Here is a 71,589-nt window from a genome sequence, read left to right on the forward strand (position 1 = left end):
GCCCCACCACCTACCTCCCAAAAGGCCAGATAATAGCACAGGCCATACCAGTGCCTGAACTGAGGTGGGACCCCCAAGCAAGCCCATCTGCTCCAACAAAACAGTCATCACACTTTGTCATGGGCTCACGTGCTGGGAAGGGAGAAACCCGGCATTACACGCAGAATGCAGAAGGGTGGGGAGCATAGATACCTAGACAGGCTTTTAGACATGGGAGCAGATGTGACGATCATTCCCTCTGGGAAGGGCCGTCACATTGGGAGATGCAAAACGTAGCTGGTTGCGTGCAAGGTATAGGGGGCATTCAACTAGCTAAGCAACTGAACAGCATTGTACAAACTGAGGGGCCAGATGGGCAATTGGCATCAATCCATCCATTCATTTTAGATTATGCAGAATTCCTTGTGGGGGAGAGACCTCATGGTCCAGAATTGACCTAGCTAAGTTCCCCCAAGTTTTTTGGGCAGCGGCCACTTAAGAGTGCCCTACCCAGAAACTGAATTGGAAGACCGATATACCAGTATGGGTAGAACAGTGGCTGCTCAATAAACAAAAATTAACGGCGCTTGATGAGCTCATAGAGGAGCAGATGTGCAAAGGAAACATCCTGGAGACCACGAGTCCGTGGAACTCCCCTATCTCTGTCATTAAAAAACTGAACAAAGACAAGTGGCGGCTCATCCACAGCCTCCACCAAATTACCAACGTAATCAAAGAGATAGGCTCTTTCCAACCTGGGATGTCATCCTCCACGATGCTCCCCCAAAACTGGAATTTGGTGGTTATCGATATCGAAGATTGTTTCTTCCAAATTTCCGTACACCCTGACGACACCCCATGGTTCACCTTCTCGGTTCCTACCATCAACCGAGAAGCCCCAAGGAAGAGGTACCACTGGAAAGTCCTCCCACAAGGGATGAAGACCAGTCCAGTGATTTGCCAGTGATACGTCTCCTCCCTGCTTTCTCCTGTCTGTGCAGCCACAAGGGACGCAATAATACTCCACTATATGGACTAAATCTTGGTGTGTGCTCCGAGCAACAACCCACTTACCCATGTGCTTGACTTCACAATCAATGTGTTAGCTGTTACAGGGTTTGAGCTTCAGGAAGAGAAGATTCAATGGATACCACCCTGGAAGTACCTAGGCCTTGAAATCGGAAAGCAGACTGTGCACCCCATCCTTGCCCCTCCTCCTGTGCCTTCCCCCATTAGTCCGGTTGAGTTGTGACCTCTCCCACCTTTATCCACTTATATACCCTGGTCCCTCCCATAACGGGGACTCTTCTCCTTGGTGCCCTCTTCCACAGTTGTCTCCCTGCTCCTCTTAGCCCACCACCTCTCCTATCCACCTTCCTATACACCTTGGACCCTTCAACAAACTGGCTGGAACTATCCGGGACTGAGTCGCCTCCTTCGACCCTGTGAGTGGAACATACCCATCTGGGACCTGGCAGAAGGTGGGCTGAAGGGTAGCACTGGTGGGCAAGGGTACACTCTTCGCCCCTCTGGCGTCCTGCCAGTACCGGCCCAGGGTTTCCCACTGCAGAGAGGGGAAATGGTCTCCCCGCCACAGCTGGCACCCGAACAGGGACCCTGGGTGTCATCCCCATCATCCTGAAGAGTGTCCCTTGGATCCTACAGAATCTGTGACTCCTGGTTTCTGACAATTTTTGCACTGTTCGGAGCCAACTCTGAGGAGTGAGCTGCTTTCATTGTAAGGAAGCCCTCTCTTCTCGGCATCTGTGACAACCAAAGGGACTCTGAGTTTCCACAGCGACCTGAGGGAATACGTCTCCACATCTCAGAGGATCACAGACACCTCACCAGCCTCCCTGAAGCGTTTTTTGTTGGCCCATGGTTTCTTCGAGTGGTGAGTGCTTTGTACCTGTGGGCTACTTTTGTATTGTATATCCCACGTGTGCCAACTTGCTTTTTTCACATTTTGCTTCAGGGAGGGGAAGGTTGAGTGTGTGGTAAGCATGGGTAACAAGCTTTTTCCCGCTCAAAAGGAATTTTATATCCAAGTTAAGTCGTCCCTTGCGTTGGGGAAAATTTCTGTTAAGAAACGGGATTTAAAAGCATTTGTTATATTTGTATTCTTATATTTTCCAACTGCGAGTCATGGAGATGCTTCGTCCTGTTTTGGGGAGAAGTGGGAAAATGAGTTTATCAACTTCAGGTTTCGGTGTTTCTTGGGTGGGGACGCTCTATCCTGTATTTGATTCAATTTATAATTTCGTAAAAGCAAGGGAAAAAGTTGGGGAGCCCAGTTCTCCTCCCCCTCATTCCCCCCCAACCTTACTCCTCACCCCCAATGGGTGAGCCAGGACCCAGAACCTGCCCTAGCCTGACACAGGGTTGCTGCCAGCTCCCCGCTGGCTCCTGTCTGCCCCAGTCCTCTTGTCCAACCAGGACTGGCCATCCTAGTTTGGATCCTTCCTTCTCCCTCAAATCTGCTTTGCTTGTTCCCAGTTCAGAATCAGATTGTATTAACATTAATGATGTTAGTTCCAACCAAGAAGTGTAACAAAATGGCGGCAGCCACACGGCTACTCGCCCATGCTCGGACTTACAAAATGACAGTGCATCTTCTTCCCCTCCTTCGTTAGCTTTGGTTCCCACCTCACAGCGTGAAGCATTCCCAGCCATGTGTTCCTCCCTGGTGTCGGGTTCCCCCTCCTCGCGTGTTTTAATGCTTGAGCCTGTGTTGGGATCTGCCCATCCTGCCCTACCCCCTCCTACTCCACCCCTGGGAGGGTCCTCCGGTGTGGGTGGTTCCACTGCTTGGGAAAACCCCTCCCCAGGGGGAGGGTCTGACTGTCCATCAACTAGTCATGCCCCGGGGAAAGGGTGAGCTGTACGTCGTCAAGCCACACCCCTTCACTTTGTGGTTCCCACGCCACTGGGACCAGAAGTGGACCCAACCAGCCACTTTTATTAATCAAAATAGTTGTCACTGAGTTGTCAGCTCAGGAGAAAATCCGCTCAATTGCCCGCCATGCTTCATTTGCTGCAGTGAGTGAAAGCGAGGTCCACCCTTACACTGACAACAAGCCAGGTGGGAACTGGAGCAAGATTAGACAAGAGGCAATGCGGGAGGGTGATTTAGAACTGGTCCAAGATCTAGATTTGATTGCCGCGCCAGTTGTGGGAGATTGGCATGCACAAAATATCACGATGTCACAGGCAGGCAGGGACCCCTCTGCCTTAACTGTGGTTTTGTACCGTTGACCCCTGCTCTAAAAGCCCCTACCCAACGGTTAATAAACGCCTTTTACCATCAACCACATTGGTGTACGCAAGTAACTGGACCGAGTAGCAAAGGGGTAGCTGTCATGCCATTCCCGACCCAGGACGCCGCGCCTCAAGCGGGAGACAACAAGTGGTGCCAAAACCCGGGAAGAAAGGAAGGTGCCCGGTGTCGGGGGACGCCTGGGCGGGTGAACAGCGGCCAGGGCAGCAGGTTCAACTCCGACGGGGGAGACGCCCCTAAGGACTGTCGAAGGAGAAATGGAGTCTCGTGCCAAGGTCATTTTTAAAGTTCTTAAGCAGTCGGGGGTGGACTGCGAGCAAGGAGATTTTATTCTTGTTGAGGCTCCTGCAAATAGGGGTTCTTGGGCAGCCGGGACATATTTTATGCCCGGAGGCGTGGGACAAATGTACTCGTGCCCTAGCTGAGGAAGCAATGTCCTCAGGGTCAGGGCAAAATCTGAAATTATGGGCAAAAATCATGCGGGCCCTACAGAAGGTTTGGCTGGAGCGGGAAATGTGGGAGGCTGCGCAGGGCGGTCTGCGGGCGGAGCCTCGGCTGGGTATGGGGGCGGACGCACAGACGGGAAATAATCATGAAGTTGCCAAGTGTGGGAATTTACAGCCACGGGAATATTCTCCCTGGCTCCCGAGCCTGGGAGCACTGGCAGCGGAGGAAAAGGAGTCGTTTTGGGAAGGGCTGTTACAGGAGGCACGGACTGGCTGCTACCGCTGAGGCATGGGGTGCAGCCGTTACCACTGAGGCACAGAGTGCAGCCATTAGCTCAGGGGCGCGGGGTGCTGCCGTTACCTCAGGGCCTCACGGGGCCTGGGCAAGGCCTCTGCCTTGCGCGCGCCGCAGGATGGCGAACCCCGGGGTGGGGAGGAACGTGTGCCCGCGCTGTACTGCAGCCTCTCTCTGCTCCTGCCGCCCACGCCCACCTGAACAAGAGAGAAGGGAAAAGCACGGTGGGGTTAATGAGACTGCTCAGAGCTCGCGTTTTAAGACTTGCAAGATGCTAGCCTTCTCCAGCAGGAGGCGGGAGGAGCCTAGAGGGAGGGAGCGGCCCAATGCCAAGAAGGAGGGGCGCGGTAAAAGCCTAATGAGAAGGTCCAGGACCTGACGTGGACTCGAGCTGGGACGAGTGGCTCCACAAATGGTCTGTCACCGCTCACGCTGCTGACTCTGCTTCCGATTCTGATTCTAATTCTGGCTCTGATGAAGAGGGAGTGAAAGCGCGCAGGGGTAGCCATCACAATATCCCTGCCTAGGTCAAGGGGAAGCTAGAGAAGGAACAGACTCCTCTTACTGACTGAAGGAGAATAAAAATCGCATGTGGTGCCGAGTGGGTCCCTTCAGCCAAACTCACGCTTCCTGGGGGGGGGGGGGGGGGGGGGGGGGCCAGAAATCAAAGAACTTACAGGCCCGCAAACCCAAAGGATATACAGGCAATTGTTAGAACTATTGCAGATAGAGGAATTAATTCGACAATGGTCTCCACCCTTATTGACAGCCTTTTTGGAGGGGATGACATGCTCCCATTCAATATTAAACAAACGTGACGATTAATTTTTGACGGGGCAGGAATGATTGTGTTCAAACAAGAGTGGGAGGATAACTGTACAAGGCAGTTGGCCTCGGTGACTGGAGTAGATCATCCGCTGCATGGCTCCAGCTTACCACACTTGATGGGCACAGACCCGACAATAATTACTCCTCAGGCACAGGCTGGGGGCCTTTGGGCCCACGAGGTTGTGGCAACAACCCGAGCTGCCAGAGAGGCCATCCGCCCTACGTCTCAGGTCATTGCCAGACCATCGGCATGCTCCACTATAAAGCAGAGTGAGAGTGAGAGCTTTACGCAGTTTGTGGACGGCCTCCAGGCAGCAATTGATTCCTCCGCTTTACCATTGGTGGCAAAGGGCCCTGTGTTAGTGGAGTGCTTGTGCCAGCAGTGCAACACCACTGCAAAGGACATTCTACGGTTGCTACTGCCTGGTTCTACTATTGCAGATATGATCAGGCACGTTGTAAAGGAGGAGCACTTAGCCCCAATCCAAGCAGCTGTTCACTCTGCGATAACTAGCGTGATGGCATGCCTCAGGTGTGGCCAGGCAGGTCACATCGCGGTGAACTGCCCTCAGTTGGGATACCCACCAACAGCCATTCCTTCACGCCAGAAACCTAAGGGGCCATGCTGGGCATGTGGAAAAAGGGGGCACATTGCTAGAGACTGCAAGCATCTGGGAAACGGAAGGTGGAGGCACACAGGCCGCACACAGCCCCCTCCCACCTGGAACATGAAGCGGCCCGGCTGTGCCAACTGCCAATGGAGCACAGAACTCCCGCACCTGCTGCCCCTCCTGCAGTCAGCTTCACAGCTCAGCCAACGGCCCAGCCAGAACCATCCACACCTCAGGAATACCAGAAACAGCTCCCTGGGGACGAGGCCCCTGGGTGGCCCTGGCCATAAGGGCGTGGGAGCGAGACTCATGGGTGGCATTCGCCGCAAAGGTAGGCAGACACCCACTGATAGTGTGGGCAATCTGCCGTCACCACAACAGCCCTGAAAGCTCTGCTATCTGCCTTCCTTTCTGGGTTGACGTGGGATTGGACGTCACCATCATTCCACACGTACAGTGGCCTCCACAGTGGGAGTCAGAAGAAGCGCCCATGGTGGGCGGGGTCGGTGGGCTGACGCGAGCCAGAAAAAGCACCCAACTAATAGTTGTAACACTTTGCACCGAGAGGGGACCGGGGAGAACCATCACCCTTTCCCATACGTTATGTTGGAATGTCCACCTTTGTTAGGGAGGGATGCCCTAACCTTGCTGGATGTCAGGATGACTAATTTATTCTAAGGGCCACTGCCATATACCCACAACTACCCATCAAATTGACATGGAAATCACTGGACCCAGTGTGGGTCGAGGAGCAGCCCTTATCCAAGCCTCGAATAACTGTTCTCCTCGAATTAATTACTTGGGAGCTGCAGAAAAACCACACTGAAACCTCCACAAGCCTGTGGAACACCCCAATCTTTGTCATACCTAAGCGGTCTAGTGAAGGCTTCTGCTTCCTGCATGACCTATGAGAAGTGAACAAGAAAATTCAGCCAAAGGGCCCTGTACAAACTGCACTACCAATGAATTCAATGATAGCAAGAGGACAACCCTGTGTGGTACTCGATATCAAGGACTGTTTCTTCTCCATCCCCCTGCGTGAAGAGGACAAGGAGCGATTCGCCTTTTCTGTTACCTTCCCAAATAGCCAGCAGCCCAACCTGCGCTTCCAATGGCGAGTTCTTCCTCAGGGAATGGTCACTCCCCTGCCATCTGCCAAATCACAGTAGGCCAAGCACTGGCACCAGTTTGGCAGAATGATCCCACTGCAACCATCATCCAATACATGGACGACATCCTGATCGCTGGACCATTGGCGAGTCAAGTGGACAGGCTGGTGTCTACGGTCTCAGAAACTTTAAAAGCACAGGTGTTCAAGATTGCCAGTGAGAAAATAAAGAGGGGGCTATGCATGACCTTTTTAGGGGTAGGAATCTCAGACTCCTTATAACCCCTACCCAAATAAAAATCCGCAGAGACATCACGACGCTCCATGATGTGCAGCAGCTGATGGGGTCTCTACAGTGGCTCCGTAACATCGTCCTGGTCCCTCCTGAGATCATGGACCCTCTGAACAACCTCCTGAAGGGGAAGAACCCATGGGAGCAGAAGGCACTGACCCCGGAAGCAGCAAGCTCACTTGACTTCATCGAACATCAGATATCAACAAGCACACTTGCCAGATAACACGCCTGTTGATCTCTATGTCCACGTTACAAAGAGAGGGGGAGTAGGAGCACTAGCCCAAGGCCTAACTGATAAAGCCCAGCTGATACAATGGGTGGTCTTGGGGAAACCATCACGTGCCTTTTCCCCAGGAACTGAGTGCCTCAGTAGCTTCATTATGAAAGGCAGGCTCGCCTTGAGGCATCTGGGTGCAGAACCTACTAAAATATATCTGCCATTCCACAAGCAACTATCCACACAGTCACTGCTGATGTCAGAGCACCTGGCCATATCCCTTGCTGGATTTCGGGGAGAAGTTTGTTACACAGCAAAGCCCCCTTGGACGCAGTTACTTGTGGTGGTAGACCTCGACCTCCCACTGAAGGTAACTGACAGACCACGACCAGGACCAACAGTCTTCAGTAACCTCCACTGCAGCACTGGTGTGGCAGTCAGGGGAGCAGTGGCACTGCATTAAAACAACAGATCCCACACTTTCAGTTCAGCAGCTCGAAGCAGCTGCTGTGGCTCTAGCATGCGGACTGTTTCCGGAGGAACATCTTAACATCGTGACAGACTCCATATTCGTGACCAGACTCTGTCTAGCCATGGCCGGGCCCGGTGTAGCAGTGTCTGCAGCACCTACGTTGCTGGAAGAAGCACTCTACTTGCGAAAGGGCACCATGTCTGTCATTCGTATCAACAGCCACAGTCTGACCAAGGGACTTTTTCAGACCGGGAACAACAAAGCAGATGCTGCTGCAAAAGGGCTGTGGATGCTAAGAGAAGCCTGTCAGTTGCGTAAGTCCTTACATATCGGAGCCAAAGCACTTGCAAGAAAATGTGGGATCTCAACCGCCGACACGAGGCATGTTGTCACCACATGCCCCTACTGCCAAAAATGACCACTGTGGTCCAGTGGCATCAACCGTAGGGGGACCAAAGCCAGTGAAATATGGCAAACCGATTTTACACTGTGCCAGCTGCTGAAGCCCCGAGCATGGCTCGCAGTGACAGTCAACACTTATAGCAGAATAATCGTAGCCACGCAGCACCAAGGGACTGATTCCAGGGCAACTGTCCAGCATTGGTTGACGGCCATGGCATGGCTAGGTATCCCAAAGCAAATCAAAACAGATAATGGTCCAGGTTTCATCTCGAGATCAACACAAGCATTTGCATTGGCATGGGGTATAACTTTAGTCTGCGGCATACCATATAGTAGCACCGGACAGGCCACTATTGAGCAGGCTAACCAGACTCTAAAAAATAAACTGGAGGTGCTAGCAAAAACAGGAGGTTTCACCAATTCCATCCCACTGAAAGATCAAGTGCGTATCCTAGCAACTGCCTTGCTAACTTTGAAATCAGTTCCCCAGGGGAGATGAAACCAAAAGTCCTGCCCAGAGGCACTGGGCCACCCAGGCACTAGAGGAAGGCCCATAAGTAATGGTCAAAAATGAGTTAGGAGAGTGGGAAACAGGCTGGAGGTTGGTACTCGCAGGGCGAGGGTACGCAGCCGGTAAGGAGAGAGAGTAAAATTAAATGGTGCCCATTTAAGTCAATAACACCAGACCTTCAGGGTCTAATAAGATTTCTAAAGCTTATTTTGCAGGACTGAATCTCCGGACGCCACGGCGGCCAGCATACCTCACGTCCTGAGGGCTGTGACAAAACATCAAGCAGCCCGATGGCAGACCGAGGTCATTGAAAGACTCAGTGGCTGAGTTAAAGGAGGGGCCAATGCAGAGAAAGACAGGGAAAACCCCAACAAAGTGTTATCAATCATACTTCACATAAATGTTGTTTTTGAAAACCTTATTTTACATAATGTCCATCAAGTGGAGTTGAAACCCTGGCCAAGTTCTGACCCTACTTCAATGGTCAGAATGATGTCCATTGAGTGGAGTTTGAACTCTGGCCAGGTTCTGACTCCGCTTGAATGGAATGAAGTAATGTCCATCGGATAGAGTTGGAACCCTGGCCAGGTTCTGACTCTATTTGAATGGAACAATCGATCAGCCCAAAGGTTTTCTGGGGAGGACACTTTTGTCTAAATGTCAGTCAACTGTGGCTCCCTCCCCAGTTCCAGAAAGTTCGGTGTTCTTTCCTTCCCCTTTGGTTTGTGTTGTAACCCCTTCCTTTGCTCCCATTGGTGTACCCCTCATCATACCACCTCAGCTCCTGCCCTGGTCCCTCTCCCCATTGGCCCATTGTACCTTGGCCCCGCCTGTTCGCTACATGTTATAAATCCTGGCCCCACCCCTGTTTGAGGCATCTTGCCACCTGCTTCCCTTCAGCTTGGGTGTATCCCTGCCTCTTTCCTTGCTACCCTTCCTGGACCCTCTGACTCTCCTACAATAAATCCAGTTGGACCCACAGCAGTGTGTGTGAAGCCCTCCATCGTCAACTGGCTGACAGTAAGAGATCTTATCCAGGACTGAGTGCTAGGTGGGCTGAGGAGGCAGCTCTCTTGTGGGATCTGTGGCTGCTGTAGAGGGGATGAGATGACCCTCTCAGGTTTCTCCCGCTGGAGAAAATCCTGGGCAGGTGGTCCAACTCCCAGGGGAGCTGTCTCCTCGATTCACCTCACGCGCACACAATTCCAGGTAGCTCAAAAAGGTCCAACCAGATGAGGAAGGAGGACTCTGCACACTCTGCATAGGGTCCAACCGGGTTTATTCAAGGAGCAATAGAGGATCTTAGGCAGGGTGGGTAGGAGAGAGACAGGGATACAACCAGGCTGAAGGAGAGCAGGTGGCAAGGAGCAAAGAGCTGGGCGGGAACAGGGCGGGAACAGGGTTTATAACACTGTAGCGAATAGGAGGGGCTAGGGTACAAAGAACCAATAGGATAGGGGACCAGAGGAGGAGCAGGAGTGCGGTGATTGGGGATGTACAAAGGAAATGAGCGGAAGAGGGTGGCACCGACATACAGGCCAATGGGGAAGGGGGAACTGCAGAACTTTCTAGCTCTTGGGGAGGGAGCCATAGTTGATGGACATCTACAGGGGAGTGCCCTCCCAAGGCATCTCCACCCCACTGTCCCTAGGGTCTCCTCCCACACTCTCTCTCTTTTCCAGAGGAGTCGCTCTACTCGCACCTGCCCAGGATATCTCCCCAGATAGGAAGGAGTCGCGTTCCCATAGCTGGCGCCCGAACAGGACCTGGGCAGTTGTCCACTTGTCCACGTCCTCGAGAGCGGCTCCTCTGAAATGAAGTGACTAGGAAGAATCCCAGCAACGCAAGACTGCAAAGGATCTGAGTACTCTGACCAGAAGGGAATACAAGTTGTGTTCAACCACAACAGGAGCGTACCTGCAAACCTGCCGGCTTACCCAGCCTGTGTGACCTGCACAGAGCATGGTTCCCAGGGCTGGGGGGAACAGTCCTCCCAGTGTGGCCCGTGAGCACAGAAACGATGGGGACATTTCCAAGTGCCCCAAATCCCTGCTCCCTCCCAGCCAGATGTGCTTAGCCCTCTTTCTCCCACCAGGCCATGGCACCAACACTGGTCTTAATCCCGGCCCTGTTAGCCACTCATAGTGGGCTGAAGGTGTGTCATAGATTTACTTCAACATGACAGGAGTGCCAGCAATATCTCCATGGTTTCTTCATTAGTTTTAGTTAGGACTTCCCGGCCAAGACTCCAATGGTCAGTGCAGGCATCACCTGGTGTGTGAGCCGTGCAGTGTCCACTTGGTGCGAAGAGCTCAGAGTGTGCCTCACTTGGGCCGGCACAGCGCAGAAAAGTGCTCTGCTTGAACTGAAGGGACTAGGAAGAATCCCAGCAACGCAAGACTGCAAAGGATCTGAGAGCTCTGTCTGAGCAGGAGGGAAGACAAGTTGCATTCAACCACACCAAAAGTGCGCCTGCAACCCTGCCACCTTGCCCTGCCTGTGTGAACTGCATAGAGCAGAGCTCGCAGGGCTGGGGGGAACAGGGGCTCAGTCCTCCCAGTGTGGCAGAAGCCCAGAGCAGCTCTGGGGGACATTTCCAAGTGCCCTCGGTCCCTGCTCCCTCCCAGCCAGATGTGCTTAGCCCTCCTTCTCCCACCAGGCCATGTCTCCAACACTGGTCTTCATCCTGGCCCTGTTCGCCACTCATAGTGGGCTGAAGGTGTGTCATAGATTTACTTCACCTTGACAAAAATGGAGTTGAGCAGATGCAGGAGTGCCAGGAATATCACCACGTAGTAGTTTGGGTTAGGATTTCCCGGCCAAGGCACCAAGGTCAGTGCAGGCATCACCTGGTGTGTGAGCAGTGCAGTGTCCACTTGGTGCGAAGAGCTCAGAGTGTGCCTCACTTGGGCTGGCACAGAGCAGAAAAGTGCTCTGCTTGAAATGAAGGGACTAGGAAGAATCCCAGCAACGCAAGACTGCAAAGGATCTGAGTACTCTGTCTGAGCAGGAGGGAAGACAAGTTGCATTCAACCACACCAGGAGTGTGGAGGCAACCCGGCCACCTTGCCCTGCCTGTGTGAACTGCATAGAGCAGAGCTCGCAGGGCTTGGGGGAACAGGGGCTCAGTCCTCCCAGTGTGGCAGAAGCCCAGAGCAGCTCGGGGGGACATTTCCAAGTGCCCTAGGTCCCTGCTCCCTCCCAGCCAGATGTGCTTAGCCCTCCTTCTCCCACCAGACCATGTCTCAACACTGGTCTTCATCCTGGCCCTGTAGCCACTCATAATGGGCTGAAGGTGTGTCATAGATTTACTTCAACTAGACAAGAATGGAGTTGAGCAGATGCAGGAGTGCCAGGAATATCACCACGTAGTAGTTTGGGTTAGGATTTCCCAGCCAAGGCACCAATGGTCAGTGCAGGCATCACCTGGTGTGTGAGCAGTGCAGTGTCCACTTGGTGCGAAGTGCTCATTGTGCCTCACTTGGGCTGGCACAGCGCAGAAAAGTGCTCTGCTTGAAATGAAGGGACAAGGAAGAATCCCAGCAACGCAAGACTGCAAAGGATCTATCTGAGTACTCTGTCTGAGCAGGAGGGAAGACAAGTTGCATTCAACCACACCAGGAGTGTGGTGGCAACCCGGCCACCTTGCCCTGCCTGTGTGTACTGCATAGAGCAGAGCTCGCAGGGCTGGGGAGAACAGGGGCTCAGTCCTCCCAGTGTGGCAGAAGCCCAGAGCAGCTCGGGGGGACATTTCCAAGTGCCCTCGGTCCCTGCTCCCTCCCAGCCAGATGTGCTTAGCCCTCCTTCTCCCACCAGGCCACGTCTCACACACTAGTCTTCATCCTGGCCCTGTTAGCCACTCATAGTGGGCTGAAGGTGTGTCATAGATTTACTTCAACATGACAGGAGTGCCAGCAATATCTCCATGGTTTCTTCTTTAGTTTTGGTTAGATTTCCCGGCCAAGGCATCAATGGTCTGTGCAGGCATCACCTGGTGTTTGAGCAGTGCAGTGTCCACTTGGTGCGAAGAGCTCATTGTGCCTCACTTGGGCTGGCACAGCGCAGAAAAGTGCTCTGCTTGAAATGAAGGGACTAGGAAGAATCCCAGCAACGCAAGACTGCAAAGGATCTGAGTACTCTGTCTGAGCAGGAGGGAAGAAAGTTGCATTCAACCACAACAGAAGTGCGGCTGCAACCCTGCCACCTTGCCCTGCCTGTATGAACTGCTCAGTGCAGAGCTCGCAGGGCTGGGGGGAACAGGGGCTCAGTCCTCCCAGTGTGGCAGAAGCCCAGAGCAGCTCGGGGGGACATTTCCGAGTGCCCTCGGTCCCTGCTTCCTCCCAGCCAGATGTGCTTAGCCCTCTTTCACCCACCACGCCATTTCTCCAACACTGGTCTTCATCCTGGCCCTGTTCGCCACTCATAGTGGGCTGAAGGTGTGTCATAGATTTACTTCACCTTGACAAAAATGGAGTTGAGCAAATGCAGGAGTGCCAGGAATATCACCACGTAGTAGTTTGGGTTAGGATTTCCCAGCAAAGGCACCAATGGTCAGTGCAGGCATCACCTGGTGTGTGAGCAGTGCAGTGTCCACTTGGTGCGAAGAGCTCAGAGCGTGACTCACGTGGGCTGGCACAGCACAGAAAAGTGCTCTGCTTGAAATGAAGGGACTAGGAAGAATCCCAGCAACGCAAGACTGCAAAGGATCTGAGTACTCTGTCTGAGCAGGAGGGAAGACAAGTTGCATTCAACCACACCAGGAGTGTGGTGGCAACCCGGCCATCTTGCCCTGCCTGTGTGTACTGCATAGAGCAGAGCTCGCAGGGCTGGGGGGAACAGGGGCTCAGTCCTCCCAGTGTGGCAGAATCCCAGAGCAGCTCGGGGGGACATTTCCAAGTGCCCTAGGTCCCTGCTCCCTCCCAGCCAGATGTGCTTAGCCCTCTTTCTCAAACCAGGCCATGTCTCCAACACTGGTCTTCATCCTGGCCCTGTTAGCCACTCATAGTGGGCTGAAGGTGTGTCATAGATTTACTTCAACTAGACAGGGAGTTGAGCAAATGCAGGAGTGCCAGGAATATCACCACATAGTAGTTTGGGTTAGGATTTCCTGACCAAGGCTCCAATGGTCAGTGCAGGCATCACCTGGTGTGTGAGCAGTGCAGTGTCCACTTGGTGCGAAGAGCTCAGAGCGTGCCTCACTTGGGCTGGCACAGCGCAGAAAAGTGCTCTGCTTGAACTGAAGGGACTAGGAAGAATCCCAGCAACGCAAGACTGCAAACGATCTATCTGAGTACTCTGTCTGAGCAGGAGGGAAGACAAGTTGCGTTCAACCACACCAGGAGTGTGGTGGCAACCCGGCCACCTTGCCCTGCCTGTGTGTACTGCACAGAGCAGAGCTCGCAGTGCTGCGGGGAACAGGGGCTCAGTCCTCCCAGTGTGGCAGAAGCCCAGAGCAGCTCGGGGGGACATTTCCAAGTGCCCTAGGTCCCTGCTCCCTCCCAGCCAGATGTGCTTAGCCCTCCTTCTCCCACCAGGCCACGTCTCACACAGTGGTCTTCATCCCGGCCCTGTTAGCCACTCATAGTGGGCTGAAGGTGTGTCATAGATTTACTTCAACTAGACAAGAATGGAGTTGAGCAGATGCAGGAGTGCCAGGAATATCACCACGTAGTAGTTTGGGTTAGGATTTCCCGGCCAAGGCACCAAGGTCAGTGCAGGCATCACCTGGTGTGTGAGCAGTGCAGTGTCCACTTGGTGCGAAGAGCTCAGAGCGTGCCTCGCTTGGGCTGGCACAGCACAGAAAAGTGCTCTGCTTGAAATGAAGGGACTAGGAAGAATCCCAGCAACGCAAGACTGCAAAGGATCTGAGTACTCTGTCTGAGCAGGAGGGAAGACAAGTTGCGTTCAACCACAGCCAGAGTGTGGCGGCAACCCTGCCACCTTGCCCTGCCTGTGTGAACTGCATAGAGCCGAGCTCGCACGGCTGCGGGGAACAGGGGCTCAGTCCTCCCAGTGTGGCAGAAGCCCAGAGCAGCTCGGGGGGACATTTTCAAGTGCCCTAGGTCGCTGCTCCCTCCCAGCCAGATGTGCTTAGCCCTCTTTCTCCCACCAGGCCATGTCTCCAACACTGATCTTCATCCCGGCCCTGCTAGCCACTCATAGTGGGCTGAAGGTGTTTCATAGATTTACTTCAACATGACAGGAGTGCCAGCAATATCTCCATGGTTTCTTCATTAGTTTTGGTTAGATTTCCCGGCCAAGGCATCAATGGTCAGTGCAGGCATCACCTGGTGTGTGAGCAGTGCAGTGTCCACTTGGTGCGAAGAGCTCAGAGCGTGCCTCACTTGGGCTGGCACAGCGCAGAAAAGTGCTCTGCTTGAAATGAAGGGACTAGGAAGAATCCCAGCAACGCAAGACTGCAAAGGATCTGAGTACTCTGTCTGAGAAGGAGGGAAGACAAGTTGCGTTCAACCATACCAGGAGTGTGGCGACAACCCGGGCACCTTGCCCTGCCTGTATGAAACGCACAGAGCAGAGCTCGCAGGGCTGCGGGGAACATGGCCTCAGTCATCCCAATGTGGCAGAAGCCCAGAGACGCTCGGGGGGACATTTCCAAGTGCCCTAGGTCCCTGCTTCCTCCCAGCCAGATGTGCTTAGCCCTCTTTCTCAAACCAGGCCATGTCTCCAACACTGGTCTTCATCCTGGCCCTGTTAGCCACTCATAGTGGGCTGAAGGTGTGTCATAGATTTACTTCACCTTGACAAAAATGGAGTTGAGCAAATGCAGGAGTGCCAGGAATATCACCACGTAGTAGTTTGGGTTAGGATTTCCCGGCCAAGGCTCCAATGGTCAGTGCAGGCATCACCTGGTGTGTGAGCAGTGCAGTGTCCACTTGGTGCAAAGAGCTCAGAGTCTGCCTCACTTGGGCTGGCACAGCGCAGAAAAGTGCTCTTCTTGAAATGAAGGGACTAGGAAGAATCCCAGCAACGCAAGACTGCAAAGGATCTAAGTACTCTGTGTGAGCAGGAGGGAAGACAAGTTGCATTCAACCACACCAGGAGTGTGGCGGCAACCCGGGCACCTTGCCCTGCCTGTGTGAACTGCATAGAGCAGAGCTCGCACGGCTGCGGGGAACAGGGGCTCAGTCCTCCCAGTGTGGCAGAAGCCCAGAGCAGCTCGGGGGGACATTTCCAAGTGCCCTAGGTCCCTGCTCCCTCCCAGCCAGATGTGCTTAGCCCTCCTTCTCCCACCAGGCCACGTCTCACACACTGGTCTTCATCCCGGCCATGTTAGCCACTCATAGTGGGCTGAAGGTGTGTCATAGATTTACTTCACCTTGACAGGAGTGCCAGCAATATCTCCATGGTTTCTTCATTAGTTTTCGTTAGATTTCCTGGCCAAGGCTCCAATGGTCAGTGCAGGCATCACCTGGTGTGTGAGCAGTGCAGTGTCCACTTGGTGCGAAGAGCTCAGAGTTTTCCTCACATAGGCTGGCACAGTGCAGAAATGTGCTCTTCTTGAAATGAAGGGACTAGGAAGAATCCCAGCAACGCAAGACTGCAAAGGATCTGAGTACTCTGTCTGAGCAGGAGGGAAGAAAGTTGCGTTCAACCACAACAGAAGTGCTGCTGCAACCCGGCCACCTTGCCCTGCCTGTGTGACCTGCACAGAGCAGAGCTCGCAGGGCTGGGGGGAACAGGGGCTCAGTCCTCCCAGTGTGGCAGAAGCCCAGAGCAGCTCGGGGGGACATTTCCAAGTGCACTCGGTCCCTGCTCCCTCCCAGCCAGATGTGCTTAGCCCTCCTTCTCCCAGCAGGCCACGTCTCACACACTGGTCTTCATCCTGGCCTTGTTAGCCACTCATAGTGGGCTGAAGGTGTGTCATAGATTTACTTCACCTCGAAAAAAATGGAGTTGAGCAGATGCAAGAGTGCCAGGAATATCACCACGTAGTAGTCTGGGTTAGGATTTCCTGGCCAAGGCTCCAATGGTCAGTGCAGGCATCACCTGGTGTTTGAGCAGTGCAGTGTCCACTTGGTGCGAAGAGCTCAGAGTTTTCCTCACCTGGGCTGGCATGGCGCAGAAAAGTGCTCTGCTTGAACTGAAGGGACTAGGAAGAATCCCAGCAACGCAAGACTGCAAAGGATCTGAGTACTCTGTCTGAGCAGGAGGGAAGAAAGTTGCGTACAACCACAACAGAAGTGAGGCTGCAACCCGGCCACCTTGCCCTGCCTGTGTGACCTGCACAGAGCAGAGCTCGCAGGGCTGGGGGGAACAGGGGCTCAGTCCTCCCAGTGTGGCAGAAGCCCAGAGCAGCTCGGGGGGACGTTTTCAAGTGCCCTCGGTCCCTGCTCCCTCCCAGCCAGATGTGCTTAGCCCTCCTTCTCCCACCAGGCCACGTCTCACACAGTGGTCTTCATCCCGGCCCTGTTAGCCACTCATAGTGGGCTGAAGGTGTGTCATAGATTTACTTCAACTAGACAAGAATGGAGTTGAGCAGATGCAGGAGTGCCAGGAATATCACCACGTAGTAGTTTGGGTTAGGATTTCCCGGCCAAGGCACCAAGGTCAGTGCAGGCATCACCTGGTGTGTGAGCAGTGCAGTGTCCACTTGGTGCGAAGAGCTCAGAGCGTGCCTCGCTTGGGCTGGCACAGCACAGAAAAGTGCTCTGCTTGAAATGAAGGGACTAGGAAGAATCCCAGCAATGCAAGACTGCAAAGGATCTGAGTACTCTGTCTGAGCAGGAGGGAAGACAAGTTGCGTTCAACCACAGCCAGAGTGTGGCGGCAACCCTGCCACCTTGCCCTGCCTGTGTGAACTGCACAGAGCAGAGCTCGCAGGGCTGCGGGGAACAGGGGCTCAGTCCTCCCAGTGTGGCAGAAGCCCAGAGCAGCTCGGGGGGACATTTTCAAGTGCCCTAGGTCGCTGCTCCCTCCCAGCCAGATGTGCTTAGCCCTCTTTCTCCCACCAGGCCATGTCTCCAACACTGATCTTCATCCCGGCCCTGCTAGCCACTCATAGTGGGCTGAAGGTGTTTCATAGATTTACTTCAACATGACAGGAGTGCCAGCAATATCTCCATGGTTTCTTCATTAGTTTTGGTTAGATTTCCCGGCCAAGGCATCAATGGTCAGTGCAGGCATCACCTGGTGTGTGAGCAGTGCAGTGTCCACTTGGTGCGAAGAGCTCAGAGCGTGCCTCACTTGGGCTGGCACAGCGCAGAAAAGTGCTCTGCTTGAAATGAAGGGACTAGGAAGAATCCCAGCAACGCAAGACTGCAAAGGATCTGAGTACTCTGTCTGAGAAGGAGGGAAGACAAGTTGCGTTCAACCATACCAGGAGTGTGGCGACAACCCGGGCACCTTGCCCTGCCTGTATGAAACGCACAGAGCAGAGCTCGCAGGGCTGCGGGGAACATGGCTTTAGTCATCCCAATGTGGCAGAAGCCCAGAGACGCTCGGGGGGACATTTCGAAGCGCCCTAGGTCCCTGCTTCCTCCCAGCCAGATGTGCTTAGCCCTCTTTCTCCCACCAGGCCATGTCTCCAACACTGGTCTTCATCCTGGCCCTGTTAGCCACTCATAGTGGGCTGAAGGTGTGTCATAGATTTACTTCACCTTGACAAAAATGGAGTTGAGCAAATGCAGGAGTGCCAGGAATATCGCCACGTAGTAGTTTGGGTTAGGATTTCCCGGCCAAGGCACCAAGGTCAGTGCAGGCATCACCTGGTGTGTGAGCAGTGCAGTGTCCACTTGGTGCAAAGAGCTCAGAGTCTGCCTCACTTGGGCTGGCACAGCGCAGAAAAGTGCTCTGCTTGAAATGAAGGGACTAGGAAGAATCCCAGCAACGCAAGACTGCAAAGGATCTGAGTGCTCTGTCTGAGCAGGAGGGAAGACAAGTTGCGTTCAACCACAACAGAAGTGTAGCGGCAACCCAGGCACCTTGCCCTGCCTGTGTGAACTGCACAGAGCAGAGCTCGCAGGGCTGGGGGGAACATGGGCTCAGTCCTCCCAGTGTGGCAGAAGCCCAGAGCAGCTCGGGGGGACATTTCCAAGTGCACTCGGTCCCTGCTCCCTCCCAGCCAGATGTGCTTAGCCCTCTTTCTCCCACCAGGCCATGTCTCCAACACTGGTCTTCATCCCGGCCATGTTAGCCACTCATAGTGGGCTGAAGGTGTGGCATAGATTTAATTCACCTTGACAGGAGTGCCAGCAATATCTCCATGGTTTCTTCATTAGTTTTCGTTAGATTTCCGGCCAAGGCTCCAATGGTCAGTGCAGGCATCACCTGGTGTTTGAGCAGTGCAGTGTCCACTTGGTGCGAAGAGCTCAGAGTGTGCCTCACTTGGGCTGGCATGGCGCAGAAAAGTGCTCTGCTTGAACTGAAGGGACTAGGAAGAATCCCAGCAACGCAAGACTGCAAAGGATCTGAGTACTCTGTCTGAGCAGGAGGGAAGAAAGTTGCGTACAACCACAACAGAAGTGCGGCTGCAACCCGGACACCTTGCCCTGCCTGTGTGACCTGCACAGAGCAGAGCTCGCAGGGCTGGGGGGAACAGGGGCTCAGTCCTCCCAGTGTGGCTGAAGCCCAGAGCAGCTCGGGGGGACATTTCCAAGTGCCCTAGGTCCCTGCTCCCTCCCAGCCAGATGTGCTTAGCCCTCCTTCTCCCACCAGGCCACGTCTCACACAGTGGTCTTCATCCCGGCCCTGTTAGCCACTCATAGTGGGCTGAAGGTGTGTCATAGATTTACTTCAACTAGACAAGAATGGTGTTGAGCAAATGCAGGAGTGCCAGGAATATCACCACGTAGTAGTTTGGGTAGGATTTCCCAGCCAAGGCTCCAATGGTCAGTGCAGGCATCACCTGGTGTGTGAGCAGTGCAGTGTCCACTTGGTGCGAAGAGCTCAGAGCGTGCCTCGCTTGGGCTGGCACAGCGCAGAAAAGTGCTCTGCTTGAACTGAAGGGACTAGGAAGAATCCCAGCAACGCAAGACTGCAAAGGATCTGAGTACTCTGTCTGAGCAGGAGGGAAGACAAGTTGCGTTCAACCACAGCCAGAGTGTGGCGGCAACCCTGCCACCTTGCCCTGCCTGTGTGAACTGCACAGAGCAGAGCTCGCAGGGCTGCGGGGAACAGGGGCTCAGTCCTCCCAGTGTGGCAGAAGCCCAGAGCAGCTCGGGGGGACGTTTTCAAGTGCCCTAGGTCGCTGCTCCCTCCCAGCCAGATGTGCTTAGCCCTCTTTCTCCCACCAGGCCATGTCTCCAACACTGATCTTCATCCCGGCCCTGCTAGCCACTCATAGTGGGCTGAAGGTGTGTCATAGATTTACTTCAACATGACAGGAGTGCCAGCAATATCTCCATGGTTTCTTCATTAGTTTTGGTTAGATTTCCTGGGCAAGGCATCAATGGTCATTGCAGGCATCACCTGGTGTTTGAGCAGTGCAGTGTCCACTTGGTGCGAAGAGCTCAGAGCGTGCCTCACTTGGGCTGGCACAGCGCAGAAAAGTGCTCTGCTTGAAATGAAGGGACTAGGAAGAATCCCAGCAACGCAAGACTGCAAAGGATCTAAGTACTCTGAGAAGGAGGGAAGACAAGTTGCGTTCAACCACACCAGGAGTGTGGCGGCAACCCGGACACCTTGCCCTGCCTGTGTGACCTGCATAGAGCAGAGCTCGCAGGGCTGGGTGGGAAGAACAGGGGCTCTCAGTGTGGCAGGTGACCAGAGACCCCTGAGGACATTTCCAGGTACCCCAATTCCCTTCTCCCTCCCAGCCAGATGTACTGAGTCCCCTTTCTTAGAAGTTCTCACATACTCTGCTGTTTTCTAAGCTACACAAAGTGCCTTTAAGGCTGAGGACGTTTTTTGTCACTGGAGTAACAGTGTCTTGGGATAGTCAGAGGGCACAGAAAAACTTCAGGTTTTGTTCATCACTTACATTCCCTCTTAATTCTCATTTCTCTAACTTTTTTTTTTAATCATTGCTGTATGCTTTCTTTTTATACATTCCTTAACAAAGCACATAATTAAATTACTGGTCAGGAGACAGAAGCGTGGCTCTGCTAGCTGCAGGGAGCAGCAAACACTGCGACTAACTACTACAGCAGTACAGTGGATCCTCCCAACTAGCTTCTTTTACCACAGTCTAGAGGAACAAAAGGCTGCTATTTATTCCAGCAGACATTTCCAGGCACACACAGCATGAGAGTTCATTGACTCTAGGGGCACTTCACTCACAGCATTCCTCTAAAAAAGGATTTCTATATTAATAACTACATCAGGGAACATATTGAAGAGCTGGGCACTTAAACTTGTAGACCAACTGGATTTGAGCATAGCAAAGAATTCTGGCAGTATTTTGATGTGTGTTTCTCTCAAGTCCACTGAGTGTAGAAATTTATTCTCCATCAGGATATAGCTTCAAGGGTGTTTTACAGGCTCTGGATTCTCGCATACTCTGCTGTTTTCCAAGCAAGATGTAAAATGCCAGCAATGCTGATGACAGGTTTTTTTTTTTTTCCCCACTGGAATAGCACAGTTTAGGGAAAGCCAGAGAGCACAGAAAATCTTAAGCTTCTGTTCCTCACTTAGATTCCCTCCTGTTTCTCTAAATTTTACTATGAAATGCAGATACAACATATAGAGAATACCATCTTCTGAAAAAAAAATCTTGAAATTTGTTTAATTGCAAAGTACTTGGTTTTGCTGAATTTTCCTTAATATCATAAACAGATTCAATGAGAGTATATCTGTCAGGTCTTATTTTTCAGGCATTAACTGAGATACACTCCAAATTCTGTATTAGCTGGAATGGGTACCTAATGGAGCATCAAGCCTGCATGGCTTAAATAACCATGTAATTTATTCCTCTCTTGTAGGACATCAGAGGTGCTGCTCGTGTCCCGGGCGCTGCTGTGCCCGGCTGGCCGAGAGGCCGATGGCCCCTGGGCTGTGCCAGCCGTGGGGTGGCAGCAAGAGCGGGGCAGGGGTCCCTGTGCTGGCCTTGCTGAGGCCACACGTCGAGGGCTGCGGCACAGGGAACGGAAGGGCTGCAGCATGGCCAGAGCAGGGAACGGAGCTGGGAAGGGGCTGAGGGAGCTGGTCAGAGGCTGGACTCCATAACCTCAAAAGCCTTTCCCACGTGATTCACTTTGTGAACGTAAATCACTTCAACCGAGACATATTTCAAGGCTCTACAATTAGAGATCTACACAGGATGCCCGATTGCGTCTCAAGGCTGTCGTTTTAAGACTGAATTTTAAAAGCACTACGTAATCCAGACCTATATCCCACCCAGCGAGTCCCTTACAACGCCAACGTGGCGCTGCCGAAATCCCGCCCGCGCCGCCTTTATTTATAAGCGTGCGGAGCGAACCAAGCTGAGACGGCAGTATGGGGGTGCCACCCCCCCGCGAGGGGCCGTTGGACCCGGCCGAGAGAGACGTGGCATGGCGCGGTGGCGGCGGCCCGGAGGATGCTGGGAGTTGAAGTCCGAGGCAGCGCCGGTCGCGGCCTCCCTCCGTGTATCCCTGGGACGGGAAAGGCCGGAAGAGACAACACGGGACGGGGGGATCGGTCTCGGTGAGGGCGCTTTTGGCGGCGGGAGGAGGCGCCGCGTAGTCACCCGTGGTTCCCGGCGGCGGGGAGGAGCGGCCGGAGGGCTGGGCCGGGCGGTGCCGGGGCCCGGAGCGGCTGCGGGAGGTGCGGGGCTCGCTCCTCGTGTTCTGACCCGGCGCGTCCTTGCAGCGGCTCCTGCGCTCCGAGGGCTGCCAGCAGCGCCGGGCTCCGAGGCTTGCTGTGAGGTGAGGGTCGGGGAGCAGCACCGCGCAGAATTCCCGGTGCGATTTATGCCGGTGATAAATCGCTGGGTCGCCGGTGCTGTCGTGCTCCTGCCTCAGGCCGGGTTTCCTCCTGCGTGGAGAGTCTGGGTGCCGGGTTGTTCGGAACCTCGGGGCATCGAATTCCAGCCCCGCAGAGAGGATTGGGAGTGCTGGTCTGGTAAAATATCTGCGGCTTCATCCTCACCCTCGGGAATCTGTTAATGCCGGATGGAAATGGTGCTTCAGGAGATTTGTTGCTTTATTGTGGTATCTCTGGAGGCACAATTTGCTCTTCGTGTGATTTGTTTGGTTTTATTATCGCATAAAACCCCCACATTATTTCTCTGGGAGAATAGCTCTGAAGGTGCTGGAGCTGTTGCATCACGCCTTGTGATAGCCATGCCTTGGAAAAACGCTGGGTGCGGGTTGTTGGAATGGGCTGGGACTGGCTTTTTCTTTGGTGCTGTTATTTCATGGTGTTAGGCAGTTCAAGGTGTAGTTCTGCTGCTGCAGCCATCACTGGTGTGGGGGGTTTTGAGAGGGTTTCGTGACGCTGAAATATTTGATAGCAAAGGGAGGAGGCGAGGGGGTGTAGTTTGCTGCAAATCCTAAGGGTTGGCAGTGGCGTGAAAATGTGAGATAATTGCCATTCTAAGGATTGTGATAAGGTCAGGCAGGCTTTGGAAAAATGGAGCTGGCTGGGTTTATGTCTGTGGACTTAGTCAGCACCAGGGCAGGCCAACAGCCCTTGCTGTCATGGCTTGTGTTTGCAGCTGTCCTGCTGTGTGTTAGTTCTCATACACGCTGGTGAAAAGGCTTCTTTGGTGTTGCTTTTTGGGTTTTTTTAAGGTGAAAAAGTTATGCAGGTGTTGTGGTTAATATAATTTATCTGGTGAATATGGAATCACTGAATGGTTTGGGTTGGAAGGGGCCTTAAAGATCATTTTGTTCAATCCCTTGCTATGGGCAGGGAGACTTTCCACTGTCCCAAGTTAGGCCTGTCCAGCCTGGCCTTGGACACTTCAGGGATCCAGGGGCAGCCACAGCTTCTCTGGGCATCCTGTGGCAGGGCCTCAGCACCCTCACAGTTAAGGATTTCTTCCTAATATCTGACTTAAACCTACTCTCTTTTAATCTGAATGTTTTTCACTATTTACTGATAGTTCAATACATCAGATTCTGCATTAAGCTTTACCATGAAGCATGTAAACTAGCACATTGCACAGTTATTTTATTTGTGGGTTTTCTAGCTTATGTCACATCTTTGAAGTGCCCATGTTAACTTGGAGGAAGCACAACTTAAGCAGAGCTCCAAAATAAGAAGTGCACAGTACTGTTTACCTGGTGCAATCAGTTTTGTTGTGGATTGGGAGGAAAGTTGACTTAGCTTCAGTTTCCTCCTCTAAGGCCTTAATCATGAAAAGTTATCTGCCACCTCAGTTTCAAGTCAAGGGATCACTTCACACACAAGTGCATTGTTTGAGGTATGACATGAGTAAAGAGCCCAAAGTCTCAGAAATCAGGTATAGGAGAGTTCTGGGGGTTGGTTTGTTGGGGTTTTTTGTGCTGTTTATCCCCTCTCCTGATTACCTCTCTTTAAGACTTTGGACTTTGGAACAAGTTGTTCACACGAGGTGATTAAACTGATGGCCTCTCTGTGCACTTTCTTTGCACAGAGAAAAGTGATCTCCTTAGTGCTCTCCCTTTCTAAAGTGAGGGGAAAAAAAGAAAAAAACACGAAGAACTTTTCACATGAAAGTTTTAAATGTACTCAGGGTCCAGTTCTGGTTTGGTTTAATTTTTTCATGAGTGTTGCCATTTGCTTGGTGTTAGCTGTACCTTTTTCTGGACAGTTGTCAGCGTGTGCTGAGCCATGAGCAGTGTCTGCAGCATGTGAAAACTTAATTAAAAGTTATGCCGACTGTGATTAAAGTCAAAACGTTTAGTGACATTTCAATTTAGTGTTCCAGCTTAGTGGTTGTGTTTCATTTTAGGCTCTATTTAGAGAGCAGTTTCCTCTCTTAGTGTGCGTAAATATATTGTGGTTTCTTTTTGTAGGTTTGGGGGGGGGGGGTGATGTTTGTTTTTGTTTTGGTTTTTTGTTTGTTTGTTTGGGATTTTTGCTTCTTTTTATTAGAAGGAGCACCTACTGAAACATAAGAAGGGATCAATTAAAGATGAATGGAAATACATCTCATTATAAACTCTGAAGTATAGGTGATTCTAGATGATGAGTTTTTATCCACATGAAATTTGCTAATCTCCATTTGTAGGTAATCTTATCATTAGTTGTGAATGTCTGTATTTTAGAGTAATAACCTGAAGAATGCTTTTGAAGTGTGGTTAAGTCATTAAGATGATTGCAAAATATTAGCACAAATGTAATTACTTTCTATTAAACTAAAGTGAAAAGATTAATAGCTTGCCATTTTAGTCTCTAAATCAAATTATTTACTTCCTGATTTTAGCACAAGCCCTGTTAAAAATTTCAGTCAGAGCTTTAGTCTGGTTTTCCATTCAGTATACACAGCCCAATTACCTAGTTTGAGAATTAGGTTAATGGCTGAGATTTTGTTTTAGATTAATGGATGAGGTTCAGCTGGTGAAAATCGGTTCTAGAGACAGACTTTGTGGGTGTACTGTATTTCCTTTGTGTAATATGAGGATTTAGCATCATCCTTATAGTGTCTTCATTGTACTGAAAAGGGTTTTTTTAAAAGAAAATAATTGGTCAAACAAAATTCATGCCTCTGCTTCCTAAAGCGTTTGTTTTAAGGATGACTGATCACTGGAGATGCATTTTTCCTACATTTCTCATCACCGTATCCCTACTTTTTTATTCCCATATGTAAACAAACCAGGATTTCCTTCTAGGAAGACGTGGCATTATCGAATTTGCAGTTTCTAGTCACAAATCGCTAGATGGCAGTACTGATATTGTTTTCACCTAAATTCCATGTGCTTCACTTTCCCTGTCTCTGGGTTTCTCCTTTGCCCCTTCAGGTTAGTAACCCAAAATATTCTAGTTTTCAAGAAAACACTAAAGTCACTTCCTCAAGAAGTTAGGCTGAGTTTCCAGGTGCTCCCTGTTGCAAATGTTGTATTTGTGGCTTGAATTATGAAGAGTTATAATAATAAGTTAGAGGGTTTTTTTTCAAATCATTGAAAAGACAGCCCAGTTCTGCACCCAGCAGCCATTAAGGAATTGTAGGCTCATCCTACTGGGAAACTTTCCCTGCATCTCCCCTGAGGGAAACTGGGAACCCCCTCTGGGATTTCTATTGAGGACTGAACACATCAAATAGATTTCTTGGGTCCTTTTTTCCATGGTTTTCTCCTTCCACCTATTTCTCACACACAACTGGTTTTGGGTATGCCAGTTATGTTCATAAATATCCTGTAGGATCATTTCAATAATTTGTGGTGCTGGGTTATTTCAACACTGTGAGTTATTAGCTTTGAGTTACTCATTGTGCTTTCTGCTTTCCTTTTGCCTATTCCTGTGCCTGGTCTTTGCCCTTTTTTTTTTTTTTTTCTTGAAATTATTTACTTTTTTCATAATGCAGTACCTGCAAACCACAAGTGGATCATGTTGAAAAATCAGTGTACAGAAAACTGTTGTTTGTGCAGGCTCCATATGGAATTACTGAATTACTGTTTCTGTCCTTAATCTTTCTTATTGTGAAGTTAATAGCAAAAAACAGCTACAGAGTTATTTATGTTTCTACTATCACCTGATTTTCCAGATGTCAGGTGGCTTTTTGGGGACTTGCCCCTCCTCCTACCACCCAGCACCACCACTGTAATAGATTTTCTGAAACCTTGAAAAATTCTTGCACAGAGTTTTTGGAAAGTTTCTCTGGAATTTTACCAGTCATTCTGCATGGCCACAGAATTTGAGTAGTAAGCACCTCTCAGCAGCTTTTAATCATGGAATTGGGTGAAATCAAGCAGCACATTGGAAGAGCCTCAAAAAATGTTTCTAGGTTTTGGTCAGTGATTACTTTAATTGCACAACAGAAAATTCTTTCATCCTTTGCATTGTATAACTAGAAGAATAACTTAAGAAATACCTCTGTGCAGAGGAATGCAAACTCCTGTAGACTGATTAAAAGACAAAAATCATAAATTGCAAGTTTCTGCCCTTAGTAAAGTTTAATGGAAGAGTTTGCTTTTTTCTTTTTTTTTTTTTTTTTAGATGATGAGATGTACTTTGCAAGGACAGTCTGTTCCCCACCAGGCAGTTACTGACCCTTTCATCCCATCTGAAGAGAAGCCTTTAAGTGAATTAGAGATGTTCAGAACCCAAAATCCATCTGTCATAAGAATTTGTTGAAGAGTACTGCACATAAGCCATGCTGACTTGCTTTCCATGGCTGGGCTGAAGCATTTAATCCTGAATCACTTAATGCAGATCATACTAATTTGTCAGAGGGTCTGTGGCTTCTACTGTGTGATTTTGATGCTCTCATTTGTTTTGGGAACTCTTAGTGCACTTGTGAAGACTGACATTGATGTTCTGCTCTCTGGATTTTTCAGTTTGGTAATAATAGTCATTTTTACTTCACATTAAACTAAGAGTTGTATGTATCTTTGAAACAACGATGAGAGAATAAGGAATTTTTACTTTTGTGTTTTAAACAGAGGAAAGCCCCTATATTTTTCTAAGTGGAGCTCTTTTTTATATATATGTGAGTATTTTTATTCAACATATTAGTTAAGCCTTTTCATCTGTGGATTCTGAAAGGGAATAAGCTGGCAGTCTTTAGTAGCCACTGATGTAATGGATATGGTAGAAAACATTTTGAACCTATCTATTTTTTATATATATAATTACTTTAAACAAGACTTTTATTTCAGTAAAAGTTCCTTATGGACTGCTGCCTCAGGGAGTGGTACAGGTAGTTTACCAGACTTATGAAGAACCAGGACTTTTTGTAAGCTGCTGCTGTACTGAAATATGTAAAATCTCTTGGTGTTCATGAAAATCTTAATTTTTCCACTTTTCTGAGACTTTTTACATTAATACTGTTAATTTTTTTAGAAGTAGTACATTTTAAAGCTTTACTCAGGTATGTCAAAAGATTCTCCGAGCCTTCAAATAAAAACCAAAGCCTTTAATTACTTCCACTTCTGTTAAGATCACCAGAGAAGTCTGGTGTATGGATTTTACAGGAATTGGTTATACTGCAAAACTTGGTGTCAGTATAATTTTAATCATGCTGGAAGGTCCTGGTTTGCATTATTACAGCTCAACAATGCAGCAGAATTGTACCCTGTAGTTAAGTTTTTCTTGCAATGGGGTATGGGGTTTGTGATGTGTTATTACTTCTCTATTATTATTCTTCTAAGTACTACCAGTATATTTTGGAAGCAGTAGCTAGGCAGGCACAGTAAAGTTTTTAGAAAGAGTCTGGGAGTTTGAGGTGTTATCACAGTTCTAAAAATAAAGGGAAGATACAGGAGAAGGGAGACAAACTGGATAATTTTGTACTTGAGACAAGTCAGTGGTTTTCTTTTTTTTCCTAGAGTTGGTATTTGAATTATCTGCTCTGTTCAGGAATGTAAATAACTGTGTTGTGGCCTTTGTATTCGAATTTAAAATCTTTTCCCTTTTTTCTCAAGACGCTTTATATATTTTTTTTTCTCGTCACAGCTTTTTGTAGCTGAAGGAAGATGATGGAAGAGAGTGGGATAGAGACGACTCCGCCTGGCACACCCCCTCCAAGCACAGCAGGGGAGGCTGCCGCTGCTGCTACGCCTGTCACTTTAGGTGCAGAAACCTTTATTCAGTCTTTTGAAGCACTACAAAGCCAGTTGCAATCAGCATAATTGCAGTTCTCTTTTCCAGGTTAATTGGAAGGATTTAAATTGTTTCTTAATCTTTTAAATGGGCTCCTCATCTGTAATGCATCTGATATCGCACAGAATATTTTTAGCAGTTTTTTTATTCTTGAAACTATTGTAGGAAGTGATGTGGATGCTCTTGTATTTTTTAAGGATGCAAGGCTAGGGAAATAATGCCTTCCACTATAGACCACAGTTAGATGAGCAGCATAGAAGGGAGTTAAAACAGATTTACAGTCCTCCAGGAAGTAGTGGTAAACCTGAATAATCACTTGTGTTTTAATACTGATAGAATCCCAGAATGGTTTCGGTGGAAAAGGACTTGAAGACCATTTTGTTCCACCTGTGCCATGGTAGGGACACCTTCCATTATCCCAAGCTGCTCCAAGCTGTATCCAGACTGGCCTTGGGCACTGCCAGGGATCCAGGGGCAGCCACAGCTGCTCTGGGCATCCTGTGCCTGCCCACCTTACAGGGAAGAATTCTTCCTAATACCTTCCCTAAATCTGCCTTCATCCAGTTTAAAGCCATTCCCCCTGTCCTGGCACTCCACCTCTGTCAAAAGTCCCTCCAGCTCTCTTGCAGCCCCTTTAGGTACTGGAAGGTGCTCTAAAGTCTCACTTGTGAGGGGTAATCAGAGCACTTTTTCTGATTTTTTTCAAGATTCTGAACACCATATTTGAATACCAGATACCGAATTTTTTGGCAGATGTGGCATTGTTAAATCAGACTTGTGCAGTCTGTTTTGTCAGATGCTAAAGGAGGAATATACTGAGAAGATCTCAGCCCACAATGTTAAATGAGTTACATAGTAAAAGGTTTTGTTTTTTTTTTTTAATTAAAACTGTGGAAATATAACCTGTGATGGAGCAGTTGCTTTAGCTAGGATGAAAATGGATGCTGGAGCAGGCTTGCCAGAGATGTTACCCACATACATAATGTACTCACTGCCTCATTCATACACAAGCAAAGAAACCAGAGACAGAAGTGCATGAAGTGTGCTTCAGGATGTCATCAATAAAGTTCCTTTTATAAGAATGATCCTTAAATAGTGTGGTTTTGGCAGTATTTTCTACTTACATAGGGAGTAACCATGAAAGATTTAATTTTTTTTTTTTTTTTAATGTGGCAGAAATTTGCTGGCCACCAGTGGCAAGGTCTCTTAAAAGAGTTGTGGTAGTTAATGTAGACGTGAACTTTTTTTAACAAAAAGTCTCAGATTTGCTGATGTTTTGTGTGCTGATGGGAGACTGCCAGCAGTGTACTACACCTAGTTGATATTTTCAAAAAAATACGCATTCATGATTTGTCTCATCCAGGTAAAGGTGACATTTCAACAAGGACTGATAGAGGAAGTACTTTTGTAAGAAAGTCAAGTTTTTGAGAAACCATTTCCAAAATTGATATTTGGAAATAACTTCCATCATTTTTCATTCCTGCAGCCAAAACCAGTACAAGTTTTGCATAAAAGCTGTCAGATCTGTAGACATCAACCTGCAAAGAGAATTTCCTGACATGTGTGAACATCTTCCAAACTGTTTCCGTGGGATTTGAGCACACTCATACAAAATACAAAAATGCAGCACGTTCATCTTGCAAGGGCAATTGATGGACATCAGGGAAGATGAAAATTTGCCAGCTAAATTCCAAGGAAAACTTTTGTCTAGTTTATGGGTGGAAGTGGGAAATGAATAGCATGGTACAGCAAGCACAGCCAGCGAGGCAATTCCTCCATGTGGATCTCTGTGAGGTGTTTCTTCAGCCCTTAAACCTGAGCATCAGAATAGTCTGAATGTAGAATCAGACCTTTAAATTCCTGCACCATGAGGAGTTAAACCAAGATGTAAGAATTACTGAGGTTGCACTGCTCACCCTAAAAAGTTACTGTCGATGATTGTATTATATAGTATGTTAACCATTATTAATGAACTGTATTATTATATTGATAGTATATTATCAAAAAAATTTCCAGTGTAAACAGAAAATGTTTTGTACTCTTATGAATTTTTTTTCCTTTGTCTTTATCTCATAATTTTAAAATTTCTATTGTGTGTGTTTTGTAATATACATGACATACCATACAGTGGTACATGTAAACAGTATATAAATAGCTTTTACATGGGCGAATGGATGCTCTTTTTTTTTTTTTTTTTTTTTTTTTACTGATGGGTGTGTGTGACCAAGTTTTGAGACCATGGCATTAGTGTGATTTGCATATGATTTGACCGTGGTGTTTAGGCTGAGGCCAGTGAGATGCTTAAGCTGGTTTAGCATGTTACGCCATCAAAAAGGGCAATTTCTGTTTTTCTGACTTAATTTCTGGGTTTAATTTGGTTATAGACAGGAAAATTGGCTTATCCAAGGATCGGCTGAGGCAGGGAAAGCAGAGGGATCAGGGAGATGAGTGCCAGAGAAGAGAGGGCTGCCTTAGGTTCAGTCCTTTTTCCAGTGCCACACCTCTAAAACAGCTCCCACCCTCCCAGATATTAAGAGTGTGTGTTTATCCTGAAGATGAGCACTTTCTGCATCCTCAGTTGATGCAGCAGTCACTCAGGAATAACAGAGCTAGCTAGAAATTTTTGAGGCAGGTTTCAAATGCTGCAAATTCAGTAGTCAGATATTAACTTGCCTTTTTAAACTAATGACAGGTAGGGTCATGAAGGAAGAGATGTGTCCTACAAGATTCTGTCACCAAGGATTAAGTGCCATTGGTGCTGTGTGAAAACTTAAGCAGAAGTTTCAAATTCACTTCAAATGAAAAAAAAAAAACCCTGACTTGTTAGTCTGAACAATTATATAACTGAATCATTGAAATAACGCTTGTAAAATTCTTTTTTCTCTTTTTTTTCCCCTTTATTTTTGTAGCTTTTTCCAGCCCCCTTGCCACACCAAGCATGCCATCTTCTCCTGCCTACTCACCATCCTTGCCAGCTGGAGTGTCCCCAGTTCCTCCTCCCATGATGACCTCGGCCTCTCTTCCACTTGTGCCTTCTGCCACCATTTCTACAATTGCACCACCCCAGAGCCCTGTCCCACCTCCTGCTGCCCCTGCAGCTTTCAGCACTCCCGTGTCCCAGTTCTCTGCTCCTCATCCTCCTCTGAGCTCTGCTGCTGGCCCTGGCCTTCCCGCACCTCCCACTGGTCCCCCCATTTCAGGGTTTTCCATGTCTTCCACCTATGATATCACCAGAGGTCACGCAGGCCGAGCACCTCAGAGCCCACTGATGCCTTCATTCTCTGCACCTCCAGTCACAGGTAACTCTTTGTTCATTTACTGTCCTGTTCGTGGGACAGGCTGAGCACATCCTTAGTTGCTTATTATTCTTTTGGGTATATTGAATTAATTAGTTGTACTTAGAAGAAGGGATCATACTCTTAATTAATTAGCTGACTCCAAAGAAGGTAAAATAGCCTTTAAAATACACTCATGGTCCAGGACAGAGTCCACTTTAAGTTCTGGTGGAACTCAGGTTCACAGGAAGATCTTTTGCTTGAGGACTTTTATTTTTGTTACCTTGCACACCAAAGCCCAGCTTTCCTTCAGCTCAGAGAGCCACCTTCTAACATTATGTTTCCCCAGAATGACAATCACAGGCTGTAAACTCATAATTTTCAGGGTTTTGTTCTGAAAATCTGTCTCTCAACAAGCTGTCACATGACACCAGCTTCTGTTTTCTTGTTTCCAGCCACGAAATTGCATTGGGATAGCTAAAAATACATAATAATAATGCATACCTTCCATGCAGGCAGTTGCTGTGGTTGCTGAACTGATGTAATTTTCAACTTGTAGAATGGAAACTTCTCTCCTCAGCTGCAGTTGGGCCAAGCTTTTATTATTACTGGCGATATCTCTTTTAAGTAGTCTGTATTAGGAGGATGTCTAAAAAGAGCTATCAGTTGTGCAGGATAAAATAAAAATAACTCTCAATTAAGGCTAGTGTTGGAAAATCTGTTAAAATAAGCTTGAGTAATGGGGCAAAGGGTCTGATTTTGTTTTTCTACTGTTTTAGTTTATTTTGTTTTCCTTCGAAATATGTAATATGTATTCCTCCTTTTTCTACTACTATTGATTTTTAGCACTTGCTGTTAGAAAATTTACTTTTTCTGTTGTATGAGAACATTCCTATGCCTTTGTTCAGAAACTAACACTTGTCCCTCTCTTTACTGAGAGTTTATTATGAAAATTTGAATACAATAAAAAGAACAGCTTTTAAATTAGTGTGATAAGAAAAAGAATAATTGTTTAAATTTGTACATAATATGCAAGCAGCCTCAATTTTCTTAGCAGATACGATTGCATTCATTAGATCTGCTAGCCTTTAACAAGCAGAATTGTTCTTATGCCTCCAAGAAGTGAAGTGAATTTGCCTGGAATTGTTTTATTCTTCCTGCTGTTATCCTGTTAAACAATTGCATGTTGCTTCAATATAACAAATTAAACCCTTGTGTTTTATATTTCTCTCTTACAGGTGTTTTGGCAGATCCCATTACTCAACAGGCAACTTTCTCTTCATCTTTGTCTCCCGGGGCTGGTTCGGCAATCACTTTTCCTGAGGAGCACGAAGATCCCAGAGTATCTACTGCCCAGAGTGGAGCACCTGCTGGAGGAATCTGGGGGTTTATAAAGGTAGGGGGTTTGTCTGTTACCTTCATGAGGAATACCCATTTGTATTGACTATAGGAAGACATATTGCACTCTGTAAGTGCATGCTACTATAAGTAATTTTTTTCCCCAGCCTCATGTGCAAGGTGGCTGTTTTTAACAGTGCTGTTTGCTGAAACTATGCTTTTCATTTTTCTCTGTATAGAAGAGAGGGGACTGTACAAATGCAGGTGTTCTAGATCAGTTTTGATTGCTGTGATAGGAACTTGTGATAAAGCCTGTTCCATATGGATATGTTCTTAAACGAGACAAAATTCTAGAGTCTCAAAGACCTGAAAGGTATTTTTTACTTCACAAAGACTGTATGCAGAAAAAGGTAAGTCTTTTTTACCTTACCTGAAAGTTTTGCATATCCCATTTATAACTTCCTAATTAACTGAGTTTGATTCCTGTGAGATGCAAGTCATGCATGTTCTATAACAATCAAGTTATAGTTTGTCTTTTTTCAAGGACAGACAAGCTACATATTTTTTCAATCCCAGAGAAGCATCTAAGGTATTTTGTAAGATTAGTCTGCTAGAAGGTGTGGAATGTACAGGATGGAACAGATACTCCCTTGTGATGCCATCTAATCAGACAGAGGAAATAAGCAGCAACATCAGCTAGTAGAATTTCATTAGCCTGTAACCTTTCTGGAGCTGTAAGAGATGCTACATTCAGTAGCATCATGAATATTGTGGTAAGAAGGTCTGAGGGCTGTACATCAACACTGAGCTGTCTTCAAGAGCAGCACCACATTCTGTCCCATCTCATGCCGAATGTGAAGGAAGAATAAAGGAGATTATTGTCCCAGTGCACTTGAAGAATTTTGGTTTTCAATCCCTTTTAAGCATGAAAACCTGGCAGAAGAAGTTGTGTGTGACATGGCAGACTGAACCCTCTGTCTCTCCAGTGATACAGTCTTAAAGAGGGAGATTAATTCTCCATCAGTACCCTGAGAGCAGAATGCTGCCATTTTCAGGGAGAAATGTTTCTCATGATCTTAAAAGCACATTTTCTTTTTCTTTGAGTAACAATGTTTTCCTTTCATTCCTTATATTCCTCCTAATATTTACAGTAGGTGGCAGTGTTGTAGAAGAGAACGTTTTACTTGTAACATCATTCTTCATCCCTTCTTTAGAGTACCAGAGCTTTCAATTGCAAATTAATTGAAAAGCCAATCTTACCCACATTTTAGTGCTGCCACTAGGATCCAGAAGGTGTCCTGTTTCTGTTTATGGAGCATTAATAATCTGTCTTACTGACTCCAGTAATAAAGATTTTGGTTGAAGTATCAAGCATTCCATGTGCTCTGTGTGTTCAGTAACCACGTCTTGAGAATTCCTTAAGTGAAAGAATGAGGAATCATTAGTTATACTGAAACCATCAAGTTCATGATGTATGTAATGTCACATCAGAGAATGTGCTTTTTAAAGGTGAGCCAGAATCTGGGACATGTGGTGGTAATTTTTACAGAAATGCATCCTGAATTTCCTGTTGAGGAGCTCATGCAGTAGTTGCCACACTTACCTTTATTTCTGTTGTTGAAGTAATTTGATACACTCTTTTTTCCTCTGGTGGTGTTAAGAAATTATACACCTTCCTTTCAGCTTTCCTTCAAACTCAGTAATACTGAAAACTGTGACAATCTAAAATTAACAGATTAATGGTCTGGAATCAAATGGGACTGTTTCAGTTTCTTCAAAGATGCCTGAGCAGTCCCATTGCAGTTCCAAGACTGATTTCCACATAATTGTTGCAATAACCTAATGTTTGGGATTGGTATTAAAAATATGGATTGTTTCACCCTGTTTGTACTGGGCGGATGAACAGCATAAAGGCATCTTCCACAGGTAGAAGCAGTCTCAGTGTTCAGAAACCATCTGTATAATGACTTTATATTAGTTGGGCAGCCAGGATGCTAACTGGAGAAGCATTGCCTGGCTTTGCAAGGGCTGTTTCTGCACTAATGAGGAAGGTAATATTTAAACCTGAGGTAATAACAGAAAAGCCATGAACTGGTAGTCATATCCTGCAGTGTTTGTGCTGAGTAATGGACAGCAGATGTTACAGAGCAGCTTAATATTTTGTTTTTTTAACTGTAACATTTTGAATTTCTTGAGGAGAAAAAAAAAAGCAACCCAGAAAATAATATGGAAATGTATTTGCTTAAATTTAGGGTGTAGCTGAGAATCCCATGGTGAAGTCTGTTCTTGACAAAACCAAGCATTCAGTGGAGACCATGATCACAACGCTGGATCCTGGCATGGTTCCATATATCAGTGAGTGTTTATGATAAACCATTAAATATTGCCTGTAAATCCTGAAGAAGCTACTGCAATAGGCATTACTTGTACACTTGAAGTGTAAAAGCGTTTCAGTTACAGCTTGCAAATTAACAGGAAAGAAAAGCTTTGTGTTACATGTTTTATTTTACTGGAGGACACTGCATGTCACATGTAGCTGACCTGAGAGTGAAATAAACAAACAAAAGGCACCAGTTGTCCAGGGTGGTGGTTTGGTTTTGGGTTTTTTTGTTACGGCTTTTTTTTTTCCTAGCAACCTGATAAGCAGCTCTCCTTCCTAGGTGTGCCAGTACTGACCTTGTTCTGTCTCTGAAAAAAGCTGGTCAGGAAACAGCTGAGAAGAAACCATTAAAATTATTTTTTTATTATTTTGTCTTCCTGAGATTTTTTTTTTTCAGCTGAACCTATTAGGTGAACCTGCTAACTGCTGCTACACCTTTGTACTAGTGCAGAGGACAGGGGAAGATGACCTAATTATTGAGTAGTAGTTAATTGTTTTACATTTAAGGGAAAATCTCCCAGCAGCTGTCTAGTGAGGAGGGAGTGGGAATAAAACCAGTGAGGCCAGCCAGCAATGCCTTCTAAAGGTATTTGAGAAGAGTAGCAGGATGCAGGGCAAAGCTACAGTAAATGTTGATTTATGCACAATTTGACAAAGTGTATTTAAGGTTTCTATTGCAGTCATCACTGTCCCTTTTTAGAAGCAGGATCTGTTGGTATCCTGGGTAGTTTGACACAGTGTTTGTTGACAGAACAACTTTATCTGGAGGAGGAAGTAATACTAATAAAATGCTTGGTTTGTAGGATTTAGGTTGAGTAAACTAAGTCAATGGTTAGCTCAAAGCTCTCTAAAGTCCTGTTAGAAGGGAGAGCAGCTGTATACATCTTGGCCATTTATGTACGGCATTGTTTTTGTAGTTTCAGGTTGTGAAAATAGGGCAGAGGTTTGTAAACTTAGCCTGTATTTGCTTGTAGAAATGTATTCTACAAAAACATGTCCTCAGCAATAGCCCTTCTGTCTGCTCTCCCTCCATTACTGCAATGCCAAAGGAATTTCATGTTCCTCTTGGCAAAACCTGAAATTAGCAAAGCTTCTGGATGAGGTGGTTGAAATCTTCCCCCCCCCGCCCCCCATCTGAACAAATAGTATTTCTGTAATCTCTTTCTTGAAAAGAGCTGAACTGTTTTCATTGGCACATGGTGAAAATGTTATCTGAGCTGCAGTCCTGGAACAGACAATTTCTCTCTAGGCAGGAAATGGTCACCTCATAAGCATAAACAACAGTACTTTTACAACACAAGACATCAGGGAATCTTAAATTAAATATGGAACTGTCATTTCAGTTTATAATGCACAAAGTACAATGAAATTTCACAATCAAGTTCAGGTGTCAGAGCTTAACTTGATGTAAGTGTTGTGCCCCTGAATTTACCAGGGTGCATCTAGTTTTTACATTTTATACTAGATTTTGTCACAAAAGGTTTCTTTTAGCCCATGTAATATCTTTGTTTCAGTTCTGTAGTATCTCTGATGAAAAAATGATATTTTATGATCCATAATACAAAAGGACATATTCTGCATTCTGCAACCAGACATGAGGCACAGTTGCTATTCTTAAAACTATTAGGCAGTAATTTACTAGATATGCTATGGATTAGTTTTTGACTTCATTAAAAGCTGTTGAACAGTATTTCTGTTCCTGAGCAGTCAGGCAAGGCTAACTTCAGTAAAAGCTTGCAGTCAATTTTAAGCACTTGTTTAATTATGTTAAATTGATTTATATCAAGAAGTAATCAATGAAAAAAGAGACTCTCAATTATTTTTAGTCCGGTAGTTGCACAGCATTTAAAACAATTGCTCCAAGTTCAGTGATCTGTACAGCTAATTCCATTCAGCAAAGCAATTGATAAATAAAATGATAAAAAATCACCCTAAACCCCCAAAGTAGTATGTTTTACTGCTGTTCTAGCCTATCTGGTGATTATTTATAAAAATAAGATGATTCCTGTAACTGAGGTATGCTGAAAAATAAGAGCCAAAAAGTTTATTGTTTTTTTCATTAAACTTTAAGCTTTGCGTTTACCCTTATCAATGGAGGAACTTTCCTTGAATCAGGATAAATACTGCAAACTCTGTAAGCCCATGTGGTTGATGCATTTTACTTGGCCAGCTTTCTCTGATGTCATATTCCACTTTTGAGGAAAGATTTATCTGTTCTTGAGAAAGCTGCTCACAGTAGGGATGGGTTTTATGATGTGTTTCTGCACAGTAAAAGTGATCCAGCTGTGACAGACAGATGTGAGGTGTGGTTGAGTCTTCTGTGGTAGTTTTAGATTTCTTTTAATTAATGAATTCTTTTGTTTCATTATGAGAAAGTTCAGTTAAAGTTCATGCTTCTTTATGGAGGTAGAAACCTACAGGAAATGTTTAGAACTGTGTACAAGCTTTTTGGTTCCATAGGTATTTAATATCTAAAAAGAGCAATAAAATTACACTGAAGTTCACATTCCAAGGACAGCTAAAAAGTAATGGGAGTCTTTCTTTTAAATCTTGTGTAATTTGGCAGCTGTTCACTGAATTTTATGACCTGCATCAGTGTTCTTGAACCCATTCATAAGAGTTTGCAATATTCCTTGATGCTTCACAGGACACCAAAACATCCTTGGAAATGGATGTCTGAGTTATTTTCCTAAAGTTCTGTGAATTATCATCTCGAATGAGTGGTATGATTTTTTTGGGGTGCTGAACTTGAAAATAGGTCAGTTCCTGCTGCCTGTCTTTCACCCTTGTATCCCTTAGTTATTCTTTCGAATTTCAGTTCCTAACTTAAATGACTTCTGCTTCATGGAAGAATTATTGTCCAGTGCATAAAAAGGAAAAGAGCAGCTGGAGAAGGTGTAGAACTGTTTGAACTGTGCTGCAATGGGAAGGAGGAATATTCCATGCATGGATGTGTTTTTTACAGATCACTTTGCAAAACTATTTTGCAGGAACTGGGGGAGAGCTGGACATAGTGGTCACTTCTAATAAAGAAGTGAAAGTTGCAGCAATTCGGGATGCTTTTCAAGAAGTCTTTGGGATGGCTGTTGTGACTGGAGAGGCTGCACAGTCCAACATTGCACCACAGCCTGTGGGCTATGCTGCAGGCCTAAAGGTAAGCTGATATCTAGTAGTAGCTAAGAGAAATTCACTCAAAATTGTCTCATTTTCTGTAAAGTGAAGGTCAATTTCTGGGATAGCTAAATATTTTCTTGGGGGATTTTTATTGGTGTTTTGGTTTTTTGTTGTTTGTTTGTTGGGGTGTTTTCTGTTTGGTTTTTTGTTTTGGTTTTTTTAGGCTTGAGGGGTTTTTTGTTGGTTCATTGGGTTTGTTATTTTGTGGGTTAAGGGGTTTGGGGGTTTTTTTGTCTTTTTTTCCTCAAATTGGATCATTAGATCCAAAGCTCTCTCTTTGAAATATTTTCTAGATTTCTTGCAAATGCATTTTCAGCAAGTGAAGAATTCCTGTGTCAGTGCATTATGCCATTTATGTCAATTTCCTTGTACTGTCGTTGATTGCCATCACATCTTGCATACATTGTGCTATTACTGTGGCTTCCAAGTATATTAGACATTTTTTGAATAGTCTGTTACCAGCACATCATGTTGGAAATGTTAGAAATTAAAAGTCTCCAAGATTGCTTTTTCTCCCACTGATTCTGTAGATCAAAGACAGTTTGATTAACACTTGATCTTTCTGAACAAACCTGTGTTCTCTTTGAAAAATAAGAATTCCCTGTGCAACCTTGCAAACTGCTGTGCCACCCTAGAGGAGTGGTGAGCAAAGGTTGCTTCACCAGTTCTGGCCAATAAGTGGAAATCCCGAAAACAGCTGTTTCATCCTCTGTTTACTAAATGTAAGCAAAAATTCATGAAAAAGGAAGCCTTTCCCCCTAACTGTTGTGGCAGTGTTTGCAGAGTAAAGCCTGTCCTCATAGCAGTGCATTATCTGATGCAATTTTATATTGAGATAAAGGAAAATAATGTTCATGTTCCTTTATTTGTTTATCTTCTGCAGTGTATTGTATTTTTCTGTTACAACAGTTTTCAGGGGAATAATTCCTGTGTGTTAGGTGGATGTGTAACACAAAAAATGTTCTTTCGCTTGCTCTTACAAAGTTGGTGCAAAGCTCTTAAAGACTCTAATCCCGAGAACTCTGAAGTTGTAGAAATGTCAAAGTAACACAAATATATACTGATGCTTTAAATGAGAGTTAAAACCATGACAGGTTAGGAATTCTTGTCACAGTTTAGGAATTCTTTGCATGCTACCCTGGGTATTTTTCTTGGAATGTAGAAAAACCCAAAAAAAAAAAAAAAAAAAAATTAATTAGCTTTATCATAGGTTTTGTTACTGTTTGGGATTCCTGGCCTTCCACTAGTTTGGGTTGTTGTGTTTTTTTCCTATTGAGTCATTTTGAAAAATGTGTTCAGGGTTCTTTTGGGATTGATCTGCAAGCATAGCACTAAGCTGTGGTTCATAGTTTTGTCTAACAGCTTGTGTTGCCACTCAGGGAGCCCAGGAGAGGATAAACAGCCTGCGCCGGACAGGAGTCATCCACGAGAAGCAGCCTGCTGTGTCAGTGGAAAACTTCATTGAGGAGCTGCTTCCTGACAAGTGAGAGCCTTGCATTTTAATTCCAGGAGGGTGGGGACACATTGGGAATATTCCTTGTAAGGAGCTGGTGGCAGTTTGAGAGGGAGAAGGAGAAGGAGAAAGAACCAGAAGATTCGTCTGAAGTATTTTGAGTATTTTGGCAGGCTTGGTTTTGGTGATGATGTTCAGTTTTTTGTCCAGGCTTCTTGAGAAATTAATATAAAGAAATCCTTGTCAGGTTTTGTAGATTGACAATGTAAAAACACAGTGAAGTGAGCTGAAAAAATTAAGAAGCTGTAAAATTTAGAACTTGTGCATTGTTGTGTGCATCCTCCCTTCTCTCTCTGAAATTGTATCAGAAGAGATATTGGGAGATATTCCAGCGTTTAGAACAATATGATTTTATCAAACGCTGTATTTTCTGTTTTCCTTTCACTGAGAATAATTATTGCATCTAACTTGAACTGCACAGACACAAAAATGCTGTTTCAAAATGCATTGCAACTTGATTTTGTAACATGTTGTTTGACAGGCAGTTCTTGAAGCAGCTTTATAATTCAATGCCAAAACATTAGGGACAGTGCTGTGTTTTTCTTTATACAAACTTAAATAGTTTTCTTCCAGTGTTGACCATGCTTGTACATATCCAAAGGAGAGGAGTTTCAAGTAATCATCCACACTACTAATAATGTATATCATAGTTAATCCTCTTTGAAAAGACAATAAAATATCTGAATCAGACTAGATGGAAATAAAAGCTAAACAAAAATTAAAACTTCTTTCTACTCCTATTTACTTTAGAAAATTCCTCATTTATATTGCACTAAAAATACTAAATTAAAAAATAGAGCAAAAGGAGAGTATTTGTCAAAAAAATAAATAAAAGCCTATCACATGGATAAAAATGCAGACATTAGAAAACAAGAAAATACCAGCAACTTTGTTATCAATTGGCAGCAAGTTATATTTAACCATGAAGCTTTCTCAGTAGTCTTTAATAGTTGCCAGTCAAAGCATTCCAGTGCTCTATTCCCTGCTACAAAGATGATGGAACTGCTTCTTCCTTTCTGGCTCCACTAAACTCTTACCATGAGGTTTATGTGGCCTAGACAGGCAGAAATGTTTCCCTGAATAAATAATTTAAATTATTGCTATAGCATTAGACTTTCCAGAAAATCTTCTGAATGTAGAACATGAACGATAAATAGACAGTTTTCTTTAAAACTGTTAGGGAAGGTTATTTTAATGAGAAATGTTCTTTGAAAGATTGAATGAAAACTGTAGCAGAATACCTGTGGCCAAGGGATTATGTCTGCCCACACCCACCCCTCCAGATCTTTTTTTTTCTTTGATTTGTAAGTTTTGTGTAATTTGTATTTCTGTGTATTTTATGCATTTTACATGCCATATACATGCACTAATATGAGAGATGGATGGATGGATGGATGGATGGATGGATGGATGGATGGATGGATGGATGGATGGATGGATGGATAAAAGGATGGATGGATGGAAAGTGACATAGGCAAATTTCACTTGCAAAATACCACAACAGTTTGATGAGTTTCCTTATTAAATTATTACTGCTGTTGTAATAGAGCTTGTAAAATGTTCATAATTCAGCTTCTAGCATGTTGGTTTTCACCAGTGTGATACTCAGTACTCAGAAATAAAACAATTTGCACATCACTGCAGGTGGTTTGACATTGGATGTCTGATTATTGAAGATCCAATTCATGGAATTCACCTGGAAGCATTCACCCAAGCAACACCAGTGCCTTTGCAATATGTTCAGCAGGTGAGAACATATTTTCAGGTTTTTTCTTTTTCAGTTTTCTTACCAATTAACAAGTGAGACATAAGACTGAAGTTTTAATTTTAATTATGATGTTAGTTCTTATTGGGAGTTATTACACTTAAATGTTTTCATTTATAAAATGACCATACAAAATATTTTTGCATCATGTTTATGAATTAATCTTTAGACATTTATAGTAAAGCTTTTCCTGGTCAAGAGTCTCATTCTGCAATATCTGTCACTTTGGAGCACAAGTTTTACTCTCCTGTTTAAGAAGAAGAAATACTAACCAAGCAGGCAGCATGCTGTACTCTCTGAAAACTCTTTCCCAAAACCAGAAGCTTTCCCATTTTCCAGATCAATACTTGGACTTAAGTCCCCAGTGAACACAGAATCCCACATAAAAGACAACGCTGATTACAAATGTACTATTTTGACAAGGATGTAAAATTCTGAGATCAGAATATTTAAATATTGGAAATACTGTTGTTCATTCGAGTGGAAATAATGGGGTGAACTGCAGTACTGTGCAGTTCTGAAATACCACCAAAAGTAGTTTTTCTGGAGGTAGTTTATTTTACTTTGGGCACAGACTGGGAATTACTCCAGCCACTGCATGTTTCGTGACAGCAGATATGAGTAATTCTTCTGTTAACTCTGGCCTGAAAATTCTTTTAAAATAAATGTTTTCATGAAGAATTTATAACCAGAACTGTTGGGGGTTTGATCCTCAAATGTTGTTTTGGGAGAACAAACAGTAACTTTTTTCAGTAACACCAGGTTCTGAATGGCTGAAATTTGTGTGGTGGTATTCACAGGAGTCCCAGGACGAGGGAAGAAAAGAGAAGCTTGACTCCATGTTTCAGAAGGCTGATTTATTATTTTATCATATCTATTATATTAAAAGAAAATTATATATATTAAAACTGTACTAAAAGAAAAGAAGAAAGTATTTCATCTGAAGGCTAATAAGGAATAGAAAGGAATGGAATGATAATAAAGTCTTGTGACTGACCAGAGAGTCCAAGACAGCTGGACTGTGATTGGCCATTAATTAAAAACAACCACATGAGCCCAATAAAAGATGCACCTGTTGCATTCCACAGCAGCAGATAATTATTGTTTACATTTAATTTCTGAGGCCTCTCAGCTTCTCAGGAGGAAAATTCTAGCAAAAGGATTTTTCATAAAATATGCCCGTGACAAATTTGCTTCTCACACCCTTTAATTTCCACATGGATCTGTGGGTACAAGACGATCCTTGCAAAACTCTGTTAAATCTGACAACAGACACAAATCTACTAATACCAAACTGTTTCAGTAATCGCTTCTCAAACTTTTACACGCAGGCCAAGAGCCTGACCCCTCAGGACTACAGCCTGAGGTGGTCAGGGCTGCTGGTGACGGTGGGCGAGGTGCTGGAGAAGAGCGTGCTGAACGCGAGCAGGACGGACTGGCACGCGGTGTTCACGGGCATGTCGCGCCGGCAGATGATCTACAGCGCGGCCAAGGCCCTGGCAGGGATGTACAAACAACAGCTGCCACCCAGGACCGTGTGACAGCAGGGACACCCTCACGTCAGGAACGCCGGGTTTGATGCTAGGATGGAAGTGAAAGCCCTGTGTTCCCATCCTCAGCAACGCAGATTTGTGATTTTAACTCTAAACCGTCTCTGCTTCTTGAGAAGTGAAGGTGATTGCCAGGAATGGAAGTGAGCAATTGCAGTTTTTAGCTAATGTGTGATTTCCAGTATGATTCATAAAACAAGCCTGTATTTATGACTGCTACAGGCAGCATTGCAGTTTTTCAACTGGAATGTGCTGTGGTGTGACACCTTACCAGCCATTTGCTGAGACAGTTAGTTAGTATTCTTTCTAAAGGGGATATTTGTTTAGCTATTTCTATTATATTAGTAAACATGTTGACAGCATAACATGTATGTTATATATGGATTTCAATCCAGAGAGACTACCTTCTGTATTACATGTGGTTTTTGGGGCATGTGTTTAGGGGATACTTACCACCTCCTTGGGTTGGTGTCTGTATGTAGTTCTCAGGAGTGATGCCAAGTAGTCTCTACAGCACCTAAGAGTGAGCTGCTGAAGAAGAGCACAAATCCATGCCCTATTAGTTGAAGTCGTTGCTAAATAATTCTGAATTCTCATTTTCTGTGCTGCATCTTTCTGCTTTTTATGTAGCTGTAATTGAATTCGTGGCCAGCTAGAGAACCACAGACAAAATTTCAAGTTGCTTCAGTGGGTTTTAGATCAGGTACTGCATTCCCCACATAAAATCATCTCAGTAGCTTCAATAACATGATTTACTCCAGTGCTTCCAGACGTCATCTGTTATGTGTAATTATGTAATTTTTTCTGTGTATTTACAGTTGTCAGTAATTTGATTATGGAAAACGGTCATGTGTGTATCACTTGCTTTGCTATTCTGCATTTTCTCAACACTTTTAAGTCTAAAAGCTTTCATGATGTCATGAGTTCACTCTTTCTTATGTAAGTTTTGAATGGTGTCTGATTTTTTTTGTGGCTATAAATATCTTCCATCCATGCTAACACAATGTTAAATCTTAACTTAGAAATATGGAAGTAATTGTGAAGAAAATATTTTGGTAATACTTTTTTAAGAAACAAAGAATAAACAAATACTTTTTGTTTGCCTTAAAGAAGCAATTTTTCAGCTTGTATTGGTCAGCGTTTACCTTTCTTAGATGCTTTCAGAGAACATTTTGTATACAGTATACTGTTAAGCCAGCTCATATTTGTACCCAGTGAAAGCCTGTCTATTTCCAAGAAATATATTTGGCCTTAATTGGCTTACTCTGTAAAGAAGTTGAATAAATGTTTTCCCTAGAGAATTGCATCTATTTTAAAGGCTTGGTTTTTATTACAGATGGTGAACATCTTTATTGAAGTTGTATTTGCATGGTCAGTTTGCAGATTTGTCACATACTAAACAAGCAAACAAGATCCAGCTCTCAATCTTGAGGTCCCTGATTGAGACTGCTTCTTACTCTGTTAAAACAAAAAGGTGATACAAGGAGTTTTCTTTGTCATTATGCAGCAAAGGCATCTTTGCTTTTACTGTAATTCCTGTAATAAGTTGAATGCTGCTGCTTTATCCCCTGCTTACAGCATCTGTGATGCAAAGGAGGAGGACATGAAGTCATCAGTAGATTTAGGTGCCCTGAAAATTAAAACTGAAGAGGAAAAACCCTTCTCTTTCTCCCTTTCCTGTCCCTGGCCTTCACTTTTTTAAGAAGTGAGAGGAGTAGAGGAAGACAATGTCATCAAGTGAAATGTTCTTCCTCTGGCTCATAAGAGTCTCGTGATTTATTTTTGACAGCTCCTAGAAGAATAAAAATGGTGTAGCTTTGTAACTAATTAGTTCTTTCCCTTTGCTTGTGTATTGAAAAGTAACATCCTCACATGAACACCACAAGCTCAGCTTCTTCCTGAGAGGCCAAGGGAAGGAAAAATGTCTGGACTATGATCTGGGAGGCTAAAAAGTTGGAAATTGCTTCCTGCATTTTTCTGGAGGCCTTGCTCAGGCTCTGAGTTACATGGATAAATTCTGAACCATATTATGAAGACAGTTCAGCTTTTTAACCACCCCAGGGCTGTGTTGTGGCCAATAACAAGAGAGAAAGCTCAACAGGGCATTAAATTTATACACAGATCAATTTAGAAAAGCAGAGACATTTCAGACATGTAACTTTTGTTACATCTCTCAACTGCCACATCATGGCAGGGGGTAACTTGTAGGTGCAGCCACAGAAGCCATTTCTGCTGAGTTCACTCCAGTGTGAGTGTCAGAAGAAATCATAAAAACTACTAAATGTATTACTATTATACTCCCATTTTTAAACTGTTTCACATAAAAAAACAGTCAAGCTCTTTGAGTTGGCATTACATTAAGATCTGTGAGGTCCTGAAACTGAGATTCTTGAAAATGCTGGGAAAAAGCTCTGCATTTGGTGCTGCTTTTGTTGAGAGGTTACTTCTCTGTTCCTGGCCTCAGTTTTTCATCACAGCACTGCTCAGAACATGGCTCTGAGATGAGAAAAATTATGGAAAAATTATGAGAAAAGCCATGGATATAAAATTCCACACACATTTCTGTTGAAATTATTCTGACAGCTTTCACCCAGCTGCCTCTCTCAAAATTGGCCCTAAATGTCTGTGAAGGGATGGGGCATGTGGGGCCTGATGGAACAGAAGTTTCAGCTTGGTGGAACCTCTTGGTCCAAAATCAGGAACAAAACAGCCTCAATAACTGCCCATACACTTTCCAGAGTGTTCTTTAACAAAAGGCTTTTAGAAAAAATAATACCAGTCACCTTTTTTAGACACTCCCCCCTCACTTTGGGCAAGATAGTGAGGAATGGCAGAAGAGGGCAAAGGAAATAACAGAGAGTGGAAGGATGTGAGAGCAATCAGGGAGTGCCAGAGAAATAGGAACATCTGGTGAGTCCTGAATGCAGGAGGTGGTACAGGGTAGTTGAGAAATCAGGAATATGGAATAACTTGTGTCTGATTGTCAATTGTGGCCAGCTTCAGAAGAGCACAAACATGCAAATCCTGCAGCAGAGACACTTAGCACAGGTGTGATTCTGTATCTCTAATGAAGTTTACAAGCTTCTTTTGATGTTTACCCCTCCATGCAGCATAGGGGAGGTTTTTCAGGGGGTGTTTTTAAGGTGGGAGATTTCTGAAGGATTTCTGTAAGTATGAACCCCTGAAAATGAGAATTTTTTTAACAATTCTTAAGGATGTTTGTAAAAGAATCCCCTTCTTTTACAAAATAGTAAACTTTTCAGATGAAAGTAAGGAATTTTCACTGAATAGTGTTTACTCTGCAACATAGAACTCTGTGTGTTTAGTTTACAATTACATTTTATAATTTTGAGCAAATTTTTAAAACAAAAAAAAAAGCTTTTGTTTATTTTCTACTGTTAGCAGACACAGGAACATGTAGTAAATTAGAACATGCTCTATCCCAAGAAAAGTTGTTAACAGACTTAACAGCAACAGTAAAATAGCTTCAGACTTGATTAATTTTCTGATGTGAATTTTAACTACCACACTTCTGTTTGTAACCTGTATTTCAAGAACTCATATTTTCAAATCCTGAATCTTGGAATCATTTGGCTTTGACTTTATGGCTTTGTTCCATCTGTAGTTACATAATTCAGGAAAAGAATTCACCATCACAAAACTAATGGTGAATGGATTTCCAGTTCCTAAAAGAAAAAGAAAAAACCAATTGGTTTGATTTATCATCTCATTGTGCAGAATTCTGTCAAAGCTGTGGAAACTCCAACCAGCTGATTCTGCAAAGTGGCCAGATTATGGCCTGCCAGCTAAATTGGGAATACACAGAAGAATAACAGGTCCAAAAACACTCAACAGCTGCTTCTGAGCTAACACAGGGGGTTTTAATGTACTGGATTAAAAGGAGATGTAGCTTTAATGTTATAGGAAAAAATAAAATATTTCATGTTGAGAGAGTGATTTCCAGCTGTCTTTCTACTCTGCATTTGTGAGGAAATGTAGCTGTAGCCTCCTCTGTAAAATAAGGAAGTACCTCATAGAAGTAAAGGAGAAAGCAGGTTTTTCCAAGATTATGTTGGCTGTTTTAATACAAAGTCACATGGCATTCGGTGTTACGCCTGGGGTTTTTTGGTGTTGACCACAAAAACATGCTTCCTGTTAAAGGATGCTCCATGACATGAGTGAATGTGATTTTCTTCTTGTTTTTTAAATAAAAAAATCTGGTATAGGAAATCACACACCAAAACTTTCAAACTTGTTTTAATCTCTGTTGTCAGGTCAGTGCAACCAGCCTGTGTTTGATAAAGATCAAACTAAAAATTAGTTACTGCTGTAGTTTTGTTGTGAATAATGCATTGAATCACTCAGTCAGGTACCTTTCTCAGCTTGGTTTTGTATTCCATCAAGAGTTCTCTGAGTTTTGAAAGTTTTCATTTGCCTTGGCTTGAATATTTGTATATTCATGCCTTGCAGTTGAGTTCACTGCTGTGAGAAGGACTCTAATTCATTTTTTCCTCAAGTATCATCTGCTTTCTCTGCTTTTACAATAACACATTGAATGCACAGTACCCAGGGGTCATTTTCATTATGTAATCCTTACATTTGCAGGAGCAGCCATTGCAAAGTAAGTGCTGAATGTTGCAGCTTCTTGGAAAAGTGCGGTTTTGTGTGACTGTTTTGACCAGTAGTGGGATTCTGAATAGCTGTGCCATCCAACAAGAGGTGAAAAACAGTTTCTGGCACAGCAGCAGGCTTAGAAAGAATTCCCAGGCAGAGCAGTTATATAATAACACTAATAATATACCATAATATATATTATACTCTATATATATATATATATATATATATGTATGTGTGCGCGCACATATATGTATATATATGTATGTATATAAACATATATTGTAGATATTATATAATATATAACATGTAGTATATTATATAATTGTTACTAACATCATTACTATTAATTATACTATTAATAGCAGTGGACTTGAGATGTTGCTCTTGGATAATAATGATCTTTTAATAATCTGGTGTGAATAAAACAGAAAATAATGACCTTTCAGTGCATATATGTTTTCAAGTTTGTATAGTAGGAGGGAAATGTTTCTTGGTGAAAAGAATTAACACATGCAAGGCAGATACTGAAATTAGTTATTTTGATAAAATGCATTAAAACTAAAAATCAGCAAACCTGTATCTGAAAAGGAAAGGGCAGGAGAATATTTTTACCCTAATGGGAGTTGCTATATTAAGTAATTGCACTGTTAACCTGGTTCTTTTTTTCTGTGGTTCTCAGGGTATTTATATCAGAATATATATCAATATATATATCAGAAGTGAACATCCCAATATTTAGAAAGCTGTAATTGTGATAAAATAAGCATTGTAAGATTTGTCCCATTATCTGATGCACATGAAGCAGTATTAGCAAAGTCCACACATTCATTAATTGCACAGGGTCATGGGTTTGAATGAACACTTTTAGAAAAAGGAAACAGAAGGAGTGCTGCCTCTTCTTAGACTGATTTCTAGTAGTGAAGTTTCTCCTGCTATGAAAGAGAAAGTGTTATCATTTTGCCTACAGAAGACCTCTGTTGCATTTTTTAATTACCTGTTTAATTTACTCTGCTAATCTTAGTTTCCTCTCACTGCAGCCTGTTTATATTCCCTATACACAATTTGCTCTCTGTGTTCTTCATAAGGAAGCCCACATCCCCCTTTTTTGTTGAATGAAACATGACCAGTTTTAGTCAAAGTCCCAGTCCTTTGCTAGTTTAAATCAGTGTTTAAGCAGCAGTTCATGTGGGGTGATAAGGTAGCTCCACATTTTCATTATTTTATTTCATTTAAAGACAGCAGAGGTCATGAGAGATTTTTTCCCCAAGATCTGATGAACTAACACCAAAGCATTGCTCCCATACACTTAATTGAATGGGAGGGGGAGAGGGGGAAGTGTTTTCTTCACAGTTTGTTTTGACTTCTGATTCATTGCAAAACAAATTGGGTTTGAATCCGCATCTAAAAAAAAAAATTAATAAAGCCCACAGAAACCTAAGATTACAGATTTCTCTTAGTTTTGAGAACTAAGAGTTCAGATTTCCCCAGAAATTAATCCGTCTGCTCATTGGCTGTGACCAAACCCATCCTTCTTCTTGGTGCTGGATGAACTCATCTGGAGGTGAAAGAAGAACTGAATAAACACTCTTCTGTGAGAGCAGATCCTTCCAGTCAGCGTTGACACACATTTTCAGGATGAACTTGAGCAGAGTATCCTGCCTGCCACATCCTTTCAACTGTGGAGTTGCCTAATAACTTTTAAATTTAATTTTTTAATGAAAGGCATATTGTTGCTGACAGTTTTTTGAAACTATTTGAAGTACCTACTCAAAAAGTTCCTGTTTGTACGGGGAAATTCTAGCAAATTTTAATAATCCGGTGTGAATATAACAGATAAAATAATGACATTTCAGAGCATATCTTTTTCTGAAGTTTGTATAGTAGGAGGGAAATGTTTCTTGGCAAAGGATGTAACTGTGTCTTCTACACATCTTCCTTCTGTGCTTGCAGTTAGCACTATTCCTAGTCAGCTTTAGTGCTGTAATTCTGTATTAATTTTATGGGTTGCATATGCCATGTGCCGGGCTGGAAACATTTTGGCATTTTACATTCTGGATGTGTAATCCTTGAGTGTGTGTTTTCTTCTGTGTGCTTCTCTGAAAGGGAGATGAGCTACCCTGAAAACCATCCTGTAATCACCCACTTGAGAGATACCGAGGCCAAAAAACAAGTGGTGCCAGACTCCTGTGTGAGGGGTTGCAGATAGAACAGCTGCCTGTGTCTGGTGTCTCTCTCTCTACTGAGCACAAACACCTGCATAAATCTGCTGTGTCCTGCTTCAGCCAAAGCCAAGGGCATTTCTTTCGCCATTGCAGAAGCAGAACTGTTGAAAATTTAAAAATAAGAAAACCACAAGGCATGTGAGGCGTGTAGATAACAGGTGAACATGGTGGCTTAAAACTTCCTTGCCCTGAGGGGTGGGGGATCCAAGACTTCCTCAGGAAGCCTGTTCCAACGCCTGACAACTCTTTGGGTGAAGAAATTTCCCCTAAATTCCAGTCTAAACCTGCCCTGGCCCAGCCTGAGCCGTTCCCTCTGCTCCTGTCCCTGTTCCCTGGAGCACAGCCCGACCCCCCTGCTGTGGGGCTGGGAGGGTCCCCAGGACGAGGGGAGAGGTGAGAACTGACTCCAAGGTCTCAGAAGGCTGATTTATTATAATATTATATTATATTATATTAAAAGAAAGTGATATACTAAAACTTTACTATAGAAAGAGAAAGGAGACATCAAAGAGCTAGAAAAGAATGAATGATGAAAACCCGTGGCTTACTCAGAGAGTCCGACCCAGCTGGCTGTGATTGGCCATTAATTAGCTGGGTAAACGATTCTCCAGATCACATCCAGAGAAGCAAAACATGGAGAGGCTGAAGCTTCCCAGGAGAAGAAATCCCGGAGAGGGGATTTTTCAGAAAACATCACGGTGACACCCCCCCGGCTGTCCGCTCCTGGCAGGAGCTGTGCAGAGCCACAGGGGCCCCCCTGAGCCTCCTTTTCTCCAGGCTGAGCCCCTTCCCAGCTCCCTCAGCCCCTGCTGGGGCTCCATTCCCTTCTCAGCTCCATTCCCTGCCCCGGCCCCGCTGCAGCCCCTCCATTCCCTGTGTGAGGGCCCTGAGGTGCCGCAGCCCTCGAGGTGCGGCCTCAGCAGGGCCGGCACAGGGCCGGGCCCTGCCCCGCTCCTGCTGCCGCCCGCGGCGGGCACAGCCCAGGGGCCATCGGCCTCTCGGCCACCCGGGCACCCCGGGGCTGTGCCCAGCTGCTGCCACAGCACCCCTAAGGCCTTTTCCTGTGGGAATCCATAAAATCAGAGGGTTTTGGGAAAGCTGCAAAAGGCAGGCCTCAGAGACAGCAGAACTGTGGTTAGAGCTAAGCAGTAGCTGTGAGATAGGTCATTCGAAAAATTATGTAAAAAGAAAAGTGAGACAAAGAAATGAAAGAACAAATAGAACAATGGTGTGTGTATTAACACTTGTCTAAAATAAATACCTAAGCTGCAGAAAAGTCTGTCTAGCGTGATATGAGGAAGTTTGAAGCTTAATAATGGAGCTCTGTGCATTGTGTTTTAAAGCTTACATGCAGGCATTGTATTCGAAATAAGCAAGCATTGTTTTAACCAAAGGTGCGTGTGCTTATAGTGGTTGGATGGAACCACTGTCAATATGCTTCTGCTTTGTGTGATTGGTCAAAAAAGTTATAAAGTAAGTTGTAACATTAAGTTCTTTATCTGCTGCCTGGGATGTGAGCTGCTGGCATCTTCCCATTGTCAGAACCGTGTAATGAGACTGATGCTAAAAAATAAAACAGCTCAAGGCACGTTCCACGGCAGCCCCGTCCCGTCTGTGATTTGTACATAGACCCTGGTTGGCGATATTTTCCAGCCCCTTTCCCCCATCCTGGAGCTCCATGGGGTTGTTGTGACCCGAGGGCAGGATCCAACACCTCACTGCTGTCCCTCACCCCACTGGCGTGTAGGTGCTTCCCCAGATGCTTCTTGTGGGCCTCTTGGAGGTGGGTAACACATTTGCTGTGAAAAACACCAATCACTTGTTTTTAAAATTTTAAAAGTTTAATAGTAATAAAATGGTTATAAAAAATAGTAATATAATTACAGTAACAATAATTTGGGCAATTTGGATTAGGACAAGTATGAGACAATAGAAACAAAGAGTTATGGATGTCTGGGTACCATTTTCTGGGCAGCATAAGCCCGAAAAAGGACTCACATTAACAGAGGATTAACCCTGAAAAAAAATAGCCTGTTGCATATTCATACATCTCATACAAATTCCATTCAAACACAGGATTCTGTCTGGTCATTGTCAACTTCTTCCTCTTAATCCGAATGGTGTCTTCTTGGCTGAGAGAGGTGGGAAGTTTGTTTCTTCTGATAATGGAGCAATAAATTTTTTTCTCTGAAAGATTTAGGTTTCTGTGGCTGCTGTCTTGCTGCAACTCCTTTCTTTAAAAAAAGTGTCTTACATAGCATAGTTTCTGTTTTAACGTTTTGTTATAACCTAAAACTATGTTTAACACACTACTTAAGAAAATTAATACAGCATAACTTTGTAACACAACACATACAATATTCATTTTAATATTTGTGAAAAGCCAATCATAAAATGCACATTTTTCACATTTGCCAACCTCCAGTCACCTGGGACCTTCCTGGGTTGCCAGGACTGCTGGTAAAAGCATGAAAGTGGCTCAGTGAGGCTTTCCTCCAGCTCCTTCAGGATCCTTGGGTGGATCCCACCCAGCCCCACAGATCTGTGGTTGCCACAAGTGAAACACAGGTCACATAGCACTTTACTGACCCCTTCTCCTTGGATTATTTCATCCTTTATTCCATTTCATGAAGGTGGGTATCCCACCTCAGCCTTTTCCTGCTCCTGTGTCACTGCTTTCCCCTGCATCAAATCAAGGTTCTCCTTGGCTCTCCTTCTCTCCTTTGGATGCTGAGGTATTTGTAAAAATATTTTTGTTGTCTGTTACAGCAGTAGCCAGATTAATTTCTGGTTTCTACCTTGGCCCCTCTGAATCAAGAGACAGAGCACAGAGCACAGGATGGCATAAAGCATCTCTGAGTATGCTGTGCTTGAGCCTTTTCCTCAGTTCTGCTTGTTTACTGATTTGAGTGCTGCCCAGGGACTAGTTTTACAAAGAATCCTCCTGGTTTATTCACCGTGGACACAATCCTGAGGACCTGGTAATTACTGGCCTGGTTTAAACTGGCCCATCAAATGAAGAGGCTACAGTTGCCCTACCTAAGAAAGCTTAGGCAAAACAGGGCAGAAATTGTACTCTTATCAATTAGCCTGGCTGATTTTTTACTTTGGTCATATGCATATTTTTACATGAACTTATATATGCAAGATTATTAAAATTTTAATGGACTTTCTATAGTATATTAAAAAGCATATGTATAAAGAAGGCAATCAGCATCCTCATTTGAACATTTTGCCTGGGTTTTTTTCCCTTCTAAAGTATAAGAGCTGTGTAGAAGGAACTGTATTGCAAGAACAGTTCTAAGCTGTAACACACAACCATTCATGGTGCCATGGGCTTCAAGAAGAAAAGCTTCTGCAAAAGGGAAGGAATGCTGGCTTTTCTCTTTTTCTAATCCAGATTAGTAAAAAGTTTTTTGGCACAGCAAGTCCTTAAAAGTGGCACAGTGGTTTGATTAGGACTTTGCTGTATGGGGTGATAAACTGTTTGCTTCAGACCTGAGAGATGCTGTCAATGCTTCCACGTCTGAGGCAGAGTAAGACAAATATAGAATTCCTGCTTCTCTGCTTGTTTCTGTGCACATTTTTCATTGTGGTTGTGGGCATTTGGGGGAAAATTTCAGGTTTTCATTTCAGATTTCTTTTCTCCCAACATACAGACCTGATCCCAATTCATTGCCTGTTTAATTATAAGTGCTCCTGCCAAAGTCACACAGCAAATTGTGGTTACTTCCTGGGCTCTTAAGTGAAACATGACTACTTGTTTCCTTTGGTTTATATCTCCACACTGGATGTTTGGGCTGTGGCAGTGAGACAGACCAGAGGGTGGGTATCATTTTGGATAAAGTTAGTGTGCTGTTGCTATCCTCACTAATGGATTCTGATAAGCATCGTGGCCCTGCTTTAAAGAAGCACTGATACCCTGCTTGTTTGAAGGTCATTTTGACCTCCTTGGAAAACTTGCTGTGCCAAAGCTAAATATGTTTGTTCTGTGGCAGGAAACACATGGGGCAAAAGGAGTAGTGCATTGCAGCACCTGACACTTGCTAATAGGACACTCACTTGTTGCATGTATTTTCTGTCCAGAAGTAAAATTTCTGACAGTCTGGAAGTGAACACAAACTGTTTTACTCTCTTATTTCTGCTTCTTCACATGGATTTGCCTTCAGGCTACCATTCAGTCTGAAATCTATCAGGGTGGAGCTCCTGTCTCAGGGCAATAAAAACATCCGGTGACCACAAGAAGACCATCCTCTCCCCCATAATCTATCTCCAGGTTAACTATTTTTATGGGTTTTTTTGTGTATGTGTGCATATGAAAGTGTGTGTGTGTGCATATAGTAGTATATAAGAATGGAAGATAAAACTGATTTCTTTTTTCTTCTCAGGGAAGGAATCTGTCACTTTGTCCTTGAGGAAAGACAGTGAAACTTTTAGCACCAAAAAATAAACTCCAGTGAACGATGCTTTCACACCATTTTAGAAGATTAGAGCAGAAGAGATTCTGTCTGTGTTTTACAAAAGGTTCTTTTATTTTAATACAGGGAGAAGTCATGGCAGCTAGCAGTAAAGATCTGAGGCATTAAGGAGGTTCTTGACAGCCAAGGAAATTTTAACTGCCAAACACCTTAATGTGATTTTTTTTTTCCCCAAAAAAATTGGTTTCATTATTGCAAATACCAGATTTTGAATGCAATTGTTTGTCCCTAGAAAAAGCTTCTCTCAGGCATCCAGAGAGTAACAAATTGTCTCCACATGATGGCACTGGATGTCAGGGAGAGTGCGCTGGACTAGAGTCTAGCCCTGTGAGGAAAAAATTACTTTAATTAGCCAGCAGTAGGGAGATAATCTGCCTGCCATGTGACACAGAAATACTAGGCATGGTTTGAAAACCTGAGCTCTCCTGGTCAGTCATGAATCTGAATGGGAGAGCTCAGTAACTGTAACTTTTAAAATGCACATTTAGCTGCTTTCAGCGTTAGCAGTGCAGTAACTTCTGCCTAAAAGATTTTGGTATGTTCCAAAAATTGTTTCCCACTGTAAGTGCTGCCCTTAAGACAGTACCTCAGAGATAACTCAGGTGTCTGCTTCCCATAGCTTGGTCAACTCCTTGTAAAAAATACTGTTGCAGTTTGATGGGACTGGTGTAAAATCCTGTTGAATGTTTCTCTTAAATTGATTGGAAATCTTAAAAAAGTAAGTTTTGGACAAAGGAGTATTATGAAAATACTAAAAGTATTTGGAAAGCTAATTTTAATCTGGCTGTGGAGGTACCGTAAGTAAAATTGGCTTAGTCAGTTTTGCTTTATAAATAAACAAACAAAAAAAAAACTCTAATGAAAAAGTCAAAATAATCATTACCCTGAGATGATGCACCTTCCCATCTGCAGGAAACCTCTTAACCTCTTATCCTTCCTGTTGTTTCTGAAGATATTTCTTTAATTGAAGCATTCATTTCTTTTCAAGGGCTCAGAAATATCTTGCATATGAAAATTGGGGAAGCATAATTAATTCCAGCAGTATTTAGCTAATTGTTTCAGGCTTCTGGAGGAAATGCTGGAAATAATGCTTGCTTAATAAAAGGTGTTCAGTAGAAGCTGTGGTAGATAAAATTCATGACCATAACTTCCACTAGCCATATTTATAAGCATCATCTCTCTCTGTTCCAACTGTGACTCCAGACTACATCAGTGTCAGCCTTGCTGCATTGGTAGTACTTCTCCTGTAAGTTAAATAATTTGCAGAAATCTTCTTCCTCTTATACAGCAGAGAACTCCTATTCTTGGATTTTCAGCTAAATGGAAAAGAAAATACCATTTTCCAGCATTTTTAAAAAATGAATATACAGGAGAAAATACAAGGCTGTTAAGTATCTCAGTGTTGTGGATCTTTGCAAAGACATTTATATAATAGTGTGCATCTGACCTGAATGTTTCACTTGATTAGATGTAGGTGGTGATGTTTTTCAGAGCTCAGCCATCAGCTCTGGCTAGTTTCTCTGCTAATGAAAAAGCAAATGTCAGGTTTCTTTCTGTCCTTATTAACCCCATGCATATTCCTGCTCAGGAATGCATGCCTGGATACAAAACCTCCACTTCCTCCAGAGTGGGCTGGAACTCTTGGGAAACAAGACCAAAAAAAAAAAAAAAACCAGCAAGAGCACCACCACCAAAAAAAAAAAAAAAAAACCAAAAAAAAACTACAACAGGAAACAACAAAAACAAAACCAACCCCCCCCCCAAAAAAACAAAAAAACCCACCCCCAAAACAAACAAACAAAAAACCTCAAAAAAAAAAAAAAAACAACAAACCAAACCAACCAAAAAAGGAAAAAAAGTAGCATTTCAGACCCTCTGTGCCATTTACTCCCATCCTGTTACTGCTGTGGAAATACAAGTTATGGTTCACAAACCACAGTGCAGCCACTGAAACAAGAGGAAGCACCTGGATCCCCGCACAGCCAGCAAGGAAACGTGTGCCTCATGTCCACTCCAGTGAATGCTGAGAGGCTGCCTGACCTCAGGGTGAGGAAACCCTGCTCCTACCACCATCCTTACAGGAAAAATGTCAGTGATCACCCACTTGGGAACAAATTTCCCCAGAGGGAACACCCGTGTCCACCAATCCAGCATGTTCACAGTGCCAAATTTTCATCTCTCCTTCACTGACTGCTGTAAGGAGTGATAAAGTTAGAATGATGCACTATCCTGCACCTGAAATTTTATGTTGTCTTACTTTTTACATGTTACTATAAACCCATGTGCATTGCAACCAGTTTTGTAGGTAAAAGCTGGGAAAATAAGACTAAGTAGTTTGTTAAGCAGAGGCAGCTAGGATAGACTGTGGGAACCAGAGAGGATGGTTCTCTTCTAATGTTAAAGTTGTGCTTGCACTTCTTTATTAAATTAGAGCCATGTAGAGCCATGTTTACACTCAGTCATCTTGTGTTTTCCCAGGGCTGCCTGGACATTCTGCCAAAGTAGCAAATAATGAAAAATCAGTGTAACATCTGACAAGACTTAGTAGTGCACAGCTTTTTCTGGTCGCTTGTTTAAAGTCTTTTTCACCACAGAAATTAGTAATGATTTAATTGGTTAGTGTTATTATTCATATAAATATCTGAACTATCTTTTGTTGCTGGGCCCACCCATGACCAACAAGGCCTTATGAGCTCAGAGTTTCCTCTGTGGTCTCCAGAGATGGAGAGCCATATGAAGGAACATCAAATTAATCTAATTTAAGTGCTCCAAGTCATTATCTGGAGTACATGTACTCATCTCATGGTCAGATGCATACCTTCAGGTCTTTCCCTTCCCTTTTTAGTCAATTCTCAGCTTGAAACAGAATTTTTCCATTTGACCCTGTGTGCATAGCAGGGGTCTCTATTTTAAAATGAAATCAGGTTTCAGTTATTTGTGTCCTCAAGTTTACTCACTTCTCATTTGATAAGGTGTTCTCTTTTTACAAATATCTTTGTGCTTTACCTCTCCTATTTTATTTTGTAAGTGTATTCAAACTTTTGTGTCTTCACTGTTTTTCTTTTCTGTACAGACTGGAGAAATAAGTATCAGCATGCTCAAGTTATTCCTAGGGCTAATGTCCAGATTTATTCTTTACCAAACACTATGACAGCAAAAGGCCACTGTACTTGCTCTTGTCTTTACTAAGGGCCTTAACTGAAAACAGAAAATCACTTTAGATTTTTTCTGGGTTCTTCTTCCAGATCTTTCAGCTAACTCTAAGACACTTAAGAGACGTAGTCCACCCATTGAGATGGTAAAACTTACCACCAGCCACATCTGATTCTGCTGTGCTTCTTTCAGCTCTTTTTCCTCCAAAGAGAAAATTCCTTGCCTTGGAGATAATCTTCTTTGTTAGTCCTGCACAACATAGGCTTGGCATATTCTGCTGTAGCAGTAGGGCTTTGAAGTCCTCTTTGTTAAAAGGCCATTTTGTGTTGTGCTCCCTCTTAAACCTTTTCCTGCTAGGTTCCTCTTTTTTTGAGTCCTAATCTCCGTTTTATCAAAATCATAGGATCATGGAGTTGAAGGATCATGGAATAGTCTGGTTTGGGAGGGGCATAAAAGCCCATCCAGTGCCACTCCTGCCATGGCAGGGACACCTGGGACACCTGGGACACCTTCTACTGTCCCAGGCTATTCCAAGCCCCAATGTCCAGCCTGGTCTTGGGCACTGCCAGGGATCCAGGGGCAGCCCCAGCTGCTCTGGGCACCCTGTGCCAGGGCCTGCCCACCCTGCCAAGGAACAATTCCTCATTGCCAAGATCCCAGCCAGCCCTGCCCTCTGGCTCTGGGAGCCATTCCTCCTTGTGCTGCTACTAAATCTTCTTATAAAAAAAGGTTCCTCTCGAGGAACCTGGAAGGGGCTCTGAGCTCTCCCTGGAGCCTTCTCCTCTTCAGGTGAACACCCCATCCTTCCCAGCCTGGCTCCAGCCCTCAGAGCATCTTTGTGGCCTCCTCTGGACCCACTCCAGGAACTCCACATCTTTCTTGCACTTCCATCTTTCTTGCAGTTGAGTTTCATAATTTTCTCCATCACACCTTCAAGCCTGTATCTTGTTTGCTGCTGACTCCTGTTGTATTTGTGGTCACACCTGAGCGTCTGACAGCATTTTAGCTTATTCAGTATGCTTATGTGGGCCTGATAAAATCAGTTTTATCAGGTACCTCTTTGTATTGTGCTGCCCCATCCTTACTAGGGCTTTTTTTCCCTAATTCCCAAGAACCTGTGGCATTTTCTTTAAGGATGATACATTTTCAAAATCATAGTTATCTTCTTTTATAATTGTTGCTTTTGTTCATAAGGACACTGGGAGAACAGAGAACCTATCCACAAATGTCTGGCGGATATTTTAGCATGGAAAAACAGCCTTTTTCATTACAGAATTACAACTGCACCCTAAAGTCAGTCAGCCAGTCACAGATTCAGTGATTTGTGGTCAGTTGTGCACAGTTTTTGTTTAAACATTTCTGTGAAGTTTTTACTTGTACTATGAGGGGCATTTGATGTGGAGTTCAAAGCATTTCCAAGCAAACCTGTGCCAGAAGACGGGATGTAAGAAAGTCCCACAACATGGTGCCTGTTTTTCTTGGTAGCTGAGGACAGAAATGACAGTGATTTATGACACTTCTGAAAACCAGTTGAGTCCCAGGACTGCCAAATTAGAATAATGTGCACAGAGAAGCTCTCAAAACAATGTCGTGTGTTTTCCCTCTGTGTGAGTCAGAGCTCCTCTTGAGAGCCTCCAGCTACTCAAAAACTCGCCCGCTTTTCTCTCTCAGCAAGTTCAGGAGGTGCTGCCAGCTCCAGAAATTCAATTATGGCCATTTGATCCTTTACTTAAAACCCAGTTCCTACTGGCTTGTGACCACGTGAGAACTTCAGCTTCCATTTAGAGAAAAATGAAGATTCTGGCCATCAAAAGGCAGGATTTAAGGACAAGTGGGACCTAAACACACTCAACCATCTCACAAAATGAAGGAGGAGGAGGAGGAGGTGGAGGAGAAGAAGGAGAAACATTCTTTGTTGGACGTTAGACAAACATCTACCAGAGTAATTCTGCTGTAATTGGTTTTGCCCTGGGAAAAACTCATGTTGGCTCCAAGTAGTGCACTGAAAAAACATTGATTTCAAGTTTTTGTTTGGAATGACAAGAATAGGCTGTGAATGGGACAATGAGATTTTCATCACTATTTTTATGTTTTAAAAAAGACGTCACTTTGGTATTTTTAGTTGTTTAATATGAAACTTTTTGGAGAATTTTCAGAGAAATGCCTTTCATTGGAAAATGCAGTGTCTGCAGGATCAAAATCCTCTGCAGGGGACCACATTTTTCTGAAACGAAAGCAAACTCAGAGAATTTTTTACACCATTAGGAGTTTATTATAAGCATCTATCAAAACAGTGTCTTTTCTCTCTCAGTGAAGAAGCCCTCTATGCTTAACATTCTGTTAAGATGTTGTGCAGAAAAATGAAACCATTCAAGTCTACCAGCACAGCAGGTTGTTCTGAACTGGAAAAAATCAAAGAGAGTGTGATACTGTGCCCCCTCAGTTGTGATGAAGAGCCAGGTGGATGCTGATGACAGTAAATTTAAGCCGAAATATTCATGTGACCATTTAGAATTTGCTGAAATGAAATATACTTAGACAAGCAGCATACGAAGGAGAGAAACAGCTGATTTTGCAGCTGTTCCTAACATTATTGCAGCAGTGACAAAGCAAAGCTGTGCCTTGTGGTGTGAGGGCATTGCCTTGCTGAAAATCCAGCACCTTTGCATTCCACCAGTGCCCCGCAGGTGTGGAGGCAGTGCTGACCAGCAGGGACTAATCAGTTGTTTAAGGGTGGGTTGGCTGCTCTCTATGAAGGCAGGGTGACTTGGAGAAGTGACTCAAGTGCAGCTCTTTGGCACAGGTCCTTCCTTGGTAGATGCCCAGAGGAGAGGATGCTGAGGTGTCTCTGCTGACAGCAGGTGAAATTGGAAGTGGTGAAAGACTGCAGAGGGTGACAGCTTCTGATGAGACCTGTGCCAGGCAGGGCTTCTGAGGTGGCAGGAGAGGTGGGACAGCAGGGTGAGAAGGGGAGGGCTGTGCATCCAGATGGTCAGAATGGCTGGGTGTGGAGAGAAAGTAGAAAGCAAGGTAAATGTGTGTGTTGTTTTGAGTGAGAAATTGACAAATCCTTGTAGGGCTGATCACAGGGCAGCTCAGCTGAGGAGGGGGAAGCTCTGCCCCACAGGAGAAGAGGCTGTAGCACATCACCAGGCACTGCTGGGCTGTGAGTTTTTATTGCTCACCCCTTCCAAAGGAACCATTTCAAATAATGAATGTCAGTAGAAAAAAGGTAAATTGAATTTGTTAAATAAATTCTCTGACCAGTGCTAACAGCAATATTATTGGCTTTCTGTGTATGTCCTTGCAGTATATACCCCAATTAATTTTTTTTTTAATTAATTGAAAAGCCTGAGGCCTGTAGTTGAAGTCAATTGAGGGTTTTGAACAATATCTCTTTTGTCTTACAGTTGGCTGGCAATAAAGGAGTGAATTAATGAATCAATATTAGCTCCCACCAAACCAGAGCAAAGTTACCTAGGCAGGCAACAGGGAAAAGATCTGTCCTACCATTTGTTCTCAAGCCTGAGAAACAAAAATGAAGAGTCTCAGTTCTGATAAGCCATCTTCTCTCTTAAATTTCACTAGTGTTTCAGTCTTAGTTTTCTCAGTGTTTTATGTCTAAGTTTTGCATGAATTTCATGTGAAATGTGGTTTCATACTGTGGAAAGCCTTAAGAGCTACTAAGATGTTACACGGTCAGGAAGGTTTGTTGGTAAATAACCTTGTGCTGGTGAAAGCAATGACACCCCCATTTGGTAACATTTTCAGTGTTCATTGCTGCAGCCTTTAGTTAGAAATCACCCCAGTTCCTTTCCTGAGCCTGCCTTCAACAAGGCTGAATGAGATACTGAAAGGAGGTTTGAAAACCAGTGGTTGAGATTAATCAGAACAATTTAAGAGTAATGAAAACATTTTTTCATCTTTATGATGTTTAACAAGATCTCCCAGAGCAATGCTTATTGCTCCTCTCTTTTTAAATTTTGACAGATCAGATATATCAAATGAGTCATAGAATCACAAGACAGACCAGGTTGGAAGATCCCTTTTGTGGGAAAGCAGCATCAAGGGGATTATCCAGCACCTTGTCCAATCCCATCTTGAAAACCAGTGATGGAGACCCCATCATGTCTGCAGGGAGTTTGTTCCAGTGTTTGATAGGTCTCTCTGTGAAAAAATATGTCTTATTTCAAGATGAAATGGTAGCCATTTCTTATTACAATAATTTAAGAAGGATAGATAACACAAGGAAGATGTTTAAATAGTCCTTTTATTTTCTTAAAGTGCTTAAACCATTAAAGTGGTTAACCATTTAAAGTGCTTAGACCATTAAAGTGATTAACAATTTAAAGCTTTAGCTTTATCACATTAAATTTAAAAACACTACAATCACGCTTTTCAACCTGCAAGTGATAAATAACCCCCCAGAATTTGGGCCCTGGAGTTTTCCCCTCGTTTTGTCTCATGGTCTCACAGCAAGAACAGAAGAAAAGTGACTGCTGGTGGTGTCAGGGGGTGTACAATGAGTGTAAAGAAGTATGGATGGCTGAGACTCTTGCAGTCTGCCATTAATAATTTGCTCCTTTACCAGCTATGCCTTTGGTTTATGGCATTATTACAATCCTAACACCTTAGTAAGTGTCTTCAAGTATGCACCCATCCTCTGAGCTGGTGTTTTCTTGTGCTTTCTTCCCAGGAGTTTTGATGTGCACAAAACTTCTGCCCCTTTTCAGTCATTACACTTTTCTCCTACTCTCACGCGCACTTAAACGAAACCATGGTTTTGCAATGCTCTGTCCCCCAAGTCTTCCTTGCCCTCAGCCTTTTTTCCTACAGCTTCTCCCTATCCCCTCTCACAGCTGCTTTCCCCCCTCTCTCCAGGCTCACAGACTGCTGAAATCACTGCGTGATTTCCAGATTGCAAGGCAGGATGTATTCTATTACCATCTGTAGGGCAGTTGTCTGGTGTCCAGTGGGCAATTCCCCTTATCTCTCTCCCTGAGTAATCACAATCACTCCTCCCTGGCGGGGGACATGTGCAGATAACAGGCTATGGAATGTCACTGCATGGCTGATAAGAACTGTAACATCCCATTGGGAGATGCTCTGCCCAGAGGGAGGAGCCAAGCATTGCTGCCCAGATAGAATCTGGAGATTTTGGAATACCAGCAGGGCTTCCACTGGATTCCCCAGAGGAACAGCAGCTGCTTCTTCTTCCATGGATCTGCAGAGGAAGAATACACCCTTTTCTACAGGACCCCCCTGCTCCAACAGAACCACACCTGACACCTCAGGAGGACTGCAGCCACTTTTACAACTGGACCACTACCAACACACTGGCCAACAGGGTGTCAGGTTGAGTTCTGACTCTGTCAGTGTTGTTCCAGTGTATTGCATTGTTTTATTTTATCCTTTTATTTTTTTCCCTTCCCTATTAAAGAACTGTTATTTCCTGCTCCCATATTTATTGCTTGAGAGCCCCTTAATTTAAAATTCATAGCAATTCAGAAGAGTGGGGAGGGTTTGCATTCTCCATTTCAGGGGAGGCTCCTGCCTTCTTTAGCAGGCACCTGGCTTTCCAAACCAAGACACTGCATCTGTCTGCTCCCTTTTACCCTTGCTCTGCTCCTGTCCTGCTGCAGGTGTCGTTCCCACAGCTCTGCCACACCCTTGGGTCCTCCCCTCTGTTCTAACATCTTGTTTCTAAGAAGAGATGACTGCACAGTCATTTTCCTCCCCAGCTCTGCACCAAGGCTAAGGATGCACTTTCAATCTGCAGCCTAAAGCCAATTTAATAATCAGCAGTTCTGCTGGAAGAGGCAGCCCTGGTACTCTGTCTTCAGTTTCCCCCCTCTCTGCCCATCTCTCGAGATGCTAACTGATCTGATGACAATGTCTTTGTTTTGCTTCATTTTTAATTCCTCAGGTGAATTTTCCACACCTGATTATTGCTGCATTTGCACAACTGTGTCTGATGCGAAGGGAGTGGTGGCAGCCTTTGGTGCTGGAAGGTGGGGTGGGGGTGAGTTTACCTGTTTCTGTCACACACACTGACTTGGTTGGGCTGTGAAAAGTGTCTCTCAGAGCAAGAAGCAGGGAGGTGGATGGCTGGCTGCAGATTTTTCCAGCAGAAAAGGTCCTCAGTTCCTTGGTGGAAGCCCCAAGATATGGACAACCTGGAGGAGATTGGAGAAGGGAGTAGAAATGGAGTGGAACTTCTCACTGCTGCCTGTCCAAAAGCATTCTACAGTAGCTTAGGTTCTGTTTATTGGTTTGGTGGTTTTTCCTTAATGCTTCAAACCAAAGGAAAGAGGCAGAAAAAATAGTGTTATTTGAGGCCATTATTGATTTTTGAAATATCAGACTAAAGACTGTGAGGGCTGTATTAACCAATTGCTTTGCCAAACAGTAATGTGGATGGACTTTATTGACCTATTAGCAGTTATGATTCAAGATAATAGTTTTAAATTTTCTATTTAAAACTATTATTTCTATTAGTAAATAAAAGATTTTTTAACAGAGAAAAATGTAGTAATACACAGTGCAGCTTTGCTGCTTTGGAAATATCTTTTCCAATGTACCATACTTTTCCCTTGTTTGTCACTGTTCAAGAGTATGCTCCGTTTAGTATAGAATCCTTCAGATTAATCTTAATTAATGTGCTGTGGGCCTTTCAAATAAAATCCATTACATTTGTTATTACCTTTTAAAACAGAATTAAGTCATTTGCACCAGTCATGGAAAACGTGAGCTTATCTTGAATGTAAATTAACTGCAGTAGTAAATAGCTCTGTCTGTGTGTGTTTCCTTTTGTGGGCTCACATGCTTTTAGCTTTAATTAAGGACACTAATTTTACTTTTGGAGAATTATAAATTCCATGAGTCAGAACATTAAGTGGTGAGCATTAAGATATCCTACTTACTATTCTATTTGGAAAAGAGAATTGCATAACTGAACTTTTGTCCCATGAAATCTTCACGCTCCCATCTGAAATGTTTGAAGCCTTTGTTCAGGTATTCTTTACAGTGAATAACTGCTTTTATGACCATTTTCCTAAATTACTGTACATTATATTCAGTTATTTCCTGCTCCAAATGCAGTGTATGAGATTAGATCAGTGACAACAGCAAACTCTGGGGGGGGAAGTCCCAATTTGGCTGTGTCAGTGTGAGCTGTTGCATTGCTGGGCGGGTAAGACATTCACCATGGAATTTCCATGGGTTTCACTGAGAAAGCACTGCCACCTTTGGTGTCTCTGGGTTAGCCAGAAGGATGACTTTAATTTCTTTAAGGCCCCAGTTTAACCAAAACAGTGAGTAACAATCACCTGGGCGTTACCAGCTTCCTCATCTGGGATTCTGCAGCACATTGTGTAGAAATTTTAGCTGTATGGGTTTACTAAGGGAGCTACCTCTTCCTTTCATGACCCACACTCAAAGGATGACATCATTGTGAAGAAGGGGCACTTTTTTGTAAAGGAAGCAGGATTCTTGAAAGGGAAAAACATGCTCATCATTCCAAACTGCTCCGAAGGTCAGCCATTGTGCCACTGCAAGAGCCAACCTTTCTGCTGAGACAATCCTGCCTCACTTCTCAGCAGCAGCTCTCAGCTCTGCAAAGCTACTGAAAATCAGGGCAAAATCAAGCTGCAGGAAAGCCAGCAGCCTGCTCATTAAGCTTTCACATATTTTCTTCATCCTCATAATTCCAAAGGCCTTTATGTTATTTTGAGATGACTTTTAAGGCAAGCTAACTAATGTGGGTTAGGTAGTGGTTATAATTTCTTACTAAAATCTGTTTGGTGATGTTATTCTAGGGTTATTTTAATTAGAGTTGGACATAAAATGTGTCTTGGCTGGCATTACTGAACTGCATCACACCAAATCACAATTCCTACATAATGCCTTTTGGAAGGCATCCTTCTTTATCTTTAGAATTGTAGCACTAAAATTGCACATTACGTGTTTAATTACCAGTAAGCCTATGGATTAAACATAGATCTATCTGCCCCCTCTTATTCTGCTGTGTCCATGCAAAGTATAAGTTTAAATCAGTGTTTTTCTGGAGCTGCCAGCCACCAGATAGCTAGTAATCTCTTACTTGTACACACCACCCAAATTTTACCCAGCTGCCTGCATAAACCAGCTGAAGGAAGAGAAGCAGAATCTTTTACAAAAATTTATATTTTTGGCAGCAGAATTGCTGTCATCTTATGCTAGGTTTCACATCTAGACTGTATTGAGCAAAATTGGAAAGTAGAGGAAAATATGGAGAAAGTAAATTTAACTCTGAAATCTTGGCTTTTATGATGAGTTATGTAAATGATGTTAGGGATGTTTTTGGTATTGTCACGGTGCATGCTAAAGAATGCAAATGAAGGAAAAATAAATCAGTATGAGTGCAGGATAATTTGCAAACTCTAATTCTGCATCCAATGGCACCTCTGGGTGAAGATGATTTAAAGCTGCCTGTATCATACTGATGGTTTGAAAAGATGTTGTCACCCTAAAACCTATCCTTATTTCTTTTTCTCCCTTCCTTCTGCAGACAGACAAAACAGCCTTCTCTGCCCCAAAATTTACTGTTTTCACCTTGTTCTTAGGCAGATTTTAGGAGTCTCCTTAGGCTGAGATCATATAAACACACATCAGTGTTGACCATCAGATTATGAATTATATTCACACTGAGTGCAAAATAAAATCTCTCACGTCTTCCTCTGGCCAAGCCAGGATTCCAGGCTCTCCGCTGTGTGCACAGGCTGAGGCAAAGTTACAGCAGTGGATACAAAAGTGAGATAATCACTTCTGTTAGGACAGGAGAGAAGGGAAGCTACAGTCTCCAAAGTAAACCATATTTATGGTGTGACTGTTCCTTCAGATTTCTGAACATTTTTAACCTTCCCTATACTTTATTATTCTCACGTTGCCCTGGCAGAGGTACATATTTCCTGTCCAGGCTGATCCATTTTTAAAAATGCTCAATTTTTAAGGCGTTTTCAATTTTATACTATCACACCAAAAAAAAAAAAAGAAAAAATTAATCTGGCAAACTGAACATCAGTGGGAAAGCACAAGCAATTGTTTGGAAAATACTGGCTGATATCTGGATCACAGGGATGAAATTCCAGTTTAGAAGTGTGCTGAATAGACAAGGCAGAGAAAGAGGGGTAAATTTCAAGGAGGTTGTGCCATTTGAAGGTTTTCTTCTGAGGTTACCACAGGGGAGCCAGGTGTACTTCAGACAGTGCTACAAATGAGAAGTTAGGAGTCCTACTACTTGCTTACTACCCTCAGATAATGTCTAAATTACATTTTGAATAGTTTCTATTAAAGGAGATGTTTCGTGCACCTTCACACACCTGCCAAAGGAAACATTCCCAAAACAGGAAATGTATCAGTGAGAGGAAAACCTCTGCAGGAAAAATCAGGTTTGCGTGGTCTTTCCCCTCTGAGTGGGGAGGGGACCTGCAAGAGGGACACTTGGGTACAGAGTGTGTGGCACACTGCTGCATGTTCTTCTTGTGGGAGCAGCAATTCAGGGCCCCCACCTCCAGCACCCAAATGTAAGTAACAGATTCTGTGGACAGACAAAAATAGAAGCACACTAACAAGCTGGTGGGAGCATCTCTTGAGTTGCAGTGAATGTCTCAGTATTGCAGTTATGGCTTTTAATCAAAATTAGTTGTTTCTTTTGGTTAGTGGGTTTTGGTGGTTTTTTTTGTTTTGTTTTGTTTTGTATTGTTTTTTTTCCCCCTGAAAGGCTGCCTTTATTTACACTATTTGAAATGGATGTAGAGTTTGGAACTGAAGCACACGTAAATATTAAACATAATTATCTTCAACCTCCATTTTCAAAAAGGGTAAGATACAGCTTCTTAGCAAAGCAAGTCAAGGCTATGGAAAATATTTTAATGGCATTGGCTCAGGAAAAAGCTTTCTTTGAAGGGCAGTAATGGAACTTTTCCATTAAATACCTGGAGATGCAAATTCACCCCATTACCAGTGCTGTAGGAAATTACTTGAAATACCAATGTTTTATGGTATTTATTGAAGAATTTTACATTATTTTCATTCAAAGGCCTCTGTGAAGCATAATATTTTCAAATCAAATAAGAGCCTTGGAGTTTGCCATGTCTGGGGGTGGAAGCCAGGATATGATGCACTCATTGCAAGCCCTACTAGAACTGACCCTATAGCATCTGTGAAACCCAAAAGTCACACCCAAAAACTTTAGGTGCCCCAAGCAACATTAGGGTACTATATGAATGCAGCTCTGAAATCCCAAACCTTCCCTGGCTAATGACTGCTGGAGCTCAAAGGACTTTTTCCTGACTCCCAGCTTGGTCAGAGGCACCTCGGGGTTTTTTCTTCTTATTTCTTGGCTCCTGCTTTGACCTTACTGGGACCAGCTCCTAGCAGAAACACTGCCTCCTCTGAGGTTCACTCACTGTGTGGCAGCAGCATCCAGCTTTTACACACTCATAAAATGTCTCCTGGGATTATTTCTGGTTCTTTTTTTTTTTTTTTTTTTTAATCCAATAGTTACTTGATATAACTAGAAGCAAACCTCCCCTTCCTTAGGAGTTCCTTAATTTATAGGATTTATGGATTTATAGATTCTCACTGTTATATGAAAGTTTTTCCTCTAAGAGATTAATCATTACACTTTTTTTTTGCAGACATGCTGGGTTTCTTAGAGCAGAGTGGATAACAATTTTTTTTTCACAGTGAGGATTGTTTAAAGGGAAGCGTGTGATGACGAGTTTCTTCCTGACAAAAAGGTACTCCCAGGAAGAACACCAGCTTGCCTGGATCACAGAGCAGCAGTGCTGCAGAAATGTGTTACTGAGTCTGTAACGCCTTGTGTGATCTGAGAGTACTTAAAGGCAAAATATAAAACTTCTGTCCAATATTATGAAACCTCTATGTCAGAGATCTTCTGGGAATGCAATTCAGCATCTTTTTTCAAGTCTCATCATGAATCTTCCTGACAAAGAGAGGTTTCTAATCCTTGTGAATTACCCTTGCAGAAGTTGCTTCCTGTAGCAACGGAGCCCTGGGACATTCTATGTGAAGCTCATCTACAGAAACAGATACTGAGGAAGGAGAAAAATCCTTCCTGAAACGTTTCCCTGCAGAGGCAGAGGCATACCATGATGTGAGATCAATGGATTCATAGAGCAGACAGCCTTGTGATTTTACTGAGGTGTGTTCTCATGTAAATGCTCTGCAAAGACATGTGCAGGCAGCTGAAATAATGGTCACATTCCCTCAGAGAGTGCCCGGCCTATGTCCCTGGATAGCTCTGGATACCTAAGGACAAGGTTCTGAGGGAGGCAGGGATGGAGGTTTTTATGTGACAGCAGGAGGAGATGCTTTCCTCCTTGTTTATATTTGTGTATGATGCCTTGGAGTGGTTGCCTAGAACAGAGGCTAGACGGACTTAAGAGAATAAAGTGAGTATTTATGAAACTCCTTCAATAGATACACCTTTGGCAGTGCAAAAGCCTTGCAGAAGCGACACCCAAGATGGTAATGAGTTTTTCACACAATTGTAAGTTTGGTCTTTTTGCATATCTGGGTTAATTCTCCAATTACAGCTTCAGGCAATGAAATAACATTCCTCCAGTTTGCTCCTCTCTGATTCACTTTTGTTTATACTTTTTGGGGCCTGAAGCAGAGGGTGGCCTTGGTTCTCAGACCTGGAAGGGTTGTTGTGTCTCACCAAAATCTGAAGAGAGCCTACTAACACTCCACATGGAGTTCAGAGCTGTACATTAATGCATCAAAGAACCTGAAAATATAAAAGCTAGAATCTTAGGGTACCACCTAAAGCCTGAGAAGCCAGGTGGTGAACAGTCCCAAGCCAGACCACCCCCAGGGTGCACAGGGGTGTCCACAGAATGACAGTCTGTGCACTGAGGTGACCTGGGTGGCAGCTCTGCATCATCTCTGCAAGCACAGTTTGTCCTGTGTCCTGCACAAAACCACAGTCCCACGCTCCGCAAGGCTGACCCTGACAACCACAGCGCAGCTGACACAGATGATGTTTAAAAATAAAAGATGCCTCCACGGGAAAATCCTCATGGGTCAGAAAAGGGAAGATAGTTCTGGTGAGCTTCAAATCTATTGTCCATAGGAGAAGTCTGAAAGAAATATGAGAGAAGAATAATATCCCGTATTCTTTCTCTGGTCCGTGAAAATTTGGAATATCTGAAAACTGAACTTCCCTGTAAGAGGACAAAACAAATGACCCATCTAAAATGTGTGAGAATATACCTATTTGTCTGCTGTTAAGTAGAAACTCTCAGTTAAAAAAAAAAAAAAAACAAACCCAAACCCCTCATATTTTTTAATCACTCTATCTGACTGACATTCTAAAACTGACTTCATTTTTCTCATGGGAAAGGGAAGCAGGGACCTTTTTACTTTAGTCATGTTTTTTCCCCTCAAAATAAAAAGCAGTTAGATAGAGGGCAGCTTTAGGTCACGGAAATGAGCAAAACTCCCAGGGTAAAAACACCTGAGAGAAGAGAGAAGTTCAGGAGTTAAGCAGCAAATGTTACTGACTATACCTCTCCCCTTGCATGGTCAGATAATTTTCTAAATAAAGTACACACTGGCATCCTATCATCCAATATATTTTCAGCCAAGGGACTGGGGAATTTCTCTGAAGACCATCAATTGTCATCAGCATTAAAACTGACTGATACAAGTGTTAATTAAACAGACAGCTTACTAGCAACAATCAACAGAGTAGAAGAGAGGACCAGATTTTTTTCTCTGATTTTGCAGAGATATTAGAATGCCCTCTTGGCGTTTTTTTGTCTTTTTTTTTTTTTTTTTTTTTTTTGGTGGGTTTTGGGGGTTTTTTTGGTACACCATTTGAATGTTAATATTCTGCTGAAGAATGTTTCAGACAGGATGACTGTTGCACTCAGCCAAACAGGATCCTCTGCAAAGCTTCAGGGCTGAAATTATAGTCTTGCTTTTAGAAAACGGCAGCAGTGTGAGCTAATTGCTTCTTAGACAGAAAGAGGATTTTTAGTTTGTGGGGGTTTTTTTCGTGCAAAATCCTGAGCCTTAAAAATGCAGATTTTTAACTTATGTATTCACCATTCCTTTGACAGTCCCTGATCATTTATGTTTAGAAATACAACTGCAGAAGAATGGAAACTAAAGATTACTGTAACTACCTCAAACTGCTGTGGGTAATGGTTCAAGTTCCTTCATAATTAGATGAAGGTATCTCCTTTCAGGGAAGCTGTCTAATTTTCTTCATTTATTTAATAAAGCTATAACTGTCTATTATGTCCTACACAGCAGGGCAAAATACTGACATCAGGCTTAAAAATAGCAATAATTAAATTAATGTGTACTGACTGTCTTGTTGTGTATTCCCTGTTTCTCTTGTGGAAAGTATATTACAGTTCATCTTTCACTGAGACCAAAAGGCATAGTTTAAAACCCATTTATTGAAATTTTCAGCTGCAAATATTGTTTTGGTGTGGATCTATGGTTGGTAAGATAACGAGTTTCCAGCTTGCTGATTCGTCTGGATGTCAGCCATATTGGTGCCTCTAAAAGATTTAGCAATTTTGGTTATGTTATTACAAGTACATATTTAAGGTATTTGCTGTGGAGAAGGGTTGCAGGGCTGGTGTCTGCTGTACCTGCAAATGCAGTGGGTAATTCAAGCTTTTAGGATAACTGACTCTTTTTATGTATAAATCATCCCAACACACTCTACAAAGATGAATTCAAAATATTTTGTGTGCACATTTACACATTAAAGAGGAGTTTGCATTTTAAACATTAAGTGCAGTAAGTAAAACTGTTGGGGAGGGTCTACAGATAAAAAGAACAGATCCATTTCCAGCACTGTTTTATTATTGAAATTAAACCCATCAACTTCCTTTAACAATGCCAACAGCTGCATAGTGCACCAAGAGGCTCTTTTTGCACAGAGATCTGTCTTTAAAAGCTGTTCAAAGAAGGGGAATTATGTGCCTGCAGGAGGAGGGCAATTTCAGCCTGATATCAGATTTTCAAGAAGGATG

General features: G+C 44.0%; 1 protein-coding gene across 2 annotated transcripts; it reads left to right on the forward strand.

The window, feature by feature from the left end:
- The first annotated feature begins 21,883 nt into the window (after nucleotides 1-21,883).
- On the forward strand, nucleotides 21,884-44,365 carry PRRC1 (proline rich coiled-coil 1). 2 transcript variants are annotated; one of them, XM_059837214.1, is made up of 9 exons: nucleotides 21,884-22,022; nucleotides 27,918-28,034; nucleotides 30,974-31,363; nucleotides 32,578-32,735; nucleotides 34,930-35,032; nucleotides 38,048-38,211; nucleotides 39,611-39,714; nucleotides 41,389-41,491; nucleotides 42,841-44,365. In XM_059837214.1, exons 2-9 carry the CDS (start codon nucleotides 27,938-27,940, stop codon nucleotides 43,048-43,050), a joined length of 1,329 nt encoding a protein of 442 aa, XP_059693197.1. In that variant the 5' UTR covers nucleotides 21,884-22,022; nucleotides 27,918-27,937; the 3' UTR covers nucleotides 43,051-44,365. The 2 variants fall into 2 exon arrangements, with proteins under 2 accessions (XP_059693197.1, XP_059693196.1); XM_059837213.1 differs by lacking the exon at nucleotides 21,884-22,022 and adding an exon at nucleotides 22,100-22,243.
- The last annotated feature ends 27,224 nt before the right edge of the window (nucleotides 44,366-71,589 follow it).

Source organism: Haemorhous mexicanus, chromosome Z, assembly GCF_027477595.1.
Source record: "Haemorhous mexicanus isolate bHaeMex1 chromosome Z, bHaeMex1.pri, whole genome shotgun sequence".
NCBI classification, from domain to species: domain Eukaryota; kingdom Metazoa; phylum Chordata; class Aves; order Passeriformes; family Fringillidae; genus Haemorhous; species Haemorhous mexicanus.

Bases quoted from the DNA above. Each gene is read 5' to 3' on its own strand.
- PRRC1 (XM_059837214.1), top strand. From the start codon at position 27,938: ATGATGGAAGAGAGTGGGATAGAGACGACTCCGCCTGGCACACCCCCT. The intron at 31,364-32,577 runs GTAACTCTTTGT...TCTCTCTTACAG, and splicing joins CTCTGCACCTCCAGTCACAG to GTGTTTTGGCAGATCCCATT. The intron at 35,033-38,047 runs GTGAGTGTTTAT...ACTATTTTGCAG, and splicing joins TGGCATGGTTCCATATATCA to GAACTGGGGGAGAGCTGGAC.